The sequence below is a fragment of the Anolis carolinensis genome, chromosome 5 (genome assembly GCF_035594765.1).
Source record: "Anolis carolinensis isolate JA03-04 chromosome 5, rAnoCar3.1.pri, whole genome shotgun sequence".
In the NCBI taxonomy this organism is placed as follows: domain Eukaryota; kingdom Metazoa; phylum Chordata; class Lepidosauria; order Squamata; family Dactyloidae; genus Anolis; species Anolis carolinensis.
The window spans coordinates 56,490,373-56,562,261 of record NC_085845.1 but is presented as its reverse complement, the minus strand read 5'-3'; the positions used below and the strand labels follow the sequence as shown (position 1 = coordinate 56,562,261).

At 41.0% G+C, this 71,889-nt stretch overlaps 2 protein-coding genes and 4 long non-coding RNA genes across 6 annotated transcripts; 3 read left to right on the top strand and 3 right to left on the bottom strand.

Moving 5' to 3' along the window:
• Positions 1 to 9,338: 9,338 nt before the first annotated feature.
• On the bottom strand, positions 9,339 to 10,648 carry LOC103280153 (GRB10-interacting GYF protein 2-like). The gene is made up of 3 exons (XM_062981356.1): positions 10,040 to 10,648; positions 9,592 to 9,913; positions 9,339 to 9,495 (listed from the first exon to the last, which is right to left on the bottom strand). The coding sequence occupies exons 1-2, from the start codon at positions 10,391 to 10,393 to the stop codon at positions 9,596 to 9,598; spliced, it is 672 nt and encodes a 223-aa protein (XP_062837426.1). The 5' UTR covers positions 10,394 to 10,648; the 3' UTR covers positions 9,339 to 9,495; positions 9,592 to 9,595.
• An 11,314-nt stretch (positions 10,649 to 21,962) lies between these two features.
• On the bottom strand, positions 21,963 to 23,207 carry LOC103280154 (GRB10-interacting GYF protein 2). Its single transcript, XM_062981357.1, has 3 exons — positions 22,668 to 23,207; positions 22,220 to 22,541; positions 21,963 to 22,119 (listed from the first exon to the last, which is right to left on the bottom strand). Exons 1-2 carry the CDS (start codon positions 23,019 to 23,021, stop codon positions 22,224 to 22,226), a joined length of 672 nt encoding a protein of 223 aa, XP_062837427.1. The 5' UTR covers positions 23,022 to 23,207; the 3' UTR covers positions 21,963 to 22,119; positions 22,220 to 22,223.
• Positions 23,208 to 31,553: 8,346 nt separating this feature from the next.
• LOC103280155 (uncharacterized) lies at positions 31,554 to 32,232 on the bottom strand. Its single transcript, XR_507201.3, has 2 exons — positions 32,024 to 32,232; positions 31,554 to 31,777 (listed from the first exon to the last, which is right to left on the bottom strand). It is a non-coding gene; the product is annotated as an uncharacterized LOC103280155 (long non-coding RNA).
• Positions 32,233 to 33,375: 1,143 nt separating this feature from the next.
• Positions 33,376 to 35,164, top strand: LOC134299214 (uncharacterized). Its single transcript, XR_010006384.1, has 2 exons — positions 33,376 to 34,818; positions 34,946 to 35,164. It is a non-coding gene; the product is annotated as an uncharacterized LOC134299214 (long non-coding RNA).
• Positions 35,165 to 44,109: 8,945 nt separating this feature from the next.
• LOC100568129 (uncharacterized) lies at positions 44,110 to 46,873 on the top strand. The gene is made up of 3 exons (XR_507202.2): positions 44,110 to 44,254; positions 45,128 to 45,292; positions 46,687 to 46,873. It is a non-coding gene; the product is annotated as an uncharacterized LOC100568129 (long non-coding RNA).
• A 4,407-nt stretch (positions 46,874 to 51,280) lies between these two features.
• On the top strand, positions 51,281 to 51,934 carry LOC134299213 (uncharacterized). The gene is made up of 2 exons (XR_010006383.1): positions 51,281 to 51,531; positions 51,693 to 51,934. It is a non-coding gene; the product is annotated as an uncharacterized LOC134299213 (long non-coding RNA).
• The last annotated feature ends 19,955 nt before the right edge of the window (positions 51,935 to 71,889 follow it).

Here is a 71,889-nt window from a genome sequence, read left to right as displayed (position 1 = left end):
AGTGGCTGTTGATCACGGTATCCTTCTGGGGCGCCTTGCCGGGATGGGGCTTGGAGGTACTGTTTTGCAGTGGCTCCGGTCCTTCCTGGAGGAGCGTTCCCAGATGGTGTCACTGGGGGATACCTGCTTGGCCCCACAACCATTGACTTGTGGGGTCCTGCAGGGTTCTGTACTGTCCCCCATGTTGTTCAACATATACATGAAGCCACTGGGAGAGATCATCTGGAATTTAAGGGTTCGGTGTCATCTGTACGCAGATGATGTCCAGCTCTGTCACTCCTTTCCATCTGTCACTAAGGAGGCTGTTCAGGTCCTGAACCGGTGTCTGGCCGCTGTGTCAGACTGGATGAGGGTGAACAAATTGAAATTGAATCCAGACAAGACAGAGGTCCTCCTGGTCAGTCGTAGGGCCAAATAGGGTATAGGGTTACAGCCTGTGTTGGACAGGGTCGCACTCCCCCTGAAGACACAGATTCGCAGTCTGGGTGTCCTCCTGGACTCATCGCTGAGCCTGGAAACCCAGGTCTCAGCAGTAGCCAGGGGAGCATTTGCACAACTAAGATTGTGCTGCGCCCATACCTTTTGAAGTCTGACTTGGCCACGGTTTTCCACGCTCTGGTTACATCCCGTTTGGACTACTGCAACGCTCTCTACTTGAGGTTGCCTTTGAAGACGGCCCGGAAGCTCCAACTAGTACAACGGGCGGCAGCCAGATTAATAACTGGGTCGGCTTACAGGGAGCGTACCACCCCCCTGTTGAGCCAGCCCCACTGGCTGCCGATATGCTTCCGAGCCCAATTGAAAGTGCTGGTTTTGACTTATAAAGCCCTAAACGGTTCTGGCCCAATCTACTTGTCCGAATGTATCTCCTCCTATGAGCCAACAAGATCCTTAAGATCATCTGGAGAGGCCCTGCTCCAACTAGTACAACGGGCGGCAGCCAGATTAATAACTGGGTCGGCTTACAGGGAGCGTACCACCCCCCTGTTGAGCCAGCCCCACTGGCTGCCGATATGCTTCCGAGCCCAATTGAAAGTGCTGGTTTTGACTTATAAAGCCCTAAACGGTTCTGGCCCAATCTACTTGTCCGAACGTATCTCCTCCTATGAGCCAACAAGATCCTTAAGATCATCTGGAGAGGCCCTGCTCTCGGTCCCACCTACCTTGCAAGCGCGGCTGGTGGGAACGAGGGACAGGGCCTTCTCGGTGGTGGCTCCCAGGCTGTGGAGCACCCTCCCCAGAGATATTAGACAAGCTCCAACTCTTTTGGGCTTTAGAAGAGCCCTAAAAACATGGTTATGTGCTCAGGCTTTCAATGAATAAACGATAAAGATGATACGGACTGACTCGTGGATAAAGCACGAGGTTACCGGACGAACGGATTTGAGCATACGTATTTTTAAATTTATATACTGCAATTTTATATTATAATAGCTGTGCCCGGCTACGCGTTGCTGTGGCTTTTTGGATTTGTTTGTTGGCCAGGTGGATTAGCAGTGAATAGCCTTGCAGCCGCAAAGTGTGGCCGTTTTCTTCCTATTGTGATCCTAGTTTGGTGAGGTGGAATACGCTGAATAGTCTCAATGTGGCAGGTATGCATGCTATTATTAGTGACCTTGATTAACATGTAACGGCCTTGCAGCTTCAAAGCCTGGCTGCCTCCTCCCTGGGGGAATCCTTTGTTTGGAGGTGCTAGGTGGCCCTGATGGAACCCCCTCCCTTCCTGTCCAGGGAGTTGAAGAAGGACCAGCAGAACACAGGGCTCAGTGGAAGGCGCCTCTCCAGGCTGCTGTAATCAATAGCCATGATATTTAGTAATAATATGAAGGATGGGGGTGGACTACAATTTCCCAAATATTTTGGGTTAATTCCCCCAAAATTTCCCCAATATTCACAGTTGGCCGTGTTGGGTCTGTGTGCCAAGTTTGGTCAAGATCCATCACTTGCTGGGTTCAGTGTTCTCTGAATACAGGTGAACTACAATTCCCAGACCCCAAAATCGTGCCAGTATTCACGGGCATGTTGAGTGTGTGTGCCAAGTTTGGTCCAGATCTGACGTTGGCTACCTTGAGTGCTCTCTGGTTACGGGTGAAGTACAACTCCTGGATCGCAAATCCAACCCCCTCCTAACCCCGCTAGTATACCAAGTTGGCCGTGTTGGCTGCTGCACTGCATGTCATTGGGTTTTGTTATATGGGTCTACACTGCCTTATTATTATTATTATTATTATTATTATTATTATTATTATTATTATTATATAATGCGGTTTGAACGGCCTTGGGTTGCTTTACATGGGTCTATGCTGACCATATAATTCGGTTTGGACTGCATTGGTCTTATATTTGCTTTCAATGGCTGCATTTCAGTATTAATGTCTAGTCCATACAGGGTTATGTGATGGCATACTATGGGGCATAGAATTAATACAAACACTCACGCAACCAGAGATGACTCTCAGTTATCCGGCATCAACCACTACCCTCGGGTGCCGGTTAAATGAGAGTCGACTGTCATAGCATTAATACAAACTCTCAAGCAACCAGAGACGACTCTCAGTTATCCAGCATCGACCACTCCCCAAGGGTGTCGGTTAAATGAGAGTCGACTGTCATAGCAATACAAACTCTCAAGCAACCAGAGATGACTCTCAGTTATCCAGCATCAACCACTCCCCAAGGGTGCCGGTTAAGTGAGAGTCTACTGTCATAGCATTAATACAAACTCTCAAGCAACCAGAGACGACACTCAGTTATCCGGCATCGACCACTCCCCACGGGTGCTGGTTAAATGAAAGTCGACTGTCATAGTATTAATACATACTCTCAAGCAACCAGAGATGACTCTGCGTTATCTGGCATCGACCACTCCCCTAGGGCACCGGTTACATGAGAGTCGACTGTCATAGCATTAATACAAACTCTCAACCAACAAGAGACAACTCTCAGTTATCCGGCATCAACCACTCCCCTTGGGTGCCGGTTAAATGAGAGTCGACTGTCATAGCATTAATACAAACTCTCAACCAACCAGAGATGAGTCTCTAATGTTCTGACCATTTCTAATTTAAACTAAACAGCGAAACTGAGGCCCTGGGCTTAGTTGGTTGGGCGGAGCTTAGCGTTCTAACTGGCAGAAATTGGATAAAAACCATTATTGCTCTCCCTCTACTTAGGACTTTATTTTTCTTTACTTTTTGTTGTATCAACCTAGAGGCGTGGATGATGGGTTGTGTTGTCAAATTTGGAGGTTGGGGGGCCTATAGTTTTGTTGTTTTGTCCTGTGCCCTGATTCCATCACTCTTATATATATAGACTAGCTGTGCCCGGCCACGCGTTGCTGTGGCGAAGTATGGTGGTATGGGAAATAAACTATTGAGGAATTGGTGGTAGTTAAGGTCAAGGGTAAAGGTTTTCCCCAGACATTAAGTCCAGTCGTGTCTGACTCTGGAGGTTGATGCTCATCTCCATTTCTAAGCCGAAGAGCCGGCGTTGTCCGTAGACTCCTCCAAGGTCATGTGGGATGACTACATGGAGCGGTGTTACCTTCCCGCTGGAGCAGTACCTATTGATGCACTCACATTTGCATGTTTTCGAACTTCTGGGTTGGCAGAAGCTGGGGCTAACAGTGAGGGCTCTCTCCGCTCCCCCAATTCAAACCTGTGGCCTTTCGGTCCAGAAGTTAAGCAGCTCAGCGCTTTAACACGCTGCGCCATCAGGGGATATTATTTCCTAAAGGTTGTGAATATACAATATTTCTGATTGGTTTTTTGTTTGTTTGTTGGAGGCCAGTATGAATGCTGCAATTAGGAAAAATGATTAGGATGTAATGGCCTTGCAGCTTTAAAGCCTGGCTGTTTCCTCCCTGAGTGAATTTTTTGTTGGGAGGTGTTAGCTGGCCCTGATTGTTTCCTGTCTGGAATTCCCTTGTTTTCAGAGTGGTGTTGTTTGTTGTCAAATTTTGAGGTTGGGGGGCCTGTACTTTTGTTGTTTTGTGAATTGCCGTGATGCCATCACTCTTTTATATATATAGATTTAATAGTTTTTAATTGATTTTATGTATTGTGGATTGACTTTGTATAGGTATCTAATTGTGCCAATGTTGTAAGCCACCCTAAGTCCATTAGGGTGTGAAGGGCGGGATATAAATATTGGAAATAAATAATAAAATCTGACTTTCAGGAGTAAATCAAAGAACTGGAATGAGCTATAAAGCATAAGTAGTGGGAAACTGCCATCCAGACACATGCTGTATCAAAAGATAAAACTGAGGTTGATTTGGTAAAAAATGGGCAAACTTCAGGCACCACAGAGCTTTATGAATGAAGAAGCTAGGAACTTTATTTATTAAAGCAATGGTAAAGTGAAAAAACCCCTCAAAGTCAAAGATTTATTTTTCAAAACTTTAAACTTTATTAAACCAATGGTGTCAAAAGTCAGACGCCAATTAGAGAGCAAAACAGAGTTTATTCAAGAAATAGCCCAAAAACTAGTCACAAACATAAAAGATGGCTTAAAACGCTTAACTTTCAGTGTTTTTAAGCAGTCCAAACAAAAGTATATCAAGAAATATGCTTTAACAAATAAACCGGATTATTCAAGCAAATAATCCAGATTAAACTAAAGCTTCTTCATCTCAAAACGTTCTGAGTTGGCTTGGAATAAGCAGCCAAAACAAAGCAAAGACTTGGAAACTCCCAAAAAACTCCCTAAAGTCCCAGACTAGCAGTTCAAACTTAAAGCCTCAAACAGGAACCCAAACTGGGCAAAGGTGCTCTCCAGTGAGAGCAGCTTGTAAACAAACTTGGAAGCTGGTGCGAAAGGAGAGAGCGGCTCCAAGGTGCTACGGAGGCAAGCACCAGGTTTTGGGATTTAAAGGGGCAGAGCAAGGAGATGTCGTCAAACCGGTCCGGAGTCAAAGCAGGAGGAGCAGCAATAATCCGCTTCAAGAGTGCAGGCAATGCCAGGAGCTCAAGGAACAAAGCAGAGACGTCATCAGGTCGGTCCAGGGTCAGGAAAGGAAGCAGCAACAGGGTCGGGAGGCAAGCCAGGAGTCGAGAGCCGTAGGTAGACACAAATCAGAGAGCGACGCCGAGAAGTTTTGAGGAGCGAAGGCAGAAGCAGAGTTGAGTTGCAGTCCAAGGTCCAGGGGTTGTAGTCATCAATTCAAGGTCCACGAAACGGAATGGGACAAAGAGCCAAGGCAATGGAGGCAACAGCAGCTAATGCAAAATAGTAATAACAGTGCAGTCCAGGAAAACCCACACAGTTCCAGCCCTCCGTTGCAGAACAACCCAGATTTACATCTGAAGCAAAGTCCCAGCCCAGTCTTCAATAACACGTGCAGCAGTCCCAGTGGCGCCCAGCAACACCTTGCTGCACGCAAAGTGAAGTGACCAAACATTCCCAATTTATCTCAATTCTCCCTGGGTGTCCAAACTCCAACGCCCAAAGAGCAGGTGTCCCAAATCCTTAATCCGAATCAGAACTCCACACAGTTAACGCCCTTGGGTCGGGTGTCCAGAATTCTTCATCAAAATCCCAATCATCCTGCCCACGCCCAACACCATGCACACCTGAGGATCCATCCTCACTCCTCCAAGCAGACCAAGTGGGGTCTGCTTCTGAAGATACCCAAGCTTCCCCAGTGTCAGCAGTATCCATGGACCCCGATTCCCCAGGCATCTCCAGTGGCCGTGCCCAGTCAGTGCCCACTTCTTCAGCCACCACCTGTTCCCCAGCATCCATTTCTTCCACAGACTCCCCATCTGAATCTTCCTCAGAAGACTCCCCATTGAGGTCCCTAATTCTCTTTCTGTGCAAATCCTCCAACGAGCCCTCCTCGCGAGGGTTTTTCCTTCCTCTCCTGATCCCACCACTATCATCCACAGTCCCCGAAGGCGCAGTCACAACAAATGGTAAAGTGAAAAAAACCTAAAACTCAAAGATTTATTTTTCAAAACTTTATTTATTAAACCAATGTAAAGTGAAAAAAACCTCAAAGTCAAAGATTTAGTTTTGAAAACTTTATTTATTAAATCAATGGTAAAGTAAAAAAAAGAAAACCCTCAAAAAACCTGAATTCATAATGCTCAATTATATTTATGATTTCTCTCACATTGTCTTTCATTTGTCTTCCTGGCAAAAAACCCGTTTGTTCTTCCCCTATCCAATCACCTAAAATTCTTTCATTCTCTCCGCTAAAATGCTTTTCTTTAAGAATGGGATCGTTTCTTCTGTAAAGGTTTTATAATATATTCCACTTAACCTGTCAGGGCCAGGCGTCTTATTCCCTTCCATATTATTAATTGCCTTCTTAATTTCTTTCTCCGTTATTTCTTTATTCTGATATTTTGTCTTTTTTGATGTGATCTTTGAAATATAATTTACTATAGAATTTATTAAATTGGGTCGCAATTTCCTGTTCTGTTGTGTATCTTTTCCCATCTGACACTATTTCTGTTATTGTTCGGGCCTGTTTTTTCTTTTTAGTTTTCCAAGCTAACCACTTGCCTGATTTGTTAGCGTTTTGAAATTGATACTGTTTGAGGTATTGTAATTTTTTTGCGGTTTCTTCTAACTCTATAAACACCTTCTGTTTTCCCAGAGCTTCCAATTCTTGTTTGATTCTTTCATTATTTGCATCTTGTTTTAATTTTTCTTCATTCAATCTGATTTCATTGTTTATCTTAATCATTGTTTTGTTTTTAATTTTATTTTTCTGGGCATTTTGTTGAATGAAGTGTCCACGCATGTATGCTTTACTAGCATCCCAAACTGTTTGTATGGGGACATCCATTGTGTTGTTCAATTCAAAATGCTCCTTCAAGATTTATTTGTTTTTTATATTGTCTTCTTCTGATTTAATAAGATTACCATTTAGTCTCCACCTTGTGTTTCTTTGTGTTTTGTTAATGGTGAATTCTATTGGGCAGTGGTCCGAAATATAACTAGGAAGAATTTTTATTTTGTTTACTTTGGGAATCATTGGAGAGGTCATCCACACCATATCTATTCTCGTCCACGTCTTGTGTCTGTTAGAGAAATAGGTGTAGTCCCTTTCTTTGTCATGGTGTGTCCTCCAAGCATCTTTTAATTCCCAGTTTTGAAGTGCTTTTATAAAATTTATTGGTAATTTGACTGATTGTGTTTTCCTTTTTTTGCTTTTGATTTCACCCTTTCTATCTATCTCTGGATCTATTACTCCATTAAAATCTCCCAAGATCATCAATTCATAAAATTCTTGTTCCTCTATTTTTCTTTTTAGCTTTTCTAAAAAATTTGTTTTTGAACTGTTTGGTGCGTAAATGTTGCAGATTAGAGTTGTCTGGTTGCCAATCCTGATTTTTGCTCCCACCAGTCTTCCATCATCATCTTTAAAGGCTAACTCTGGGTTCAATTTCTTATTTATATAGAGGACTACCCCCTCTTTTTTTTTCGCTTGAGGAGGAGAAGAATTCGGTACCTATATTTTTTTGGGATAAATGTGCAGTATATCTATGGCATATGTGGGTTTCTTGGAGGGCGATTAAATCAAATCTCGACTTTTTAAAGTGGTTAAACAATCTACTTCTTTTATTGGGTCTGTTTAATCCATTAATATTGTTTGAGTGACATTTTATTTCCATAGTCTAGAATTTGTCTTCTTTCCCTTCTTTTTCTTCTAGGTCTATCAAATTTGGAAGCAGTGCATCGACTTGGGTGGTATATTTTTCCGGCAAAATAGCTCCTCAGAGGGGCTGATGTTGGCGTTTGGCTTGGTTTTATCTATCATCAGGTTCTTGTAAAATTCCTTGGCCTTGTTTTCTGATGTGATCCAGTGCTCTTCATGTTTGTAAGTGGCCATAATTCCTCTCTTCTTTCCCACCTAAACCGAATTTGCCTCCTTTTAAGTTCTTCTGTAAGGAAGAGATATTTCTTTCGTTTTTACATTGTACTGGACAGATGTTCTTTGAGGATCGTTACTTTTAGCCCTTTATACTGGATAGTATTTTTTTTTGCTTATTCTCAGGACTTCCTCTCTTATCTTTCTTCTCTCGAATTGGACGACCACATCTCTCGACACTTTTTTTTTTAAAAAAAGTTTGTAGTTACTCTGAAAGCTCTCTCTATATTTTCTTCCATCTCTTTGTCTTGTACTTGTAATAGGTCTGCTAGGATTTGAGTCACAATTTGCTTCACATTTTCTTTTGGTTCCTCTACTATGTTTCTTATTCTTACCTGGAATTCCAATTCTTTCTTTTCTAATCTTTCCTGTCTTTCTTCCAGTTGAGCATTCTTCAGTTCTAGTTTTTCTAATTTGATCTTAAAATTGTCTTGTGTTTTTTCTAATTTTTTGTTGTCCTCTTTTATTTCTTTAATGTCCTCTTGTAGACCTTTCATTTCTTTTTTCATTTCTACAAATTCCTCTGTTAAATCCTTTTTCATGGTTGCCATTTGGTCTTGATACATTTTTTGATTGTCCACAATCCTCTCAAGTTCTCTCATAATGTCCTTTAAGTGAACTTCCTCGGCTATTGATCCCTTCCTTGCGGGAATTTTTTTATCCTCCATCTTCGATTTAGGGGTAGTCATCTTCAATTTGTATTATAACTGCCCACTCTCTCAGAGTCCATGATCAGAATCTGTGTATATCTGTGTATATAAGTTGTTAACAGTATTTAATATTATTACATCCAAAATTCGTATCAAATTCAACTATAAAATATATATCATCTATATATCACATTCCTCAAATCTCAAAAAATTTATGTTTTATAACTAGTTGCAGTAGTTTGACTGATTAGTTGGAGTAATTAATATTTATCAATTTGTATATCTCTTCTTCCTGCCGTATAAACAGATACTACTTATTTTGTTTGCCTGGTTGGTCAGAAAATAACTCCTGTAATATTTGATATTAATTCAACCCACTATTTTATTGATGTTGTCAATTTGATAGGTGAATTTGATATACTGAGATTTTCTCTTAGTAAATTATTTGGGAGGATAATTATCATTATTTTTCCTTCCTCTCCTGATCCCACCACTATCATCCACAGTTCCCGAAGGCGCAGTCACAACAAATGGTAAAGTGAAAAAAACCCTAAAACTCAAAGATTTATTTTTCAAAACTTTATTTATTAAACCAATGTAAAGTGAAAAAAACCTCAAAGTCAAAGATTTAGTTTTGAAAACTTTATTAAAGCAATGGTAAAGTAAAAAAAAACCCTCAAAGTCAAAGATTTATTTTTCAAAACTTTATTAAAGCAATGGTAAAGTGAAAAAACCCAAAGTCAAAGATTTATTTTTCAAAACTTTATTAAAGCAACGGTAAAGTGAAAAAACTCAAAGTCGGATACTTATTTTTCAAAACTTTATTAAAGCAATGGTAAAGTGAAAAAACTCAAAGTCAATTTTTTTTCCAAAACTTTATTTCTTAAAGCATCAAGTCCTGGGTGTGGGCTTCGTAATTCAAAGGGCCGGTCATTGTCATCGAGGATCCTCTGCGGGATATAACTGTAATAAAGAAAGAAAGAAATCAATAAATGGAGGCTCAAAGATCTCCCCCCACACCCTTTTTCTGCTTTTTAATTTTACAAAACAATTTCTTACATCATCACGTCCTGGGTGGCGGCTTTGGAAGGAAAAATGGCCAGTTCGTTTTGTTGAACGTTGCAGAGCTGGTCCCGGGAGCAGCGGCGTTGGCTTCCTCTTTTATGGGAGGCAGAAAGTAGGGCTGGCGATGTTGATCGATTGGTTGGCGGCTCTCCTTATTTCCCGTCAGGAAGGGATCCCCTGGAACGCAGGGGGGCCGGATCCAGTCCGACCCCGTGTAGATCAGGCGGATCCCTTCCTTCTTCTCCAGGAGAGCCGCCGCTGCCAGCTCCCTTTCTCGGCGTACTTTTTTTTCTTGCTGCCGCCGCTCCAGGGACTCCTAATATAAAATAAAAAAGAAACATTATTAATATACCACTCTATCTCCCAGGGCCCCCCTATATACAACAAACAATAACTTAACATAGCAAAATAAACTAAATAATATAAAAAAAAATAAACAAACCTTTTCCTGCCTTTCCTTCTGTTGCCAGTAATCTAACAAATGGAGGTCCCGCCATTGTTTGTATTCAAGCTTCTTTTGACGAGCCAGAAGATCTCTTTTGAATTTTTCTTCAGTTTTGCGGGCTTCGATACTGGCCTTTTTTTGCTTTGCTTCCTCTTCTTTTTTTCCAGGAAGTTCCCAGAGGGGGCGCCTTTCCCTTGTCGTTATTGCTGGGAGCTTCTTGACAGAACTTTGTTTGCTTGTAGTCGGAACCGCCTCCTCGGAACTTTTTTTCTCCATCAAGGAGGGGATTGACGGAGGCCGTAGAGGATCCTCGGCCCACACCCAGGTATTCAGCTTTTTTGTATTTTTCATTTTCCTGACTACGCTAGCTCTAGAGCCTAACTAGCTCTAACTAAAAAAATAAACACAACACACTACAAACAACACTACAAACTACACACAATATAAACTGCACTCTACAAAATACACTCTACACACTACACTCTACACACTACACAATAAATAAAGATAAAAATTAAAAAGAAAAGAAAAAAGAGAAAGGTAAAGAGAAAGGTAAAGGTAAAGATAAAAGGTTAAGATACAAGGTAAAGATCAAAGGTAAAGATCAAGAGAGAAAATAAAATAAGAATAAGAAAAATTAAATCAAGGAAACAAGAGCTGAAAGATTGAATAAGACCTCGCTGTCACTTGCTACACCAACCACCTGCACCTGCACCTCCACCCAGTCCAAAGCTAACTGGTAAAGAGCAGGGGCTGGCCAAAGCTTATATGCTTGTAGGAGGCACAGTGATGCGTAAAGGGGGGGCTGAGTGGGCCAATCAGAAGGGAGAGGCTTAAAGGTCAGCCTATCAATTGAGTCCAACATGACCAATTATGGTCATGTTGAGGAACATCAACTAGACTTAATGTCAAGGGGGAAACTTTACCTTTTAGGGCGATGGAGATTATTTGCCCATCAGGGAGAGGCTTAAAGGTCAGCCACTCAATTGAGTCCATTATGACCAGTTATGGCCATATTGGGGCACATCAACTAGACTCAATGTCACCTTTCATGGTGATGGTGATGATTTGCTTTGGGATTTTTTTTTTAATTAAGCAAAATGCTTGACCCCCAAGCATAGAATTATATTTGTTGCTACTTCATAACTGTAATTTTGCTACTGTTATGAATTGTAATATAAATATCTGATATGCAGGATGTATTTTCATTGTTACAGATTGAACAAAAAGCATAGTGATTAATCACAAAAACTATATGTTTGGGGGAGTGTGATTTATTTATTTATTTATTTAGTTAGTTAGTTAGTTATTTACAGTACTTTTTCCCCACCTTTCTCAAACCCGGAGGGGACTCAAGGCAGCTTCACAACATGGCAACAATTCAATGCCTTTAAAAACAGAGTACAAAAACAATCCTTTAAAGCATTAAAATACAATTAAAAACAATTAACATTTAACTCTGAACAACAGAGTAAATCACGTGCTCCATAGGCACAGTCCTGGCCGTTCCATTGGTCAGTTCCATATCTTTCATATCTATTACTGCACCAGAATTCTGAAGGCTTGCTCAAAGAGCCACGTCTTCCCTTTTTTGCAGAAGATCAGGAGGTGATCTAATCTCCCTGGGGAGGGAGTTCCATAGCCGGGAGCCACCACCGAGAAGGCCCTGTCTCTCGTCCCCGCCAATCGCGCTTGCAAAGAGGGCAGAACCGGGAGCAGGGCCTCCCCAGACAATCTTAGACTCCGAGATGGTTCATAGGGGGAGATACGTTCGGACAGATAAACTGGGCCAGAACCGTTCAGAGCTTTATAGGCTAAAGCCAGCACTGTATGGACAAGAGATGATGGGATCTGCAGTATCATCTAGTCTAACCTCCTACTGTAAGGCAGCTGTACACCACTAAAGCACTCCTTAAAGATGCCCATTACACTTGCATTTGAAGACCTCCAGAGGAGGGAAGTCCACCACCCTCCAAACCGGCGTGTTCCCTGAAATATGGAGGGCATCCAAAAGCAGTATTTTGCATTAAACATGGAGGATGACCCAAAGGTCATCTAGCAGGGATACACAATGAAAGCCCTCCCATACGATTCCCATCCCACCTCTGCTTGAAGACCACAGAAGTCCACTTCTCTATGACTCTATGGAAAGGAACCCCCAAGGGTTATCTAGTCCAATCCCATTTTATCTAATCGTCGTCGTCATCATTAAAGCCGTTAGGGACAATTTCTTGTACCTTGTACTCAGCTCTTTGTATTTTTTTTGACCTCAGCCCCCTCCCCTCCTTTTTTACACAAGCGTTAACTAAATCCAAACGAGCAGGCAAGTGAAACGCAGCATTATTGAACATAAGAGCAAGTTTAGAAACAGACTCCATCCTTTACAAACACTTTGGTAGATTTTAATCACAATGTAGAGTCACAGTCTTGAAATCCTACGAGTTGTCACACCCCCGCAAACACTCTTGGTACTAATGTTGGAGAGTGGTCCCTGGTCAAAATAAGGTTCACTTGTCCGTCACTTCCTTGGAGCAGGACTATGAAATGTTTCATGTCTATAGATTTATCACACATCATCTCTTAATATCTTTTCATTCCTTAGTTCCTTTGCCCACAGTGCTGTCTTTAAAATGTGATCTTAAGTCTCTACTGGAATATATCTCTTGGCGACCGTTCTGATCTTTGATCGCTGTCTTACCACCTCATCAGATGGGGTGATTTTACCATCCTATGATGCTTTCACCCCATCTGATGGGCTTGCTGTGGAAGCCCCACATACAACTGGGGTGAAAGCGTCACTGGACATTTTTCCTGGCCACACGGGAGGCTTGCCGTGTTGTGCTGGCTCTAATAGAGCTAGCATGGGGCCTCCCTGCAATGGCTACACTTCCTTCATGTGATGGGGAAAGCATCACCGAGAGGGAGCTGTGGGTGGGGTGACAAATTCTCCCCACTGTTCCCTCTTTCCTCCTCGGAAGCCTGCCTAAGTGAGATGCTTCGCCCTGGCTTTCTGATGAAGTCGTTGGATTCTTGCCCTTGCCTGTCCTTGAGTGCATCTACACTGTACAGTGAATGGAGTTTGAGACCTTATCAACTGCCATGGTTCCGTGCTATGGAATCATATGAGCTGTAGTTTACACCCTGGCGATGTTTGGAGGGGGATGGACCAGGCACAATGGGACTTGCATATGGGAGTTGTAGTTCTTTGTCAAGGTTGATTCCGGTCATGGAAGGTTGCTACAAGGAAGCGGAAGCTCTCCATAAGGAAGGACGGGGGAAATCTGTGTATACAAACTCTGTTAGAAGCTTTTTACAAGAAAGAAAAAGACACTATTACTTTAAATACGTTTAAAAAAAAAAAGAAACTTGTTGGAAACTCCCTAAAAAAGAAATAGAAATTAGTATTGTGATTATAACAAATTTATGTTTCATTGTAGATTAACAGCACCCCCCACCCCACCGCACCCCCATGGCTGAATCTGAGGACAACCGAAAAGGCACCGAAGCTGGTCCTTGACACAACATACCACCTTTCTGTCCGTTTTGTCTGGCTGTCCAAACAGCATTGAATGTTTGCTGTGTATGTGTACTGTTGTCCACCCTGAATCTCCTTGGGGAGAAAGGGCAGAATATAAATAAAGTGTTATTACTACTACTACTACTACTACTACTACTAGTGTTGACTCTTTAGAGGAATCTCTGGACAATTTTGACATTATTGTAACTCTTTGATGCCTTGATAACATTTTTTAAAAGAGGTTGGGTTTGACATGTGAATTCATCTGAAATGGTTATGGTTAAAAAAAATCTTATTTCCTCCTTCCTCCCCCTGCTCATTGATAAATTTAATATCTGTAACATATTGAGACCTGTACTGATTTATTTTTAGGTTGTCTCAGAAGTACGTGGAACTATTATTGGTACAAGAGAATGCGACGTCTTCTGTAACTCCTTGGCTTCAGTGTCTTGTCTGTATTCCATTTGCCGTTGAGTTATGGTGAGTATTTATAGGCAAGTAGAAGCCTATACAAAAGAAAAGGGAAATGTAAAAAAATAGACAATGATGTCAATTTAATAGATAGATGATAGATAGCTTTAGATAGATAGATATCTTTGCCTTCTTAGAGCAAATGAACAACAAAATTCACTTTGTTCTCTGCTGGATGGCAATGTTTTTTCAGAATTCCAGCTTTTTCCAGGTTTTTTTTTTCTTGAGATAGTAGATGGTGAACTGAGAACCTTCCAGAGCCGGTCCAACAATGAGGCAAATTAAGTGGTCGCTTCGGGCGCAAAACATACGGGGGAGCAGTCAAGACTGCTTTTTCTGTTGATTTGTTGTAAACCATGATGTTTTGGTGCTTAATTTGTAAAATCTTAATATAATTTGATGTTTAATAGGCTTTTCCTTAATCCCTCCTTATTATCCAACATTTTCGCTTATCCAACGCTTTTATTTTTCAGTGATTGGTTTTTTTGGGGGGAGGGCGCCAAAATTCTGTTTGCCTACACTTGAAAAATACCTAGGGCTGGCTCTGGAACCTTCTGTATGAAAAACATGGTTTGGTTTTGTTTCTTAGCACCGAGCAATACTTCTATAGTTGCAAGGCAGAGCTGTACTATGCTATCATCTACCTTGGACAAAGGATTTGACTTAGTGTAGTAACAACCAGTGGCTCCAACTTAGGCGAGGTGGTGAATGTGCTCTGAGTTTAAGAGTACATCTACATTATAGATTTAATGCAGTTTGATACCACTTTAACTGCCATGACTCAGTGCTATGGAATCCTGGGGGTTATAGTTTTACATGGTCTTTCGCTTTCCCTGCCAAGAGTGATGGTGCCAAACCAAACTACAAATCCCATAGCATTGCATCATGGCAGTTAAAGTGGTGTCAAACCGCATTACTTCTATACTGTAGATGCACCCTTGCTCTGAACTTTGAATGCGCTGAACTAAGTGCAGACCCTAGCCCTACGTTCAGCCTAAGCTTTGTATTAACACTCAAAGCGGGTTTATTGTAAGAGCCACGAGACATCGCTGACATAAGTATTTTCTAAAGAGAGAAATCAAATTTGAATATACATTTGAGTCGGATCCTTAGTAGGCTTGTGTGCATAGCAAATATATCTTCCTTATTCCAAGAATCTTCCATGCTTCCATGCTCCTCCAGAAGTCCCCCATCCGCCCTCCTCCATCTTGTTCCGACACAAAGAAAGCCTGTGAGGACTGCGGGGGACCCAATCCCAGGACCAACAGGGTTTTTAAACCCCCATTTAAAACTCAGATTTTAATGCTAACCGGAAGCGCCTTGGGCCCGTTTGAAGACAAAGTAGGAAAGTGGAGGAGGGACACATTGGGACAATTGGGAGGACAGAGAATTAATCTACACCAAATTCAAACAGATGAAGGGGATGAACATATATTTTTATGGTTATGTTCATAGGCCTAATAAACAATAAATAATATTTATCCTGGTTACGTTTAAGTAGATAAATGGTTTTGGGCTCAGACATTAAAAAACCCCAAGAAACAGTGTTTAAAATGTAACTAAAAATATAGATACTGCTAAGTAACATGTGATCAGGAGTTGTAACAGGTTACATAATTAATTAAATTTAAAAAAATAAATGCCAAAGTCTGGAGAGGAGGACCAGCATGGGCTTCTCTTATGACCAAGGTTTCCCATTATGACCTCAGTTGTATAAGAAAAGGCTCCCCTTCCCATATCAAAGAGTTGTAATATCATATCGCAGATCAACTTGGCGCCTCTTTTGCCTCAATCGCATGATAAAAGCAGGATAGAAATAAATAGATAACAACACCTTCTTCTATAAAGCTCTTCTTGTTTGTTTATTTTTTTGCTGCAAGTCGCTTCTGGTGTGAGAGAATTGCTCGTCTGCAAGGACCTTGCCCAGGGGAACGGCCGGATGTTTTGATGTTTTTACCATCCTTGTGGGAGGTTTCTTTCGTGTCCCCGCAGGGAGCTGATAGAGGGAGCTCATGCGTACTCTCCCCGGGTTGGATTCGAAGTAGCAACCTTCAGGTCAGCAACCCAACCTTCAAAGTCATCAGTCCTGCCGGCAGAAGGGTTTAATCGACTGCGCCACCAGCTCTTCTCATGCTCCCCGTTATATATTTTGCCATTGCGTGGACTTGAAGAGCCACCCCAATACCTCCACAAGACTCAAAAGACATATTCTATATTTTACTCATTTCTTTCATAAAAAGGACCCCCTTAATATTTCCAAGTCAAGAGTAATCTTTAAATATTTTTTTGCCCTTCAATGCCACCCAGCTTCATTTGGGGTAATTTTATCCCATTGCTAGCCCATACTGGAAAATAGCCATGTGGTCTTTTTTTGCATTTGTTTTTTGCATTACTCTTGACTTGGAAATATTAAGGGGGTCCTTTTTATGAAAGAAATGAGTAAAATATAGAATGTGTATGCTAGACCAGCTAATAGACTAAGATAGAAATTTCCCACAATTTTCAGCATTTGTGCTTGAATGCCATTTAGCTTTTAGTGTCTACTCACAAGCCCTTGGCTTTGACCAATTTGGAATCTCATACATTGTGAAAGGAAATAATAGCATTTTTAGAAAAATCCAATCCTACAACAAGCATGCAGAAGTGACGGTTGTAAATCTGACTTTATTTATTTATTTCCTGACGGCTCTTGGGGAGTTTCCCGCCACCTCGGCTGGTGACCCTGTCGATGCTCTGGTCTCTCTCTGGAACAAGGAGGCAGCCAGGGCAATAGACGCTATCTCTCCGGAACGTCCCCTCTCGAGTAACCGAGCTAAACCATCTCCTTGGTTCACTGAGGAGTTGGCAGCGATGAAGTGAGAGAAGAGGGGACTAGAGGGCGTGTGGCGTTCAAATCCGAACGAGTCAAATCAAACACGGTTATGTTCCTATCTTAGGGCATATGCCGTGGCAATAGATGCTGCAAAGAATGTTTTCTTTGCAGCTAATATTGTGTCCGCAAAGAACCGTCCGGCGGAGCTGTCCAGAGTTGTCAGAGGTTTGTTATATCCCGTCCCTCAAGACGGGATCCCTGACAACTCGTCAGCCCGCTGTGAAGCATTTGCCTGGTTCTTTGCGGACAAAGTTGCTTTGATCCGTTCTGGCTTTGACACCATATTAACGGCAGTCTCCGAGGACGTAGCACACGCACCTTCTTGTCCCATTTTGATGGATTCGTTTCAATCGGTTCAGCCCGAGGACGTGGACGAGGTGCTTGGAGAGGTGAGGGCAACCACATGCATCCTAGACCCCTGCCCATCCTGGCTGGTGAGAGAAGCCAGAGGGGGATTGGCCGAGTGGGTGAAGGTGGTGGTGAATGCCTCCCTTCAGGAAGGCATTTTTCCAGCGAGCCTGAAATTGGCTGTAATCAAACCGCTGTTGAAAAAGCCATCACTTTACCCCACTCGATTGGATAACTATCGGCCTATTTTCAATCTCCCCCTTTTGGGCAAGGTCGTGGAACGTGTGGTGGGCGCACAACTCCAGGCATTCTTGGCAGATACCGATTTTCTGGATCCGGCACAGTCTGGCTTCAGGCCGGGTCACGGTACTGAGACAGCCTTGGTCACCTTAGTCGATGATCTACGCCGGGAACTGGACAGGGGGAGTGTGTCCCTGCTGGTTCTGCTGGACCTCTCAGTGGCCGTTGATACCGTCGGTCACGGTATCCTTCTGTGGCGCCTTGCCGGGATGGGGCTTGGAGGTACTGTTTTGCAGTGGCTCCGGTCCTTCCTGGAGGGGCGTTCCCAGATGGTGTCACTGGGGGATACCTGCTCGGCCCCACAACCATTGACTTGTGGGGTCCCGCAGGGTTCTGTACTGTTCCCCATGTTGTTCAACATATACATGAAGCCACTGGGAGAGATCATCTGGAATTTCAGGGTTCGGTGTCATCTGTACGCAGATGATGTCCAGCTCTGTCACTCCTTTCCATCTGTCACTAAGGAGGCTGTTCAGGTCCTGAAGCGGTGTCTGGCCGCTGTGTCGGACTGGATGAGGGTGAACAAATTGAAATTGAATCCAGACAAGACCTCCTGGTCAGTCGTAGGGCCGAATAGGGTATAGGGTTACAGCCTGTGTTGGACAGGGTCGCACTTCCCCTGAAGACGCAGATTCGCAGTCTGGGTGTCCTCCTGGACTCATCGCTGAGCCTGGAACCCCAGGTCTCGGCGGTGGCCAGGGGAGCATTTGCACAACTAAGACTTGCGCGCCAGCTGCGCCCATACCTTTGGAAGTCTGACTTGGCCACGGTGTTCCATGCTCTGGTTACATCCCGTTTGGACTACTGCAACGCTCTCTACGTGGGGTTGCCTTTGAAGACGGCCCGGAAGCTCCAACTAGTACAACGGGCAGCAGCCAGATTAATAACTGGGTCGGCTTACAGGGAGCGTACCACCCCCCTGTTGAGCCAGCCCCACTGGCTGCCTATATGCTACCGAGCCCAATTGAAAGTGCTGGTTTTGACCTATAAAGCCCTAAACGGTTCTGGCCCAATCTACTTGTCCGAACGTATCTCCTCCTATGAGCCAACAAGATCCTTAAGATCATCTGGAGAGGCCCTGCTCTCGGTCCCACCTACCTTGCAAGCGCGGCTGGTGGGAACGAGGGACAGGGCCTTCTCGGCGGTGGCTCCCAGGCTGTGGAGCACCCTCCCCAGAGATATTAGACAAGCTCCAACTCTTTTGGGCTTTAGAAGAGCCCTAAAAACATGGTTATGTGCTCAGGCTTTCAATTGTCAAGACCCAGGCTGCAGAGCACCAATAACCATTCACAGAGGCCAGAATCTATCTAATATCTTTATTGTAAGAGTATATAAAGTTAATAAAAACAAGTGTAGAAAATAGTCCAGAAGTAGACCTTTCAGGAAATGTCAAAATTAGTCCAAAGAAACAATGTCCAATATGAAATATTAAGGTCCAAAGTTGTAATCCAATAACCGAAGCACTCACTTTGCCAAGCAAAGTGAGGGGAAATGACAAGGTCCTTTAGTCCACGAAACTTAAGCAAGGCTGGGAAGTAAACTTGATTCTTGGAACACTAGGCTTAATTCAAGGCAACAAGAAACGAGGAGCAAGAACAGGATCCGTGGTAAATTCGTGGCGAGGTCCGGGAAGCAAGGCAATGTCCGTGGAGCAAGACAAGGTCCTGGGAAGCAAAGCAAGGCTGAAAACGGGAACGAGGGCTTGGAAGCGGGAGTAGCGTAGTCCACACACAACCTACTCCCGTAGCTGACGAATTGACTCCGCAAGGTTCCTACGTGGGCAAAACACCTAAATAGGGTCTCGTTTCCCCGCCAAAGAACAATTCTCTGGGGAACCAGAACCGAAAGCCATTCTCTGTGTCCAGATGCATGACTCCCTAAAGTTTCCCATGGGAAGCAGGCTTAATCATCTGAATGCCTGGCAGCGATCCTAGCGCTCCTGCGAGAAGCCTCCTGAGCGCTTTTTTGTTGTTTATAATAATCGCGGCGAGAAAATGGGGGAGATTTCGGCTCAAGGCTTGTTTGGCAGACTTCTGGAAGGCAAATCTCCTGCAGGTGCAAGGGCTCCAATTCTGGCTGAAAAAGCTCCAATTCTGGCTGAAACGGTGGGAAACCGAAGTTTTCCTCTTCATCTGTCACAACAGTGTTAGGAACAGGACTACATGGCCCATGAGTCATCACATCAATGAATAAACGATAAAGATGATACGGACTGACTCGTGGATAAAGCACGAGGTTACCGGATGAACGGATTTGAGCATACGTATTTTTTAATTTATATACTGTAATTTTATATTGTATTTAATAGTTTTTAATTGATTTTATGTATTGTGGATTGACTTTGTATAGGCATCTAATTGTGCCAATGTTGTAAGCCACCCTGAGTCCCTTAGGTTGTGAAGGGCGGGATATAAATATTGGAAATAAATAAATAAATCTGACTTTCAGGAGTAAATCAAAGAACTGGAATGAGCTATAAAGCATAAGTAGTGGAAAACTGCCATCCAGACACATGCTGTATCGAGAGATAAAACTGAGGTTGATTTGGTAAAAAATGGGCAAACTTCAGACACCGCAGAGCTTTATGGATGAAGAAGCTAGGAACTTTATTTATTAAAGCAATGGTAAAGTGAAAAAACCCCTCAAAGTCAAAGATTTATTTTTCAAAACTTTTATTAAAGCAATGGTAAAGTGAAAAAACTCAAAGTCAAAGATTTATTTTTCAAAACTTTAAACTTTATTAAACCAATGGTGTCAAAAGTCAGACGCCAATTAGAGAGCAAAACAGAGTTTATTCAAGAAATAGCCCAAAAACTAGTCACAAACATAAAATATGGCTTAAAACGCTTAACTTTCAGTGTTTTTAAGCAGTCCAAACAAAAGTATATCAAGAAATATGCTTTAACAAATAAACTGGATTATTCAAGCAAATAATCCAGATTAAACTAAAGGTTCTTCAATTCATCTCAAAACGTTCTGAGTTGGCTTGGAATAAGCAGCCAAAACAAAGCAAAGACTTGGAAACTCCCAAAAAAACTCCCCAAAGTCCCAGACTAGCAGTTCAAACTTAAAACCTCAAACAGGAACCCAAACTGGGCAAAGGTGCTCTTCAGTGAGAGCAGCTTGTAAACAAACTTGGAAGCTGGTGCGAAAGGAGAGAGCGGCTCCAAGGCGCTACGGAGGCAAGCACCAGGCTTTGGGATTTAAAGGGGCAGAGCAAGGAGATGTCGTCAAACCGGTCCGGAGTCAAAGCAGGAGGAGCAGCAATAATCCGCTTCAAGAGTGCAGGCAATGCCAGGAGCTCAAGGAACAAAGCGGAGATGTCGTCACGACGGTCCAGGGTCAGGAAAGGAGGCAGCAACAGGGTCGGGAGGCAAGCCAAGAGTCGAGAGCCGTAGGTAGACACAAATCAGAGAGCAACGCCGAGAAGCTTTAAGGAGCGAAGGCAGAAGCAGAGTCGAGTTCCAGTCCAAGGTCCAGGGGTTGTAGTCATCAATTCAAGGTCCACGAAACGGAATGGCACAAAGAGCCAAGGCAACGGAGGCAACAGCAGCTAATGCAAAATAGTAATAACAGTGCAGTCCAGGAAAACCCACACAGTTCCAGCCCTCCGTTGCAGAACAACCCAGATTAACTTACATCTGAAGCAAAGTCCCAGCCCAGTCTTCAATAACACGTACAGGAGTCCCAGTGGCGCCCAGCAACACCTTGCTGCACGCAAAGTGAAGTGACCAAACATTCCCAATTTATCTCAATTCTCCCTGGGTGTCCAAACACCAACGCCCAAAGAGCAGGTGTCCCAAATCCTTAATCCGAATCAGAACTCCACACAGCTAACGCCCGTGGGTCGGGTGTCCAGAATTCTTCATCAAAATCCCAATCAACCTGCCCACGCCCAACACCATGCACACCTGAGGATCCATCCTCACTCTTCCAAGCAGACCAAGTGGGGTCTGCTTCTGAAGATACCCAAGCTTCCCCAGTGTCAGCAGTATCCATGGTCCCCGATTCCCCAGGCATCTCCGGTGCCCGTGCCCAGTCAGTGCCCACTTCTTCAGCCAACACCTGTTCCCCAGCATCCATTTCTTCCACAGACTCCCCATCTGAATCTTCCTCAGAAGACTCCCCATTGAGGTCCCTAATTCTCTTTCTGTGCAAATCCTCCAACGAGCCCTCCTCGCGAGGGTTTTTCCTTCCTCTCCTGATCCCACCACTATCATCCACAGTCCCCGAAGGCGCAGCCACAAGAAATGGTAAAGTAAAAAAACTAAAACTCAAAGATTTAGTTTTGAAAACTTTATTTATTAAAGCAATGGAAAAGTAAAAAAAAAAAAAACACCTCAAAGTCAAAGATTTATTTTTCAAAACTTTATTAAAGCAACGGTAAAGTGAAAAAACTCAAAGTCGGATACTTATTTTTCAAAACTTTATTAAAGCAATGGTAAAGTGAAAAAACTCAAAGTCAATTTTTTTTCCAAAACTTTATTTCTTAAAGCATCAAGTCCTGGGTGTGGGCTTCGTAATTCAAAGGGCCGGTCATTGTCATCGAGGATCCTCTGCGGGATATAACTGTAATAAAGAAAGAAAGAAAGAAATCAATAAATGGAGGCTCAAAGATCTCCCCCCACACCCTTTTTCTGCTTTTTAATTTTACAAAACAATTTCTTACATCATCACGTCCTGGGTGGCGGCTTTGGAAGGAAAAATGGCCAGTTCGTTTTGTTGAACGTTGCAGAGCTGGTCCCGGGAGCAGCGGCGTTGGCTTCCTCTTTTATGGGAGGCAGAAAGTAGGGCTGGCGATGTTGATCGATTGGTTGGCGGCTCTCCTTATTTCCCGTCAGGAAGGGATCCCCTGGAACGCAGGGGGGCCGGATCCAGTCCGACCCCGTGTAGATCAGGCGGATCCCTTCCTTCTTCTCCAGGAGAGCCGCCGCTGCCAGCTCCCTTTCTCGGCGTACTTTTTTTTCTTGCTGCCGCCGCTCCAGGGACTCCTAATATAAAATAAAAAAGAAACATTATTAATATACCACTCTATCTCCCAGGGCCCCCCTATATACAACAAACAATAACTTAACATAGCAAAATAAACTAAATAATATAAAAAAAAATAAACAAACCTTTTCCTGCCTTTCCTTCTGTTGCCAGTAATCTAACAAATGGAGGTCCCGCCATTGTTTGTATTCAAGCTTCTTTTGACGAGCCAGAAGATCTCTTTTGAATTTTTCTTCAGTTTTGCGGGCTTCGATACTGGCCTTTTTTTGCTTTGCTTCCTCTTCTTTTTTTCCAGGAAGTTCCCAGAGGGGGCGCCTTTCCCTTGTCGTTATTGCTGGGAGCTTCTTGACAGAACTTTGTTTGCTTGTAGTCGGAACCGCCTCCTCGGAACTTTTTTTCTCCATCAAGGAGGGGATTGACGGAGGCCGTAGAGGATCCTCGGCCCACACCCAGGTATTCAGCTTTTTTGTATTTTTCATTTTCCTGACTACGCTAGCTCTAGAGCCTAACTAGCTCTAACTAAAAAAATAAACACAACACACTACAAACAACACTACAAACTACACACAATATAAACTGCACTCTACACACTACACTCTACACACTACACTCTACATACTACACAATAAATAAAGATAAAAATTAAAAAGAAAAGAAAAAAGAGAAAGGTAAAGAGAAAGGTAAAGGTAAAGATAAAAGGTTAAGATACAAGGTAAAGATCAAAGGTAAAGATCAAGAGAGAAAATAAAATAAGAATAAGAAAAATTAAATCAAGGAAACAAGAGCTGAAAGATTGAATAAGACCTCGCTGTCACTTGCTACACCAACCACCTGCACCTGCACCTCCACCCAGTCCAAAGCTAACTGGTAAAGAGCAGGGGCTGGCCAAAGCTTATATGCTTGTAGGAGGCACAGTGATGCGTAAAGGGGGGGCTGAGTGGGCCAATCAGAAGGGAGAGGCTTAAAGGTCAGCCTATCAATTGAGTCCAACATGACCAATTATGGTCATGTTGAGGAACATCAACTAGACTTAATGTCAAGGGGGAAACTTTACCTTTTAGGGCGATGGAGATTATTTGCCCATCAGGGAGAGGCTTAAAGGTCAGCCACTCAATTGAGTCCATTATGACCAGTTATGGCCATATTGGGGCACATCAACTAGACTCAATGTCACCTTTCATGGTGATGGTGATGATTTGCTTTGGGATTTTTTTTTTAATTAAGCAAAATGCTTGACCCCCAAGCATAGAATTATATTTGTTGCTACTTCATAACTGTAATTTTGCTACTGTTATGAATTGTAATATAAATATCTGATATGCAGGATGTATTTTCATTGTTACAGATTGAACAAAAAGCATAGTGATTAATCACAAAAACTATATGTTTGGGGGAGTGTGATTTATTTATTTATTTATTTAGTTAGTTAGTTAGTTATTTACAGTACTTTTTCCCCACCTTTCTCAAACCCGGAGGGGACTCAAGGCAGCTTCACAACATGGCAACAATTCAATGCCTTTAAAAACAGAGTACAAAAACAATCCTTTAAAGCATTAAAATACAATTAAAAACAATTAACATTTAACTCTGAACAACAGAGTAAATCACGTGCTCCATAGGCACAGTCCTGGCCGTTCCATTGGTCAGTTCCATATCTTTCATATCTATTACTGCACCAGAATTCTGAAGGCTTGCTCAAAGAGCCACGTCTTCCCTTTTTTGCAGAAGATCAGGAGGTGATCTAATCTCCCTGGGGAGGGAGTTCCATAGCCGGGAGCCACCACCGAGAAGGCCCTGTCTCTCGTCCCCGCCAATCGCGCTTGCAAAGAGGGCAGAACCGGGAGCAGGGCCTCCCCAGACAATCTTAGACTCCGAGATGGTTCATAGGGGGAGATACGTTCGGACAGATAAACTGGGCCAGAACCGTTCAGAGCTTTATAGGCTAAAGCCAGCACTGTATGGACAAGAGATGATGGGATCTGCAGTATCATCTAGTCTAACCTCCTACTGTAAGGCAGCTGTACACCACTAAAGCACTCCTTAAAGATGCCCATTACACTTGCATTTGAAGACCTCCAGAGGAGGGAAGTCCACCACCCTCCAAACCGGCGTGTTCCCTGAAATATGGAGGGCATCCAAAAGCAGTATTTTGCATTAAACATGGAGGATGACCCAAAGGTCATCTAGCAGGGATACACAATGAAAGCCCTCCCATACGATTCCCATCCCACCTCTGCTTGAAGACCACAGAAGTCCACTTCTCTATGACTCTATGGAAAGGAACCCCCAAGGGTTATCTAGTCCAATCCCATTTTATCTAATCGTCGTCGTCATCATTAAAGCCGTTAGGGACAATTTCTTGTACCTTGTACTCAGCTCTTTGTATTTTTTTTGACCTCAGCCCCCTCCCCTCCTTTTTTACACAAGCGTTAACTAAATCCAAACGAGCAGGCAAGTGAAACGCAGCATTATTGAACATAAGAGCAAGTTTAGAAACAGACTCCATCCTTTACAAACACTTTGGTAGATTTTAATCACAATGTAGAGTCACAGTCTTGAAATCCTACGAGTTGTCACACCCCCGCAAACACTCTTGGTACTAATGTTGGAGAGTGGTCCCTGGTCAAAATAAGGTTCACTTGTCCGTCACTTCCTTGGAGCAGGACTATGAAATGTTTCATGTCTATAGATTTATCACACATCATCTCTTAATATCTTTTCATTCCTTAGTTCCTTTGCCCACAGTGCTGTCTTTAAAATGTGATCTTAAGTCTCTACTGGAATATATCTCTTGGCGACCGTTCTGATCTTTGATCGCTGTCTTACCACCTCATCAGATGGGGTGATTTTACCATCCTATGATGCTTTCACCCCATCTGATGGGCTTGCTGTGGAAGCCCCACATACAACTGGGGTGAAAGCGTCACTGGACATTTTTCCTGGCCACACGGGAGGCTTGCCGTGTTGTGCTGGCTCTAATAGAGCTAGCATGGGGCCTCCCTGCAATGGCTACACTTCCTTCATGTGATGGGGAAAGCATCACCGAGAGGGAGCTGTGGGTGGGGTGACAAATTCTCCCCACTGTTCCCTCTTTCCTCCTCGGAAGCCTGCCTAAGTGAGATGCTTCGCCCTGGCTTTCTGATGAAGTCGTTGGATTCTTGCCCTTGCCTGTCCTTGAGTGCATCTACACTGTACAGTGAATGCAGTTTGAGACCTTATCAACTGCCATGGTTCCCTGCTATGGAATCATATGAGCTGTAGTTTACACCTTGGCGATGTTTGGAGGGGGATGGACCAGGCACAATGGGACTTGCATATGGGAGTTGTAGTTCTTTGTCAAGGTTGATTCCGGTCATGGAAGGTTGCTACAAGGAAGCAGAAGCTCTCCATAAGGAAGGACAGGGGAAAATCTGTGTATACAAACTCTGTTAGAAGCTTTTTACAAGAAAGAAAAAGACACTATTACTTTAAATACGTTTTTTTTTAAAAAAAAAAGAAACTTGTTGGAAGCTCCCTAAAAAAGAAATAGAAATTAGTATTGTGATTATAACAAATTTATGTTTCATTGTAGATTAACAGCACCCCCCACCCCACCCCACCGCACCCCCGTGGCTGAATCTGAGGACAACCGAAAAGGCACCGAAGCTGGTCCTTGACACAACATACCACCTTTCTGTCTGTTCTGTCTGGCTGTCCAAACAGCATTGAATGTTTGCTGTGTATGTGTACTGTTGTCCACCCTGAGTCTCCTTGGGGAGAAAGGGCAGAATATAAATAAAGTGTTATTACTACTACTACTAATACTACTACTACTAGTGTTGTCTGTTTAGAGGAATCTCTGGACAATTTTGACATTATTGTAACTCTTTGATGCCTTGATAACATTTTTAAAAGAGGTTGGGTTTGACATGTGAATTTATCTGAAATGGTTATGGTTAAAAAAATCTTATTTCCTCCTTCCTCCCCCTGCTCATTGATAAATTTAATATCTGTAACATTGAGACCTGTACTGATTTATTTTTAGGTTGTCTCAGAAGTACGTGGAACTATTATTGGTACAAGAGAATGCGACGTCTTCTGTAACTCCTTGGCTTCAGTGTCTTGTCTGTATTCCATTTGCCGTTGAGTTATGGTGAGTATTTATAGGCAAGTAGAAGCCTATACAAAAGAAAAGGGAAATGTAAAAAAATAGACAATGATGTCAATTTAATAGATAGATGATAGATAGCTTTAGATAGATAGATATCTTTGCCTTCTTAGAGCAAATGAACAACAAAATTCACTTTGTTCTCTGCTGGATGGCAATGTTTTTTCAGAATTCCAGCTTTTTCCAGGTTTTTTTTTTCTTGAGATAGTAGATGGTGAACTGAGAACCTTCCAGAGCCGGTCCAACAATGAGGCAAATTAAGTGGTCGCTTCGGGCGCAAAACATACGGGGGAGCAGTCAAGACTGCTTTTTCTGTTGATTTGTTGTAAACCATGATGTTTTGGTGCTTAATTTGTAAAATCTTAATATAATTTGATGTTTAATAGGCTTTTCCTTAATCCCTCCTTATTATCCAACATTTTCGCTTATCCAACGCTTTTATTTTTCAGTGATTGGTTTTTTTGGGAGGAGGGCGCCAAAATTCTGTTTGCCTACACTTGAAAAATACCTAGGGCCGGCTCTGGAACCTTCTGTATGAAAAACATGGTTTGGTTTTGTTTCTTAGCACCGAGCAATACTTCTATAGTTGCAAGGCAGAGCTGTACTATGCTATCATCTACCTTGGACAAAGGATTTGACTTAGTGTAGTAACAACCAGTGGCTCCAACTTAGGCGAGGTGGTGAATGTGCTCTGAGTTTAAGAGTGCATCTACATTATAGATTTAATGCAGTTTGATACCACTTTAACTGCCATGACTCAGTGCTATGGAATCCTGGGGGTTATAGTTTTACATGGTCTTTAGCTTTCCCTGCCAGGAGTGATGGTGCCAAACCAAACTACAAATCCCATAGCATTGCATCATGGCAGTTAAAGTGGTGTCAAACCGCATTACTTCTATACTGTAGATGCACCCTTGCTCTGAACTTTGAATGCGCTGAACTAAGTGCAGACCCTAGCCCTACGTTCAGCCTAAGCTTTGTATTAACACTCAAAGCGGGTTTATTGTAAGAGCCACGAGACATCGCTGACATAAGTATTTTCCAAAGAGAGAAATCAAATTTGAATATACATTTGGGTCGGATCCTTAGTAGGCTTGTGTGCATAGCAAATATATCTTCCTTATTCCAAGAATCTTCCATGCTTCCATGCTCCTCCAGAAGTCCCCCATCCGCCCTCCTCCATCTTGTTCCGACACAAAGAAAGCCTGTGAGGACTGCGGGGGACCCAATCCCAGGACCAACAGGGTTTTTAAACCCCCATTTAAAACTCAGATTTTAATGCTAACCGGAAGAGCCTTGGGCCCGTTTGAAGACAAAGTAGGAAAGTGGAGGAGGGACACATTGGGACAATTGGGAGGACAGAGAATTAATCTACACCAAATTCAAACAGATGAAGGGGATGAACATATATTTTTATGGTTATGTTCATAGGCCTAATAAACAATAAATAATATTTATCCTGGTTACGTTTAAGTAGATAAATGGTTTTGGGCTCAGACATTAAAAAACCCCAAGAAACAGTGTTTAAAATGTAACTAAAAATATAGATACTGCTAAGTAACATGTGATCAGGAGTTGTAACAGGTTACATAATTAATTAAATTTAAAAAAATAAATGCCAAAGTCTGGAGAGGAGGACCAGCATGGGCTTCTCTTATGACCAAGGTTTCCCATTATGACCTCAGTTGTATAAGAAAAGGCTCCCCTTCCCATATCAAAGAGTTGTAATATCATATCGCAGATCAACTTGGCGCCTCTTTTGCCTCAATCGCATGATAAAAGCAGGATAGAAATAAATAGATAACAACACCTTCTTCTATAAAGCTCTTCTTGTTTGTTTATTTTTTTGCTGCAAGTCGCTTCTGGTGTGAGAGAATTGGTCGTCTGCAAGGACCTTGCCCAGAGGAACGGCCGGATGTTTTGATGTTTTTACCATCCTTGTGGGAGGTTTCTTTCGTGTCCCTGCAGGGAGCTGATAGAGGGAGCTCATGCGTACTCTCCCCGGGTTGGATTCGAAGTAGCAACCTTCAGGTCAGTGTTTAATTCCTTAAAACCTTCAAGTGTTTAATCGACTGCGCCACCAGCTCTTCTCATGCTCCCCGTGATATGTTTTGCCATTGCGTGGACTTGAAGAGCCACCCCAACACCTCCACATGTCTCAAAAGACACATTCTATATTTTACTCATTTCTTTCATAAAAAGAACCCCCTTAATATTTCCAAGTCAAGAGTAATCTTTAAATATTTTTTTGCCCTTCAATGCCACCCAGCTTCATTTGGGGTAATTTTATCCCATTGCTAGCCCATACTGGAAAATAGCCATGTGGTCTTTTTTTGCATTTGTTTTTTGCATTACTCTTGACTTGGAAATATTAAGGGGGTCCTTTTTATGAAAGAAATGAGTAAAATATAGAATGTGTATGCTTGACCAGCTAATAGACTAAGATAGAAATTTCCCACAATTTTCAGCATTTGTGCTTGAATGCCATTTAGCTTTTGGTGTCTACTCACAAGCCCTTGGCTTTGACCAATTTGGAATCTCATACATTGTGAAAGGAAATATTAGCATTCTTAGAAAAATCCAATCCTACAACAAGCATGCAGAAGTGACGGTTGTAAATCTGACTTTATTTATTTATTTCCTGACGGCTCTTGGGGAGTTTCCCGCCACCTCGGCTGGTGACCCTGTCGATGCTCTGGTCTCTCTCTGGATTACCTTCTTCAATTTTTGTGTTGATTGATAATTGCTTGAGATCCTTGTTGTCTTTGGTTTGTTGTTGATTATGATGTCTGATTCTGCTGAGTGCGGTTTATATTTTTATTGTGGTACAATAGTCTTTTTTTTTTGCCTGTGTAGGTGTTTATTATTATTGTTGTTGTAGTGGTCATGAATGTTGGATAAGTTAGATGCTACTGTATTGTTTTTTGGAGGCCCAGTGTAGCACTGACTGGCCTCTTAGCCTCAGTGCCTGGCTGCTTCTTGCCTGTGATGGTGTTGATTCTTATTGTTGTTGTTGTCATTGTTATTATTGTAATTGGTTTTTTGGAGGCCAAGTGTGAATGTAGGGATTGGGGAGGTGGATGCGCACTGAATTGCCTTGTAGCCTCAGTGCATGGCTGATTCTTGTCTGTGTAGGTTTTATTATTAGTGGCTGAGTGGATGGATAGATGAGTGGATGGATAAATAGAGTGGGTGCTCTCCTTGTTTCCTTTATTCCTATGCTGTTCCCTTTCTCTGCTCCAATCCTGAGCTCACTGATAAGAGCACACTGGTCAGAAAGGAGGGTAAATATAACCGGATCAATGGTCTTTCTCTCCCTTTTGCTCTTGGTCTTCCGGGCAGAGAGGGAGGGCTCTTGTCCTTGGTGTTCCTTCGCTTCCCTTCCCTCCCTCCTTCCTATCCGTCCCAGCCTTTCCTGCTTGTGGTGCCATGGAACTGGGTAAGTGGGTTGGATGGTGGGCAAAGGAAGATGGAAGAGGCCTCTAATTGAAATGCATGGACTCCATGCCATGGGGTGCTGGAATTTGTAGTTTGCATCCAGTCCAACCCCTTTCTTTCTTTTTGTCATGGAGGAAGAACCCACCCAAACCTCTCAGACAGATGGCCATCCGGTTTAGTTGTGTTGTTATAGTCACAATGCGCTGTTGTGTGTTTTGTGGGTCCGGATTGTGGTTTTGTGGTGTGGTTGTGTTGTTACAACCGGGAGGGAAGGCTTTTGTGTTGTGTTGCCAAGTTTCGTATTTCTGGGGCATTTAGTTGTGTGCCAAGTTTCATATTTCTGGGGCGTTTAGTTGTGTTGTTATAGTCATGATGCGTTGTTGTGAGTTTTGTGGGTCCGGATTGTGGTTTTGTGGTGTGGTTGTGTTGTTACAACCGGGAGGTAAGGCTTTTGCGTCGTGTTGTCAAATTTTCTATTTCTGGGGCATTTAGTTTTGTGCCAAGTTTCGTATTTCTGGGGAGTTTAGTTGTGTTTTTATAGTCACGATGCGTTGTTGTGAGTTTTGTGGGTCCGGATTGTGGTTTTGTGGTGTGGTTGTGTTGTTACAACCGGGAGGGAAGGCTTTTGCCTTGTGTTGCCAAGTTTCGTATTTCTGGGGCGTTTAGTTGTGTTGTTATAGTCACGATGCGTTGTTGTGAGTTTTGTGGGTCCGGTGTGGTTTTGTGGTGTGGTTGTGTTGTTACAACCGGGAGGCAAGGCTTTTGCGTTGTGTTGCCAAGTTTTGTATTTCTTAGGTGTTTAGTTGTGTTGTTATAGTCACTGTGCAAACAACTTTATCCTTTTATATATATAGATAGATGTTCATACATTGTTAAATTGCATCCCTGCAATGAGAGGTTTAACAGAGGAATAGTATAGTTGGGTTCTATGCATCTTTACAGTGGCAAAGACATTGATCCTTCAAAGCTCGGATGGCAAACTCATAATCTGTCATTCATGTCCTAAAGTTTTTCTCTCCCCATTTGAACTTATATCAAGTAACCATCATTTCCATTTGGACACCTTTTCCAACACATAGTCTAGTACTTGCAACTAAGCTATATGCCTAATACATCATTGTTTAGTTCATATTAGTAAAGTTGCTTCACCTTGTTTTGTTTGTGTGTTTGCAAAAGAAAATCCTTTACAATGATTGTTATTTCTGGTTTTGTTGTAAGCTGATCTTTCAAGGACTCATTGGAAGCTCTTGTGGATTTTACTCTGTCTGAGGCCCCCATCTATACTTCACCTAAAATGTAGTGTAAGGCGTGCATTATCATGAAGGCCATTCCCTTGCCCAGAAAATTGTTTTGCCCTTGAGTTGGCACAAGTTGGAAATGACTTGAAGGCACACAAGACAACAAAGTAACCAGATCAGAAAGGAAAGACACTGCAGCTTCAGGTTTATTGAAAGACTGCTCCTCTTTGGAGGTGTTCAGCATCTTGGAAGGTCACCCCATCTGGCTTGGCTGGAACTGTTGTTCATTCACTTGACAGAAATCATTGCATTGGTGACATCTGACATTTCCAAAGCTGCTTCATGTTAGACAGGAACACCAGCAGAGGCTATTTTACCTTCCTGTAGTAGTACACGGTATGAGCTATGGATGCTATGGGAACAAAATGACGACATTTAGTTTGTTCCATTCAAATTTGTGTTCTTCTAATCACAAAGGCCAATTGTCAGTTACAACTAGAGTAGATCTATTGAATCAAAGGAACTTATATCACTGATATCTTACCAAATTCCCCTTGATTCAATGGGTCTACTCTGGATGGAACTAACAGTTGGCTTTAGGCCAAAGTATAACACGTAAGTAATTATTTGTTCCAAATCCATGAGGACTGCTCCTTACTTTTCCTGCTTCTCCCTCGTTTTCCTCTCTTCTGAGATCCAGAAGGCCTTCTCTTTTTATGCCTTCTAGTACTTTCATTCTTGCACTTACATCGTGACATTTTTTCTGGTGGCTTTGGTGATGGTAAAAGCCTAACAGAGGACTAAGAGGAGCATGTCTTTTGGTGAAGCCACTGCAATGATGTCTTCTACGATGGTACTGGAGTTTATGAAATGAAGCTACTTGCTGCACTTCTACTTAAGGAGTTGGGCAATTATGACCTCACACAGTTGATATGGCAACCTTTGTAACTTAAAAAAAATCAGCATGTAGGGGGCATCATAATGTAGTCTGATAATGAAATTACCATGCCTTAATGAAGTATCAGACACAATGAGCCACAATTAGACATTGACATTGAAGGGAAAGGGAAAATGGAATGTATTAGAAAGTAAAAGGAATAAGCATCAAGCAGAATTGTTTTATGATGGCATGTGCCATAGTTGCAAGGAGAGAAACACGTTATTTATAATGATATTTTGATACGAGTATCATACCAAATAAACACTCCATCCCATTCTGTTTTATTTATTAGTAGCTTCCTAGTACGATTAGTAAGATTATATATAGATGATGATGAGGTTAAAAAAAACCCTGGTTTACTCATGAATTTCAAATTCCCATGATGAGTCTATGAGAAGCAAAAATTAAACGGGTCCCTCCAGAACTGCAAGCATTATCTCTACAAATTTTGACACTGTCATTACTTGCAGCAATAGCTGATATAGTGGAAGCAACCAAGTTGACCTACCCATAACTGGCAGGCGAAGCCTAAGGGGGGGCATTTGAAGGCCCTCATGTGTTAGTTTTTCTGGTGAAAATATAGAGTAAACTATACTATTTATATTATTTTGTTTTATGGAACTATCCTTCATGATTCGGTTAAAAAAAGTTTCAAACCCGCCCCCATGAAATTTTTTTCTGGCTACAGCTCTGATTATGACAGCAGTAGTTGTAGTAATAATAATACATTTCTTGCCTGCCTCTCCCAATAGACTGAGGTTGTGAACAATGATTTATTAAAATAGAAAACATGCCATTAGTTAAAAACATATTACTTTACTTACTTAGGTGATCCCTCCTTGTCCAAGTATGATGACCTTCCAAGGATACGTAGGTGACAGTAGAGCCCTATTCTTAACCCACATGTTCTTCCAGAGTGAGGACATCAGTTTCCAGGCGGAAGGTGGTCTCAGTCAGGCTTGGCTTGGCTTGACGCGCCTTCCTCTTGGTACGTTTCTCCCTTTAGCCCTCCATTCCTGTCTCCTCAAATTCCACAGCATTGCTGGTCACAGCTGACCTATAGCTAGAGCACTCAAGGGACCAGTTTAAAAACATGACATTGGTTTAAAATAACATATAAAATCAATACATATTTCAAGAATTGATAGATAGTTTTAATTTTGTAATTTGAAAATTATCTGGATAGATCTGCTAGCAGAGAGCAATAGTTTTAAAATCAGACATTTAGTTGTCAAAGCTCTTCTTGGCAAGTCATTCCACAATCTAGAGGCAGCTGAAGAAAAAGTCCTTTGGTTGCTAAACAAAAAAAACCTTTTACCTGGTTTTCTTAGGCCCCTTCTACACAGCTGTATAAAATTCAGAGTATCTGCTTTGAACTGGATTATATGGCATTTGTATGCCATATAACATCATCCTCATGGAGAGGATGCCTACTCTCCATGAATCTTCCTGTTCATTCCTTTCATGTATAGTGATAAATTTGCAATGAGCATGTTTATGCAATTTTTTTCTGACCCAAAACAGAATTCTAATGTTTGGGAGATATGCCCCATGTCTAAAGTATCAATTGTGTTCCATCTCAAGACCAAAAGCCAGAAAATAGATGCTACAGCTTCACCACACACACATAAAGCATACATGTATATACACACATACATGTATGGCCAATGACTAAAATCTGGGGCAATTTTGGTGGATAACAGTGCCATCAACTGTATATAATTAGCGGGTTAATTCTATGTGGATTTTATAACAAAGGCTATTGTCTTTAGGAGAACAGGGTTAAGATCATCAATGATTAATAGAAGTCCTGTTCTGTATCTCACCATTGCTTGAACCTTGTTTACCTTGAAATGGGAAGAATATGTTATATGCTGGTCTGCCTAGCTTTTGAAATTCTCTGTATTGAAAGGCCCACCCCTATCCTTCTCTGATGGCTTTCCATTAGGGTGTTAGGACTATTTCTCCTGAAAAGTCTTTTAAGCTATAGTTTTGACCTTCTTAATACTGGATTTTCAATTGGTAACTTTTAAAAATTCCAATGGTCAGTTTTAATTGATTTTTAATTCTGGCTTGGTTTTGGATTTTATCTGCTCTTTGTTTTGTGTATTATTGTTGTTTTGTTATTTTACAGGTGTTTAAATGTTGCCTGTTGTTGTTGGCTTTTTGTGGGATAGTTGTAAAGGTATTTTCAGTATAACTATAGGCTCCCTTGCCATGTAGAGCATGTCCTATTATATGACATCACAGGAGAATCCATTGTGATCATCATTTTCCATAGCCTTCAACCTCCGTATAAATAGGTATGATTCACCACTTGCAACCGTAGGCTTCCACAAGGCAGGTGATACTCCAATTGCTAAGACCTTGAAAGCAAAAAGATCATCAGATGGCAAGTTTTGTACGTGGTAAAAGCTTGAGCCTAACCCGCCAACGCCGTCGGAGGGGACGAAAAAGCAAAGGAGGTGGACGTGGAAGGGGGCGCAGGAGACGACGCCATGGCAAAAAGAAAGGTAATGAATCCAGGGTGTTCATAATGTGTTCCATCTGCTGTGTTCAATAAGATTTCCTTCCCAATTAAGAGTGTCACTCAGTCTAGTTATAGTATAAAACTAATGATGGTGTTCATGTTCTTTCTAGGTCATAAGTCCCGTGGCCGCAGAAGAAGGAGAAGACATCACTAAAACTCTTCCCTTTTTATGGTGTCCTGTGTCCTTGACTCTGAAAGCCATCAGACAAATCAACCAACCAACCAAATGAAACAACTTTTCATAAGAACACCCAGGATACCATTCTGAGATTCAAGGAGCCTGCAGCAATGTGAACAAAATCACCTGTCAATAAAATGCTGAAATGTCATGCTTGTGCTTTCTCAGATGAGGGTTTCAAGATGTCTGGTGAATAATTCTTAATGAGGAAGGGATTTATGAGTCCCAGAATCAAATGTGACTATATAGTTTAGGACAGTGTCCTACATTAATTGGGAATTTTCAAACTTTGCATTGGTCCCAAACTGGCTTTACATTTCAATACATTTCATGAAAAACATGTGTTTGCTGTTGTACTAGTTAACTGCATATAATCTAATAAAATAATAATAATAATAATAATAATAATAATAATAATAATAATAATTCTCAAAAGCAAGCTCAATGGAGGCAACACCATCAAGGCCATAAACACCTGGGCCATACCTGTCATAAGATATACTGCTGGCATTATAAACTGGACACAGATGGAACTGGACAATTTGGACAGAAAAACAAGAAAACTCATGACTATTCATCATTCCCTGCACCCTCGCAGTGATGTTGACCGGCTATATCTGCCTAGAAGATCAGGGGGCAGAGGACTCTTACAAGTCAAACAAGCAGTCAAAGAAGAAGAACATGCCCTGGCAGAATATGTAAAGCAAAGTGAAGAACCTGCTTTGATTGAAGTAAAAAATCAGAAACTCCTCAAAGCACAGCAGACAAAAAACCAGTACAAGAAAACCGCACTACAAACTAGAGCTGACAGCTGGCACAACAAAACACTGCATGGAAAGTTCCTTGACAAAATTGAAGGAAAAGCTGACAAGGAGAAGACCTGGCTCTGGCTCACGAATGGGACCCTGAAGAAGGAGACAGAAGGCCTGATCCTTGCAGCCCAGGAGCAAGCCATCAGAACAAATGCAATCAAGGCCAAGATCGAAAAATCAGCTGATGACCCAAAGTGCAGACTGTGCAAGGAAACCGATGAAACCATAGATCATATCCTCAGCTGCTGTAAGAAAATTGCACAGACAGACTACAAACAGAGGCACAACTATGTGGCCCAAATGATTCATTGGAACCTATGCCTCAAGTATCACCTCCCTGCAGTTAAGAACTGGTGGGATCACAAACCTGCAAAGGTTGTGGAAAATGAACACGCAAAGATACTGTGGGACTTCCGAATCCAGACTGACAAAGTTCTGGAACACAACACACCAGACATCACAGTTGTGGAAAAGAACAAGGTTTGGATCATTGATGTTGCCATCCCAGGTGACAGTCGCATTGACGAAAAACAACAGGAAAAACTCAGCCGCTATCAGGACCTCAAGATTGAACTTCAAAGACTCTGGCAGAAACCAGTGCAGGTGGTTCCGGTGGTGATGGGCACACTGGGTGCCGTTCCAAAAGATCTTAGCCGGCATTTGGAAACAATAGACATTGACAAAATTACGATCTGCCAACTGCAAAAGGCCATCCTGCTGGGATCTGCACGCATCATCCGAAAATACATCACACAGTCCTAGACACTTGGGAAGTGTTCGACTTGTGGTTTTGTGAAACGAAATCCAGCATGTCTATCTTGTTTGCTGTGTCATACAACATCGTTGTGTCAATAATAATAATATAATAATAATAAAACTTTATTTATACCCCGCCACCATCTCCCCAACGGGGACTCGGGGCGGCTAACATGGGGCCATGCCCAGAGCAATACAATATAACAAAATTTCAGTAGGTAGTGAGTTCCACAATCGGGGGGCCACAGCAGAAAAGGCCCTCTCCCTTGTACTCACAAGGCGGGCCTGGGATAAAGACAGTGGTGCTAAAAGGGCCTCCCCGGATGATCGTAAAGATCGGGCAGGTTTATGAAAGGAAATACGGTCACGGAGGTAGGTGGGTCCCAAACCGTTTAGGGCTTTATAGATGATAGTCTGCACCTTGAATTGGGACCGGAAAATGAACGGCAGCCAGTGGAGCTCCTTGAACAGGGGAGTGGATCTCTCCCTGTAACTTGCCCCCGTTATTAATCTGGCTGCCGAGCGTTGGACCAATTGTAATTTCTGGGCCGTCTTCAAGGGAAGCCCCACGTAGAGTGCATTACAGTAGTCCAGTCTAGAGGTAACTAAGGCATGGACCACCGTGGTCAAATCAGACTTCACGAGGTATGGTCGCAGTTGGCGCACAAGTTTGAGTTGTGCGAAAGCCCTCCCGGCCACCGCCGACACCTGTGCTTCAAGTTTCAACGCTGAAACTGCGGACCTGTGGTTTCAGGGGGAGTGCAACCCCGTCCAGCACAGGTTGCCACCCAATACCCCGATCCGACGCACGATTGACCAGGAGGGCCTCTGTCTTGTCAGGATTGATCCTCAGCTTGTTCCTCCTCATCCAGTCTTTTAAAAGGTGGCTAAAGAATTTAAAAGGTGGCTAAAGATGCTAAGCACATAGGTAAAGGTAAAGGTTTTCACCTGACATTGAGTCTAGTCGTATCCGACTCTGGGAGTTAGTGCTCATCTCCATTTCTAAGCCAAAGAGCCAGCATTGTCCATAGACACCTCCTAGGTCATGTGGCCGGCATGACTGCATGGAGCATTGTTACCTTCCTGCTGAAGTGGTACCTCTTAATCTACTCACATTTGCATGTTTTCAAAACTACTAGGTTGGCAGAAGCTGGGGCTAACAGTGGGAGCTCACCCCGCTCCCCGAATTTGAACCACCAATGTTTCGGTCAGCAAGTTCAGCAGCTCAGCAGTTTAATCCACTGTACCACCGGGGGCTCCATAGCACATAGCACAACATATTTAACTGAAATTAGAAAAATGGAATTAGCCAGCTAACCTTTAAAGAAGTCTCTGGGAAAAAACGGGAAATATTAATGTTGCCTAGATTTGAAGGACATACATTGTAAACAGAAATTGGGACTAGAATAATTTATTCAGATAGAATTCTTCAGGTTGACTGAAGACATTTTGCTTTCTGTGTTTTTATTATGGGCACCTTTTAATTAATAAATTATACAATATTTAGAATTACCAAGGTGGTAAACATAGTAGGTGACTAAGCAATTATGAAAATACTATTAAGAGTATAAAAAGGGAAATCAGTCATGGAAGTTCTTTATTATCTCCAGCAAATATTTTAAAAGTTGAAGACAGTTATTTTGTACATTATTGGTGTGTCACGACAACAAAGAGAGCCAGTGAGATGTAGAGATTTAAATGTTGGGCTAGGAATCTGCGAAACAAGGATGTGAATCCCCACTTAGCTGTGGAAACCAACTGAATAGACTTGGTCATACACTCAGCTTTAGAGAAAGTAATGGTAAACCTTCTTTAAATAGACTTTGCCCAAAAAAAAAGCCACATGACAGCCTTGCTTTATGGTTATATGTCGGAAATGACTTGAAAACAAATGATAACAAAAACAACATTCAGTTAAAATTGTATTGCTTATAGCCATAGGGAACTAAAAACATGCAAAACAGAATACAATACAGTAAGGTTTCTACATGTGTAAATACATAATATATTACATTATACAGTTTATGACTGTATGACTGTAAACCGCCCTGAGTCCCATCCGGGAGATAGGGCGGTATATAAATAAAGTTTTATTATTATTATTATTATTATTATTATTATTATTATTATTATTATTATTTAATTCTAATATACACAGCTATCATATTTAAATTTTTTGTGTGTGTGTGTGTCAGGAGCAACCGGAGTTGCTTCTGGAGTGAGAGAATTGGCTGTCTGCAAGGACGTTGCCCAGGGGACGCCCGGATGTTTTGATGTTTTATCATCCTTGTGGGAGGCTTCTCTCATGTCCCCGCATGGAGCTGGAGCTGATAGAGGGAGCTCATCCGCACTCTCCCCGGGTAGGATTCAAACCTGGCAGCTTTCAGGTCAGCAACTGTGATGTCTCATGGGCCTTGTAGTCCCGTTCCTAGTACTATTGTGACAGACGAGGAGGAAAACATGGGTTTTCCACCGGTTCAGCTTGAATCGGAGCCTCTCCACCTGGAGGATGTTTGTCCTCAGGAAGTTAACCAAACAAGCCTTGGGCAGAATTCTCCCCCGTTTTCCCGAAAGGACAATTATAATAGAGATAGAGGAGTCAGGGAGGCTAATCGCCGGAGTCTCAGAATCGCTGCCAAACAACTAGCTAATTAGTTCTGCTTCCCTTGGGAAATTCTAAGGAGTCATGCATCTGGACAGAGTTGGGTTTCGCTTCTTGTTCTCCAGGGAAAGTGTTCTGTTGGCGGGAAAACAAGACCCTATATAGGGGTTTTGCCGCAAGGGGAACCTTGCGGAGTCAATTGTTCAGCTTGAGGAGAGAGATCGTGTGTGGACTTCGTAACCCCAGTTCCTTGTTTCCCGGATCAAGTTTCCAGCCTTGCCTTGTTTCACGGACTTCCTTGGACCTTGTTCATGCTTCATGTTTGCCTCGTTCAAGTCTTTGATCTAGCCAAGAATCAAGTTTATTTTCCAGCCTTGTTGTCAAGCTACATTGGACTTTAAAGACTCTGTCATTTCCCCACACCTTGCTTGGCAAGGTGTGTGTTTCGGTCAAGTGGATTAAAACTTTGAACTCTAATATCTTATATTGGACAATACATTTCTGGACTATATTTGACCTCATCTGAAAGGTCTGCTTCTGAACTATATTCTTCACTTGTTTTTATTGACTTTATATATTTCTATAATAAAGATATTAGATAGATTCTGGCCTCTGTGTAAGGTTATTGGTGCTCTGCAGCCTGGGTCCTGACAGCAACCCAACCTTCAAGTTACGAGGCTTTGAGGCTTTTATCCCCTTGGCCACCGGGGGCTCCTAGTAAAAAAAAAAAAAAATTAAACCAAGCAAAATATTAGGAACAGATCAGACGGCCAATAAAGATGAAAGAATGGGAATGCATGTTGAATTACAAATTGAAATTTACATGCGCCTATGACTTAAAGGAAAATTGCTATAAAATGATGTACCAATGGTAAATAATTCCACAGATCTTGGGGGAAAAGAATAAAAACATCCAAAACAAATGTTGGAAGTGCGAAACACAAGAAGACACTTTCTACCATATGTACGGTAAGGCAAAAGAGTATTGGAAGGGGATTCATGAAACAATTCAAAAGATTTTAAAAATGAAAATTGAAACCAGAATATTTCCTACTAGGAATATTATATATAAATATTGAAGAGAATAAGGGTAGACATTTTAACCACTTGATCACAGCAGCAAGAATAGTCTATGTGAGATGTTGGAGAGAAAAATAAATTCCCTCAACACACCAATGGAAGGTGAAAATCCTAAAAATTATGAATATGGACATCAGTTACTGTTGAGACATGAAGGGAAATTGAACCAAAAAGTATGGAATGGCAACCATTCAAAGACTATATGACTCAAGAAAAACAAAGCTTAATAATATAGATCAACCCAAAGTTACTTAAGAGTATTTATCCCAGAAAGGTTGGGGGGAAAGGAGAAGCAAAGAGAGAAGAGAAAAAAAGGAAAATGATGAAGAATAAACAAAATCACCATGAAGGAAGTCAATAAACTTTCCCCCGCTCCTATTCCTTTTCCCTATATCTATTCCTATCCCCCTTCACCTCCCCCTTCCGTCCTACACCTTTCCCCTTGGTTTATTGTGCCTTTACCTTTCTTAATATCTATTTTTGCCTAAATGTTTAAAATATTTCAATTTTTTTTTAAAAAAAGAGAGAACAGATCAAACTTCTAAAAAGAAACGCCTCAATATTTCCCAGATTAAACTTTTCAGAGCATCAAACTTTCTTATTATCAGACAGACACCAACTGAGTCAGGGTTTCAACAACAACCTTACAACAAAGTAATGCAAAGAAATACCTCCAACTACTCGCCTGGCAAAATGAATACTTTTTTCCACAATATCCATCAGCTGCATAGAGCACACATCTTTGTAATGTACAGTGCTAAAGATGAAGTGAAGCTCTTTGCGTATTTGCATTGCAAAGGTCAGAATAAAGAGTTAGGCCTGATTCCTAACATTAGACCCCTTGGGATGTGGTATTACAAGAACTTGACATGCAGGGCTGAATTCAATTGCTAACTGAAATAATGTCCAGCCTCAGAAAGCTCTGTGGGAGAAGCCTTCATAACTTTAATACTCTCTGTGTGTGCTTTGAAGATTTGTATTTATTCTCCTTTTACATAAATTCCTGTCCGTAACCTTCCAGCAAATACACCAGTAATATGTCCACCTTGTTTATCTTTGCTATTTCTTCTTCCTTCTTCTCTTGAAGCTTTAAAGTAAGCCCGCCTTTGCTTGTTGCCTAAGACAAGAGGAGATTTTGATAGAAGAAGTAACCACAGAGGACATTGTTTTGCCCAACAACCAAAGTCTAGTACAGACAACATTTAAAACACATGTCCCTTTCTAGTTATTTATCAAGCATGTTCAAAAGGTCCATTTGTAATGTCATTTTGAAATTTGTGTTTAATATTGAAGAGAACAATGTTGGTGTGACAGGGAGGAATCCTTTTTAATCCCACCGCTGCCACTAAATATGTACCGTGTGTGTGATGGTGTGAGGTGAGGCAGGGAAATGGTAAATGCTGTTTCCACTGCTGAGGGGATTTTGTATCTTTTAATCCCTTTAGATCAGGGGTCCCCAAACTAAGGCCCGGGGGCCGGATGCGGCCCATCGAATCTATTTATCCGGCCCCCACGGCACAAGGGCAAAAGGGGTTTGGACTAAATGACTTAAGGGGTCTCTTCTTCTTTTACAACCCTTATTATTATTATTATTATTATTATTATTATTATTATTATTATTATTATTATATTGTATGACACAGCAAAGAAGATAGATATGCTGGATTTCGTATCACAAAATCACATTATTATTATTAACATTGAGGCTGGGTGGCCATCTGTCAGGGGTGCTTTGCTTGTGCTTTTGGTGCACAAAGGCAGAAGGGGATTGGACTCAATGGCCCAAAGGTTCTTTTCCAACCCTCTTTTTATTATTTTTATTACTTGTTGTTATTTTAATTATTATTATTACTATTATTATTATTGCTTGGTGGCCAACTATAGTCCGGCCCTCCAACCGTCTGAAGGATCGTGAACTGGCTCCCTGTTTCAAAAGTTTGGGGACCCCTGCTCTAGATTATATATATCACCTTTATATGAGGGGAAGGGTTACAGGGGGTGATCTATATTTCAAGATCCCAGCCTCTGTTTCTGTATTTAGGGATTTAGATGTTGTGGTTCCCTTTCTGAGGTAAATGTGTCTATTATACTTCTCCAATTAGGTGATTTATTCAGGTAACTACCACCAACGTGAGGCTTTTAAAATATTACCGATGAATCTTGGCTCCACAGACGCAGATGGAATGAAATGAGACAGTTGTTAACAAATAACAACAAGTTTATTTTGTACAAAGCTTGTGGTTGCAGGTTTGATTGATTAACTTATGGAACTTTAAAGTGGTTTAATAACTCTTTAACCACAACACAGTACATCATGCTAGACAACAAATTTGGTAGAAAAAGTAGTTCAATACGCAGTAATGCTATGTAGTAATTACTGTATTTATGAATTTAGCACCAAAATATCACGATACAGTACAGTCTCACTTATCCAAGCCTCACTTATCCAAGCCTCTGGATAATCCAAGCCATTTTTGTAGTCAATGTTTTCAATACATTGTGATATTTTGGTGCTAAATTCGTAAATACAGTAATTACAACATAACATTACTGCGTATTGAACTACTTTTTCTGTCAAATTTGTTGTATAACATGAAGTTTTGGTGCTTAATTTGTAAAATCATAACCTAATTTGATGTTTAATAGGCGTTTCCTCAATCCCTCCTTATTATCCAAGATATTCGCTTATCCAAGCTTCTGCCGGCCCATTTAGCTTGGATAAGTGAGACTCTACTGTATATTGAAAACATTGACTACAAAAATGCATTGGATAATCCAGAACATTGGATAAGCGAGTGTTGGATAAGTCAGACTCTACTGTAATTACAACATAGCATTACTGAGCATTGAACTACTTTTTCTGTCAAATTTGTTGTATAATATGATGTTTTGATGCTTAATTTGTATAACTATTACCTAATTTGATGTTTAATTGGCTTTTCCTAAATCCCTTCTTATTATCCAACATATTCACTTATCCTGCCGGCCTGTTTATGTTGGATAAGTGAGACTCTACTGCATATTGATAATCTTATATTATCTGCTTAGAACTGGATTATATGAGGCCCCTTCTTCACAGCTGTATAAAATGCACACTGAAGTGGATTATATGGTAGTGTGGACTCAAGATAATCCAGTGCAAAGCAGATAATATAAGATTATAAATGGGTTATATAGCTGTGTGGAATGGCCTTGAGTCTACACTGCCATATAATCCAGTGCAAATTAGATAATCTGTGGAAGAAACCTAAGTGAGGCCTAAATCTGCCTGTCCCCTACTGAACCCTGGCTGTCCCTTCGCTGAGTCGGTTGCTAGGAGACGAAGTGGGCAGAGATTAGCCCTCTAAACTGGCAGCAATTGGATAAAAACAATTATTGCTCTCCCTCTAATTAGGACTTTATTTTTCTTTTCTTTTTGTTGTATCTTACTGGAGCCGTGGATGATGGGTTGTGTTGTCAAATTTCGAGGTTGGGCGGCTTGTAGTTTTGTTGTTTTGTGGGTTGCCCTGATGCCATCACTCTTTTATATATATAGATTCTAGGGACAGAGAGCTGTGTTTTCTCTTTTCTGAACCCCACAATTTTAATTGTATCTCAGTTTGGCTCAAATTTGACAGCCGATCAAAACCTATTCTATTTGGGTAAGATGTTGACCAGAAAAGACTGGATTTTTACGTTCACCTCCTGTAGTTATCTTTTATTCAAAGAGCTGTGTTTAAAATGTATTTGTGGTTTTCATTTAATATTATTGAAAAAAATTAAAATAATTCCAGCAGTGCATTTTCTCAAACATTATAATAATAATAATACCGCTTTCTATTTTTCATTTTTTATTGAGAGAAACAAACATTTTGAGAAGTCATTTTGCCTAGCATTGGTATAAGTGATGTCATAATGTATAATTCCTGATGTCACTGATTTCATAGTTTTTCCTGTTACCAAGATACTAACAAAACAGTTTCCCTGCTGTGGGCAGAACAACTTAGATCAGGTAAGCTCTATCAGAACTAAATCTAAAAATATATTATAAGGGCTAAATTTGGCAAGATGATGATACCTATTGTCATGTCTCTTACAATTTTGTTTTTTAGTTACATGTGGATTCAAAACATCCACCTGCATATGTTCTCCATATTGGTGGGTGGCAGATTCCCTTTCAGTAAGGTGGTGATTCTACTGTGGGCTTTAAGATGAACTTTAAGAGAGCTGACCATAGTTCTTAATCTGTTTAGGAGAGATGGTTCAGCACCAGAGATAGATCCTTTAAATCTGTATTAAAATCCAAGGCACCTTCACCATCTTCTTGAAATGAAAACAACAGCCACTACTAGAGGCCGTTCCACACAGCCCTATATCCCAGAATATCAAGGCAGAAAATCCCACATTATCTGAGTATAGACTCAGATAACCCAGTTCAAAGCAGATATTGTGGGATTTTCTGCCTTGATACTGAGATACAGGGCTGTATGGAAGGGCCCCTGTCTTCCAATGATTAGAACTAGCCTGATGATGGCCATGGAGGCAAATTTATAAAAAATAATCATCTTAATACTGTCTCCCCATCCCCTTAGTGGTTTATAATCATTTTAAAAACAGGGCACCTCTTCGTGAATAACAATAGTGATTCAAGTTGTCTGACACTAAATTTGCATTTTATTGAGACTCAAAATACTTAAATCTGGTAATGACCTCATTAATGTAAGAAACTATGAAAAACACAAGGCTTAAGAGAAAGCATTGGATTATGCCCTTCTGTTTTATCCCACACATATCATTTGTCAAATTATGTTTTGTGATATATGATATAAAGTCCTGTTGTATTTATTCATCTGCATGTTTATAATAATTACCATCATCATAACAGAGGATGACCAACTGAATGCCAACGCTCTCTGAGTCTGAACACCTTCAAGAGCAATCATGGCACGGCAAAGACGCCAGAGCATCCAAAGTCGAAGATCAGCACGCCAGAGAGGGCTCCGATTAAAGAAAAAACCTGCTAGAAGATATCGGAAAAAACAGAGGAGAGGTATTGAAAATTACTAACTAGATTCTCTTGAATGCCTTAACAGTGAAGATCTTATGCATATCTACTTAGGAATATATCCCATTGTGTACAAGTGGGTACATTTCCCAGGTAGACATATATACAATTGCAAAACAAGAAATCCTGATGAAAAATATTCAAGATAACAATTTAAGTTCCCTTCATTTAGAGAGAAGAAATAGTTGTGCTTCCTTCTCTGTTACAGTTTGCTATGAATATTAAGAGCCACTTTAAAAAATGTTTTTAAAAACCCACAAATTTTAGTTGATTTATACAAAGCTCTGTACAATAAAGAGGTGGCTTTGTTTTTTTATTCAGACTACATCAAATAAGAAATAGGATGTGTGTCACAATTTGACATTAGTCACATAGATGGGAATCAAGTTAAATATGTTAATCTGGACACAGCCCAAGAATTCATGTGTTACTGAAAATAATGTAACAATGACAAATTTTCTGAAAATATGGCATTTTTCTCATAGTTTAGTCTGTTGTATGTACTTGCAGAGAAACATGTATCCTTGGCCTCACTGAAATTCCATGCTGAACCCTGAAATAGTGTTGCTATAAAAGCTTCTCACAAAAAGCGGTACTGTAGAAAAAAAGACTTTAGCTTGTGAAATGTCTGAAGACTAATAGTTTGAAGGAACACAGAACAAGCCAGATTTAGATGTGGATAAAAGGAGACAGTTATGTGGTGAACATTTTCAAAGATTTGAGTCATTCATGATCCTCTTCATGTAAAGACCTAGCAAATTCAGCCCTTCTAAGATGATATTACACTGCTTCTCACTATCTCACCACATCTGATGATAATAATAATAATACTTTATTTATAACCCGCTTCCATCTCCCTGAGGGGACTCAGAGCATTTCACATGGGGGCCAAGCCCGATCAACAGATAAAACAATACAACGGCATATATAATTAAAACAATACTAGTAAAATAACATTCATAAAATACATAGAGAGCATCAGGACTAGAATGGCAGTCTAACAGCATATGATAGAGCTTAGAAATAATATCTTTGGTCTACAAATCCTAGAAACCCCTATGTTGGCGCAAGAGATTGTGGACCAAACAATTAAAATTTTTGAATTCTGTTCACAGTCTGGGGAGCCACACAATTTTTGTACCAGTTATTGAACAACTGAAGTCCAGGGAATTGGCAATGTAACTAACAGCATGTCTTTGTATAGACCATGTTTCAAAACAAGTCCCATAATTCTTGAGAACTGGCAGTCCTATAGTGAAAACGACAAAAATGTTATGAAATGAACTGATGATATAGTGGTAGGACTAAAGGAAAGGTTATTTGAGGATTTGCTTGTTTTCTTGATCTACATTTTCCTGTCTTTTTCTTTTTCGATACAGTCGGCAGGCGACAATCCCATTACCGGAAAAGCTCTGTCTCAGTGTAGTCGGAGTGACTCGCTGAACATGGAGGAAAACTGCCATTCCCAGATACCAACATGGTGGAAAATGACCAAGACCATGGCAGAAACCTGAAACACCAAGCAACTGCAAGCATTCATGACAGGCAATAAAGCATCTGAATGCACTTCTCTTATTGGTTTGTCTTTATATATATACTAGCTTGGAGACCCGGCGATGCCCGGGTCATTTGAGAAAGGCATTGTTTGCCTGTGTTCCAAGTGTAGCCTATATCCAATGTCAGCTGGGTTCAGTGGGTGCAGGTGAGCTCCAACTCCCATATGCAAGTCCCATCGTCCAGTGTCCACCCCCCTCCAAACAGAGCCAGTATGTAGAGTAGGTCATGAGGGCTCCATGTACCATGTTTGGTCTTGATCAGTCATTTGTGCGGGTCGCGGTGCTCTCAGGAAGTGAGTGAAGGTATTGGAAGTCCCATCGTCCTCCAAACTGCACCTGGGTGTAGAGTGAGTCATGGGTGTTGTTTGTTTGAAGTTTGGTCTTGATGAGACATTGATGGGGTGACAGTGGTCTCGGGAAGTGAATGAATATACTACAAGTCCCGTCATCCAAGGTCCAAGCTCTTTCAAATCTCACCAAGATGTAGAGTGGGCCATGGTGGCTCTATGTGCCAAGTTTGGTCTTGATCAGTCATTGGTGGGGGTCACAGTAGTCCCAGGAAGTAAGTGACGATAGTGCAAGTCCCATCATCCACGGTCCCTCCTCCCCCAAACTGCACAAGGATGTAAAGTGGGCTACCCTGCACCTGTGTGTCAAGTTTGATACAGTTTTGTCATTCATGGGCATCACAGTGGTTTGTGGGAGGTGAATTGGATGAATGTACTGCAAATCCCATAATCCTTGGTCCACCCTCCATCAAACTGCTGCAGCATGTGAAGTGTGTCGTTTGGGATATGTGTGCCTGGTTTGGTTCAGTTCTGTGATTTGTGGCAGTTGCTGTGGTCTCAAGAAGTGAGGGAAGGTACTGCAAATTCCATCATCCTTGGTCCATCCTGCCCCAATATACATCAGGACGTAAAGGGGGCCACAGGAGTTCTGTGTGCCACGTTTGGTCCATTTCTATCATTGGTGGGCATTGCAGTAGTCTGTGGGAGTTAAAGTGTTTTAAAGTACTGCAAATCCCATCATCTGTGGTCCATCCTCCCCCAAATGGCAGCAGGTCATAAAGTGCATTGTGGGGATGAAGTGTGCCAAGTTTGGTACAGATCCGTCATTCCTGTTGGTCTCAGTGGCCTGGGATAGTGGCGGCCAATCAAATCGCGAGCACATATTCCACCAGGCCAATCAAAACGCTGATACATACTCCGATTTCACTTTTATTATATATATAGATATATATATACTAGCTGTGCCCGGCCACGCGTTGCTGTGGCGTTGTCTGGTGGTGTTGGTGAGAAATTGTTGAGGTAGTGGTGGTCTTTTGTATGGTTGTCTTTAGGTTTAGTATGCACACTGAAGTAGATTATATGGCAGTGTGGAGTCAAGATAATCCAGTGCAAAGCAGATAATATAAGATTCTAAATGGGTTGTATAGCTGTGTGGAAGGGCCTTGAGTCTACACTGCCATATAATCCAGTTCAAATCTGATAATCTGTGGAAGAGGCCTAAGTGAGGCCTAACTGTGCCTGTCCCCTGGGCTGAGGAGGTTGCTAGGAGACCAAGTGGGCAGAGCTTAGCCTTCAAACTGGCTGCAATTGGATAAAAACTATTATTCCTCTCCCTTTAATTAGGACTTTATTTTTCTTTTCTTTTTGTTGTATCAACCTAGAGCCGTGAATGATGGGTTGTGTTGTCAAATTTTGAGGTTGGGGGGCCTGTAGTTTTGTTGTTTTGTCCACTGCCCTGATGCCATCACTCTTTTATATATATAGATACGATACTGTTGTGAGAGTGTACCTGATTGCTGCAAGTAGGACTATCTGCACGATTGAAACATTATTTTTGGATGACAAGCTCCCAAAACTGAAGCTTGTCTATCAGCTATGTTGTCTGAGAGTTTTAAACTTTTAAAACTACTGTTGAAGAACCATTTAGCTTCGTGGTCAATTCTGAAGTATAAGAGTCATTCATAATAACAGTTCCTATAGCCACACAATCCAAAGGCAGTACAAAATTACAAATGAACTTACTGATTCATGTCAATAAGCCAGTTCTATCAGATTTTGCCACCACAAGCAATAGAAATAGTATGTCTTCATTGAGCATTCAAGACCAAGTCATCCCAAAATACTGCGCATTGTCATAAGAATAACTATGCACTCTGTTGCTAGAAAAAAAAAATCACCCTCGACCTATCTAATCAGTTCTGGTGCTTCAGTCCTAAATGCTCATAATTCACTATCATTTCCTTTGGTAAAGAGAGTCATCTGGAAATACTCTTGGAATAATACAGGTGTGCAACTGACTGTTTTACTCAATAATAATAATAATAATAATAATAATAATAATAATAATAATAATAATAATAATAATTTTATGCCTAATGGCCAAACGATAAAGTGTCATCAGCCAGAGGCCTATAAATATCTGGGCATACTGCAGCTGGACAACATCAAATATGAACATGTGAAAACTCTGGTCAGCAAAGAATACACTCAAAGGGTCAGAAAAATTCTCAAAAGCAAGGTCAGTGGAGGCAACACCATCAAGGCCATAAACACCTGGGCTGTACCTGTCATAAGATATACTGTTGGCATTATAAATTGGATGCAGATGTAACTGGACAATTTGGGCAGAAAAACAAGAAAACTCATGACCATTCATCATTCACTTCATCCTCGCATTGATGTTGACCGGCTATATCTGCCTAGAAGATCAGAGGGCAGAGGAGTCTTACAAGTAAAACAAGCAGTCAAAGAAGAAGAACATGCCCTGGCAGAATATGTAAAGGAAGGTGAAAAACCTGTTTTGATTGAAGTCAAAAATCAGAAACTCCTCAAAGCACAGCAGATAAAAAACCAGTACAAGAAAACCACACTACAAACTAGAGCTGACAGCTGGCACAACAAAACATTGCATGGAAAGTTCCTTGACAAAATTGAAGGAAAAGCTGATAAGGAGAAGACCTGGCTATAGCTCACCAATGGGGCACTGAAGAAGGAGACAGAAGGCCCAGGAGCAAGCCATCAGAACAAATGCAATTAAGGCCAAGATCAAAAAATTAGCTAATGACTCAAAATGCAGACTATGCAAGGAAACTATTGATCATATTCTCAGATGCTGTAAGGAAATCACACAGACGGACTACAAGCTCTCAGGTGTAAACAGCTAATTGAGTGTTCCTCGAGTCATCAGCCTTGCTTAGTATGTACTCTAGTGTAGCAGCAGGCAACCAGATAGAAACCGGAGTAAAAAGGAAAAAATAGAATAGAATAATATAAAAATTAAAAATTTGGACACATAGAGCCCCGTGAAGTGTTGCCAGCACTTCCAGCCAACCGAGGAGAGAACAGTTTGAGGCAAACAGAGATTCCACAGTGTGATCCTCTTCTTTCCTCCATTCCTTCACTCCTACAAGGGAGGCTTAGGTGTTTTCCAAACAGTTGCAGATTAAACCTTTAAGACTGCATTAGCTACCCATGAACAATCTTCAATAAAAGCAAGGAGTTCAAGGAAAACAATAATCAATTAAAAATTAAATTTTAGAGTTTAAGATAATGTAAGAGCAATTAGATATCAGCATCAAAACTTGCCCTTGAGCTCAGCTGATGCTGCTCCTCCCATTGCTCCACAGGAAGTCAAAATGTATTTCTATAAAAGATACATATTAAAATGTATTTCTATAAAATACAGATTAAAAAGGAAAGCAGCAGGTTAAACCGCTGAGCTGCTGAATTCGCTGACTGAAAAGTCAGCAGTTTGAATCCGGGCAGTGGGGTGAGTTCCCACTGTTATCCCCAGCGTCTGACAACGTAGCAGTTCGAAAACATGCAAATGTGAGTTGATCAAAAGGTACCGCTCCGGTGGAAAGGTAATGGTGCTCCATGCAGTCATGCCAGACACATGACCTTGTAGGTATCTACAGACAACACCGGCTCTTCGGCTTAGAAATGGAGATGAGAACCAAACCCCAGAGTCTGACACAACTAGACTTAATATCAGGGAAAATCTTTATCTTTTACTAATAAAGCAACACTTAACACACAGTCAACGGGTGTATTCCCAGTCAATCAGGCTGATTAGACCAGTAGCACCCCACTCCTGCCTTTATTTCATGACTATGTTATTGTGTATACTGTGTTTTTACTTTGTTTTAATATTATTCATTGATTATGTGTTTTATGTATGTATTTTATTCTGTTTTATTGTGATTACTTGGGCCTGGCCCCATGTTAGCTGGCCCAAGTCCCTGAATTATGAATTATCATATTCTATGGGGCAATCTAAATAACTCAGGGAAATATTGTTTTATGGAAAACAACGTAGTAAGAACTACTAGAAATCTTTTTGTTTTTCTATCATTGCCTGGAAATAGCTATATATGGTCATGTTTCAGCAGCTAGGCACTGTGTAACAATGTACCACTGTTACAGATTTTATAAAAGGAGAGGGCAGGGTACACTTTCTTCAGAAACTCACACAACATCAGAGTGGGCTGCTTGGCTGTGCTAGCCAAGTGATAATGCCTCGGCTCCTGGAATCCTGAAATAATAAAGAAGATGTCAAGGCACAGACCAAGTTGTAAGGACCCTTGCCATAAAGTTCCTCCAAGCAGGAGGAACAAAAAGTGCAGGATCATCTATGACGTGCCACTAAAGAAAAAGAAAGGTGAAAATAAACTCTATTATCCTGTAACTAATATTATACTAAATGAATATTTTATACCTAGCAAACAATCTGGATTGATGCCTTTGTAAAATAATGACCATAGATGGGGTTCAGTATGTTTGGAGGGTCATTTATAATCAACATTGTTTTGTTTTGGACAGGCTATGTACGTGTGTGCGCCACATACTACTACTGGAGAGGAGGGAAAAAATGATTTCCAGCAATTCCCCCGCTCTTTTCTTTGGAAAGTCTTCAACAGCAGCAAGTCACCATCGGACATCTTCCATGATAATGAAACGCATCAGCCAAGCCACCAATGAGCTGAAGTTTTCAAGATTTGGGAGCATTCTTATAACAGCATGAATGCTACACTTGTCTGTTTGTCAATAAAGGGGGAAAAACCCTTTGGTGTCATATGTTTTTTTTATGAGTGATTATCCACTGCTTTCATTTAACGAATCCATTGAAAATAATACCCACATTTGGTTAAAAAAGAAAACCAGAGGAATCAAATTGTGTTAAGCAAAGAAGCCTCATGAACACAAAATTCTATTCTCCTAATGAATAATTTTTGAGGCAGGGCAAATGGAAGGAAAGATGACAGAATAAAATTCCATAATTATTTCACAACCTATTGTATGCAAGTATTGTCTAGTAACCTGAGCAGTTGTTAAGAGAGGTTCATACACACAGAATGTTGGTTAATATTAAAATATTGCTGGAATCCACCTCCTTCTATACATATCATAAACACAAGCGTAAAAGACAAAAATGTCCCTTCACAGGACTTGGCTTTGGGAAGTGGAATCAAATTCACATTGGAAAGATGTATGTCACCCAATGGATTCCTTGGAGGGTGACAAAGTATTACGCTCGGTCAGTAGAAATAAATGAAGGCAATCAAGATAAATTGTTCCAGTGTTTAGATTAAAATTTGAATAACCTAAAGATAGGGGTTGACAGCTTTTTCTTTTTTTTTTGGCTCAGCAGGTAAGGGACTGCACCTAGTTGCAGTACTTATCACTCACAACCCACGTAGACTTATCTACAGTCCATGTACCACATGTTTTTTAAAAAATATGTAATCTGTTTAAGTTTCAAAAACAACACTGTTGTCCCAATTGCTCATTCCAAATCAACCTACCGATCTGCCTTTGTTACGTCCTTTCCGCATCTGAACCTTTCTGAAACTCTTGATCTCCTTTATCACAGAAGATAGACACTGTTGCTTGCTCCAACTCTTATGCCCTATGTTGCGAAAACTGGTCAAGGGGATATTCTGTCCTCCACTAGTGTTGCTATCTGCAGTGAGTAAGGACCCACAGAATGTGGTAGAAGCTGGACTTGCAATGCCAACCATTGATGAAGCAGTCTCTCTTATGTAGGACAGTGATTCCCAACCTTTTTTGACCAGGGACCACTCTCCAACATTAGTACCAAAAGGGTTACTCGTTCATGATTGGCAGAATGAGTTGGGATTCGATGGCCATTGGGGGTCCCTTCCAACTGTATGAGTCAAATAATCAAGAATGAATTAATAATTCCTAGGGCTAGGGAAAGAGGAGTGCAATTTCAAACCACTTTCTTTCTACTACAAACATGCGGGAGGTGGGGGGTCTGCTGTGTAGGTCCTTCACAATGGGAAGCCCTCGATTTGGTTTTTAGCATGTACTTCATAGCCTTCAAGGGCCCCGATTTGGCAGGGACAGTCTTGTGAATTCTTAGTAATCTCGCTTTTTCAGCTGCATTCAAAATGCTCCCATTTCACTCATCTATGCAGCACTTTGGGATGGGTCTCTGTGGCTGGATCTACACTGTCATATAAAGCAGTTTCAGAATGCAGGTTTATAGAATCATCAAGTTGGAAGAGACCACATGGGCCATCTAGTCCAATCCCCAACCAGTGGTTCCCAACCTTTTTTTGACCAGGACCACTTTGATCAAGGACCACTCTCCAACATTAGTACCAAAAGGATTACGAATAGGTTTTTGGTCAACTTTAAATTCGGTTTGGTTATTTGGGGTGCTGATTCAGAAAATTGCATTGGATAGCCCACATCAACTCTAGTTTCTGATAAAGAACTTATGCCATCCAGTAGTCACAATGTCCTCACCCACAGAAAACCATATTTAATCATCTAGAGCTGATGTGGTCTATCCAATGCAATTTTCTGAATCAGCATCCAAATAACGCCAAATAACCTTTAGTTTGAAAAAGAGAGATTTCCATCTAACTCTGGAATAGGGGAGTTGTTTCTGTTTAAGCGAAGACATAATCTTGATGTACCTTCTTTCATTGTTGCTTAGACCTGGCCAGCATTCCAAAGACCTGTCAATGGAACTAAGTAGTGACATTCTATTGTTCCATGATAGGATATCATTATTTTAATGCGAGTAGAGGGACAAGAAAGAACAACCTTTATTGGTATAGAAAGTATGGATGTTCAAGTCTCTGTCAACTTATGATGACAACATCCATTTCACAGGTATTTATTAGGCAAAATTGGCCTACCATTGTTTTCCTCTGAAATATAGCCAATAGCAAATGAGATTCCCAGGTGGTCTCCCTTCCCACTACTTATAAGTAGGTCTGGCCTTTTAAGGTTTGAATCTCATACATTATTTTGTTCTTGAAAAATAGTTGATCTTAAGGTAAAGCATTACACTGGCAGTGGTAACATTGTACTACTGTGTTCAGTTCAATTAATAAACATGTATGGATGGCACAGGGATCTGGCGCAATGGGCAGGGGTGATTTTCTTTATGCTTCTTTTTGCACATGTCACATTCTGTATATTTATGCACCAGTCCTTTAGGGGAAAGAACAGAGTAAAAAAAAATAACCCCTGTCTTCTAAGATGTAGAGTAAGTACAATGCCATTTCACGCAGAACTGTATTTTCAGCACGGTGAATTTGTCCCACCTTCTGACACCCATGGAATTATATTTTAAACAAAAAATATAAATCTTTGAACATAAAACATCAAAAATATCAACCATAAATTTTACCTGTATAGAGCAACATATAGCATTTACTTTTAAAAATGTTTTCAAGATTGCATGTTTGTGTGATGCAAATCTCCTTTTTATAACTTTCCCCACTTAATTGATATGAGGGCTGCTTAATAAATCATTTGTTGTTCTTTTTGTTATTTTCCTAGTATTTGGAAGGAAAAATGAGGACTGCAAGCTATCCTCGGGGCAATGGCTACTCCAGCCAGCCAAAATCTGACTGGCAAATGTCACCCAGAAGACCTTTTCATCAGCTGTTGCTACAGAGAATTTCATTGCTGCCCCAAGACAGCCCCCAAGAATATGGGCTCTTTTAAGATGAGAGTCTTTGGAAACCCTGATTAAAATGCACATTCGGGTTGAGCCAGAAAAGAAAAGTTAGAAGTGTTTGAAATACCTTTCTATTTGCTTCATGTTTGGCCAAACACATAAAAAGGTCTCTGCTTATGAACACGCATAGAATTCAATGTTCTCAAGACCCCAATTACACAGATCCCAAAATATATGGACTCCTGCCTTTGTCACTTAATCAGACATGGAAATGTGAAGGGGCAGGATGAACAGTTCCACTCTGTGATGCTTGCAAAAATCATCTGAGGAGATATTCTCCATTGTTGAGAGGCTGTCAGTCTAGATCAGTGGTTCCCAACCTTTGGTCCTCCAGGTGTTTTGGACTTCAATTCCCAGAAATCCCAGCCATCTTACCATCTTACTGTTAGAAGTTCTGGGAGCTGAAGTCCAAAACACCTGGAGGACAAAAGGTTGGGAACCACTGGTCTAGATACTTAACTGATACAAGGACATTCTGCTGCACAGCTAAGATATGAGATGCGTTTTATATGTTAGCTTACCCAAGGGGCTATTCAAGTCCAAACCTACTTAATTTAAACAATGTTGTTGTGTCAGATATTTACTCATAATTCATAGTACAAATGACTACTATTATGGTTATTGTTTCTTTCTTAATGGAGTACTGTTACCACTGAGAATGAACATGCCATCATATATATATATATATGAGTAATGGTGTATCCCCCACCACTAAACAACAGAAGTATTTATTTATATTTATTTATTACAATATTTATATCCCGCCCTTCTCACCCAACAGGGGACTCAGGGCGGCTTACAATAAAACAGACATATAAAAACAGTACAATACACTATAAATCAGTTAAAAAATTAACTTACATATAACATTCATAAAATGCATTTATAAAATATAGATAGGCGTGTACAAGTTTAAAAGACTGGGTCTGTCAATTGAGTTCCAGTACAAACCTCAGAACCTAGAAATTTGGCAGCACAACCCACCATCCTTGCCCCTAGGTTCCGACAACAAAAAGAAAAAAAAATAAAGTCCTAATTAGAGGGAGAGGAATATTTGTTTATATCCAATTGCTGCCAGTTAGAAGGCTAAGCTCCGCCCACTTGGTCTCCTAGCAACCCACTCAGCCCAGGGGACAGGCAGAGTTAGGCCTCACTTAGGCCTCACACTGCCTCACACTGCCCATAAAATACAGATTATCAGATTTGAACTGGATTACATGGTAGTGTAGATTCAAGGCCCTTCCCCACAGCTATATAACCCATTTATAATCTTATATTATCTGCTTTGAACTGGATTATCTTGACTCTACACTGCCATATAATCCACTTCAGTGTGCATTTTATACAGCTGTGTAGAAGGGGCCTCATATAATCCAGTTCTAAGCAGGTAATATAAGATTATAAATATACAGTAGAGTCTCACTTATCCAACATAAACAGGCCGGCAGAACATTGCATAAGTTAATATGTTGGATAATAAGAAAGGATTCAGGAAAAGCCGATTAAACATCAAATTACGTAATAATTATACAAATTAAGCACCAAAACATCATGTTATACAACAAATCTGACAGAAAAAGTAGTTCAATGCACAGTAATTACTATGTAGTAATTACTGTATTTACAAATTTACCACCAAAATATCACAATGAATTTAAACATTGACAACTAAAAGGCTTATCCAGAACATTGGATAAGCGAATGTTGGATAAGTGAGATTCTACTGTAATATGAAATAATTACTGTGGTAGAATAATACAGAACAATATATTCTCTAAAACCAGGACAGTAAATAAAGAGCAACACTCTGAAAGCAGCGAAATTGGGAATTCCACAAAGGAAACAATCAGGGTCAGCTAACACCTCCCAAGAAAGGATTCTTCCAGAAAGGAAGCTGAGAAGGGAGTGAAGCAGTGTGTATTACCAAAGTCATTATTATTACTATTTTATTATGACACAGCAAACAAGATAGATATGCTGGATTTCGTATCACAAAATCACAAGTCGAACACTTCCCAAGTGTCTAGGATTGTGTGATGTATTTTCGAATGATGCGTGCAGATCCCAGTAGGGTGGCCTTTTGCAGTTGGCAGATTGTGATTTTGTCAATGTCTATTGTTTCCAAATGCCGGCTGAGATCTTTTGGCACGGCTCCCAGTGTACCCATCACCACCGGGACCACCTGCACTGGTTTCTGCCAGAGTCTTTGAAGTTCAATCTTGAGGTCCTGATAGCGGTTGAGTTTTTCCTGTTGTTTTTCGTCAATGCGACTGTCACCTGGGATGGCAACATCAATGATCCAAACCTTTTTCCTTTCCACAACTGTGATGTCTGGTGTGTTGTGTTCCAGAACTTTGTCAGTCTGGATTTGGAAGTACCACAGTATCTTTGCGTGCTCATTTTCCAATACTTTTGCAGGTTTGTGATCCCACCAGTTCTTTACTGCAGGGAGGTGGTACTTGAGGCATAAGTGATGAATGAGAGGATGATGCATTTGTTCTGATGGCTTGCTCCTGGGCTGCAAGGATCAGGCCTTCTGTCTCCTTCTTCAGGGTCCCATTCGTGAACAATAGCCAGGTCTTCTCCTTATCAGCTTTTCCTTCAATTTTGTCAAGGAATTTTCCATGCAGTGTTTTGTTGTGCTAGTTGTCAGCTCTAGTTTGTAGTGCGGTTTTCTTGTACTGATTCTTTGTCTGCTGTGTTTTGAGGAGTTTCTGATTTTTGACTTCAACCAAAACAGGTTCTTCACTTTGCTTTACATATTTTGCCAGGGCATGTTCTTCTTCTTTGACTGTTTTACTTGTAAGAGTCCTCTGCCCACTGATCTTCGAGGCAGATATAGCCGGTCAACATCACTGCGGGGGTGCAGTAAATGATGAATGGTCATGAGTTTTCTTGTTTTTCTGTCCAAATTGTCCAGTTCCACCTGTCTCCAGTTTATGATGCCAGCAGTATATCTTATGACAGGTATCGCCCAGGTGTTTGTGGCTTTGATGGTATTGCCTCAATTGACCTTGGTTTTGAGAATTTTTCTGACCCTTTGAGTGTATTCTTTGCTGACTACAATTTTCACATGTTCATGCTTGATGTTGTCCAGCTGCAGTATGCCCAGATATTTATAGGCCTTTGGTTGGTGACACTTTATTGTTTGGCCATTAGGCATATTTATGCCCTCACTTTCAATGATTTTTCCCTTCTTCAATGCCACTGTCGAACATTTGTCCAAATCACACTCCATGCTGATATCAGTGCTAAAAATTCGGACAGTGTTATTCAGAGACTGGATTTCAGTTTCCGTTTTCCCATACAGCTTTAAGTCATCCATGTACATCAGATGCAAAATTTTGTGAGATTTCTTAGATGTTTGATAGCTGAGATTTGTTTTTTGTAAGATTGTTGACAGAGGGATCATGGCAATAATGAAAAGCAAAGGCGACAATGAGTCTCTCTGGAAAATTCCTCTTCTGATGTTGACAAGTCCATAGCTTTCATTTCCAACAAACAGTTCAGTTTTCCAGTGCTCCATCGTGTTTTCAATAAAGGTGCCAATGTTTTTACTAATCCCGATGGCGTCCAGGCACTTGTTGATCCAGCTGTGTGGGAGTGAGTCAAAGGCCTTTTTGTAATCAATCCACATCATGTGAAGACACGTTATTGGCCTGTAGTTTCCTGGTGCTGCTCCTTTTGCTGGATCCTTTTGTATCAGGTATGTTCTTCTAGTTGTTAGCCATTCACTGATACTTCCTTTCTGCAGCATCTCATTGAATTGTTGGGCCATTTTTCCATGTAAACTAATCAGATGTTTGAGCCAAAATCCATGAAAAAAGTCAGTATTACCAAAGTCATTATTATTACTATCATTACTATTATTATTATTATTATTATTGACACAACGACGTTGTATGACACAGCAAACAAGATAGATATGCTGGATTTCGTTTCACAAAATCACAAGTCGAACACTTCCCAAGTGTCTAGGACTGTGTGATGTATTTTCGGATGATGCGTGCAGATCCCAGTAAGGTGGCCTTTTGCAGTTGGCAGATCGTAATTTTGTCAATGTCTATTGTTTCCAAATGCCGGCTGAGATCTTTTGGCATGGCACCCAGTGTGCCCATCACCACTGGGACCACCTGCACTGGTTTCTGCCAGAGTCTTTGAAGTTCAATCTTGAGGTCCTGATAGCGGCTGAGTTTTTCCTGTTGTTTTTCTTCAATGCGACTGTCACCTGGGATGGCAACATCAATGATCCAAACCTTGTTCTTTTCCACAACTGTGATGTCTGGTGTGTTGTGTTCCAGAACTTTGTCAGTCTGGATTCAGAAGTCCCACAGTATCTTTGCGTGTTCATTTTCCACAACCTTTGCAGGTTTGTGATCCCACCAGTTCTTAACTGCAGGGAGGTGGTACTTGAGGCATAGGTTCCAATGAATCATTTGGGCCACATAGTTGTGCCTCTGTTTGTAGTCTGTCTGTGCAATTTTCTTACAGCAGCTGAGGATATGGTCAATGGTTTCATCGGTTTCCTTGCACAATCTGCACTTTGGGTCATCAGCTGATTTTTCGATCTTGGCCTTGATTGCATTTGTTCTGATGGCTTGCTCCTGGGCTGCAAGGATCAGGCCTTCTGTCTCCTTCTTCAGGGTCCCATTCATTAGCCAGATCCAGGTTTTATTATTATTATTATTATTATTATTATTATTATTATTATTATTATTATTGTGTTGCTGTGAACTGTGAAAATGAATACAATCTGGCTCCAAGTATTCAAAAACACTACAATCTGAATATATAAAAATTACTGTGGTATAATAAAACAGAACAATACAATCTCTAAAATCAGAACACTAAATAAACAACAACACTCTGAAAATGGGAATTCCACACAGGAAACAATCAGGGCCAGCTAACACCTCCCAACAAAGTATTCCCATCACCAAAGTCTGGCAAAGTTTTCTGAGGGTCACAGACAGTAGAATCACATAAAATATTGCAACGAACACCACTCCCAAAACAAGGGAATTCCAGACAGGAAACAATCAGGGCCAGCTAACACCTCCCAACAAAAAAAATCCCTCAGGGAGGAAGCCACCAGGCTTTAAAGCTGCAAGGCCATTACATGCTAATCATTTTGGCTAATTGCAACATTCATACTTGCCTCCAACAGACAAAAAAAATCAAAAATATTGTATATTCACAACCTTTAGAAATAATATCCCCTGATGGCGCAGTGTGTTAAAGCGCTGAGCTGTTGAACTTCTGGACCGAAAGGTAGCAGGTTTCAATTGGGGGAGCGGAATGAGCCCCCACTGTTAGCCCCAGCTTCTGCCAACCCAGAAGTTTGAAAACACGCAAATGTGAGTAGATGAATAGGTACTACTCCAGTGGGAAGGTAACGGTGCTCCATCCAGTCATGCCAGCGGCCACATGACCTTGGAGGTGTCTACGGACAATGCTGGCTCTTCGGCTTAGAAATGGAGATGAGCACCAACCCCCAGAGTCAGACACGACTAGACTTAATGTCAGGGGAAAACCTTTACCCTTTACCTTAACTACCACCAATGCCTCAATACTTTATTTCCCATACCACCAAACTTCGCCACAGCAACACGTGGCCGGGCACAGCTAGTAGATGTATAAAATGTTTCTATTTCCTTACTCCATCAGAGCCATGATGTTTTCCTCTCTTTCCAAAATACTTTATCACAATTCTTTAACAATTCTGCATCCTATACTTAAATAATTACATATCATTAATGAAGTGTTCTCAAAGGTAAGGCATTCACAGCTAAATCTTATTGTCCAGGTGCTAAATAACCTGCTTTGGTTTTACTTCTGCAAATGGTATCATTCAACTTTAACAGCTTCCGCTGAGAACATGATGAGAAGAAATGAAAGTGTCCGCCACCAAGATGTGTTATGTGATAACTTGAGATGCAGCTACTTCTTCATGACTGTGGAAGGACCTGCTGAAAGAGGTCTGACAGCTGAATCAGCTGTCAGAATTTAAGACATAATGTAAGACGTATCTCTCCTGGCAGACCTACACAGTCAATTGTAACATGTGCATTTCAACCTCCATTTGATTGCTAAATTGTAATCTGCATTTTACCAGTGTATACTTGTTATATGTATTTTAATAGTGTTTTATCTCATTGTTTGAGTCATGTTGTACTCCACATCAAGGTGTAAAAAGAAATGGGTAATAAATTACTACTGCTGCTTCTAATAGTTAAACAAAATTTGGAATTGTACAGTACATGAAGGGTTTTTTTTTTTTTTTTTTACAGAATTTGTTATTTTGGTACATTTAAAGCTATGGTAGTAAACCTGTTTGCTCACTTGTTTGCTTTCTATCCAACCTCTCTTTTTATAATGGAGTTTAATTTCTTTTTCTTCACAACTGATTATGCTTCTTCTGAGGTGATTGCTCGTTGTCTGAGTGTGATGGCCTTCCAGGTTCTTGGAAGACGTCTGTGTGTGAGGTTTTTTTTAAATGTGTAGAGGCTGATGCACAGCTGATCAACACACAGTCTTCACAGAGTAAGGGTCCCAACCAGTGGTACAGTTAACATGACGACGTTGGCTTCTAAATCTGTTGCAGCCCTCTTCTGCCTTCACAGCCATTGTAACTTGTCATCTTCCACCTGATCCGCCGTTGGGGTCTTTAGATTGTGCTCAGTCTGGAACCTCCGCGGGAGTGCATGACTCCGGTGGGTTACGCCCACCGGTTCATTGGAACACGCAATCCCCCTCACCACGACAAGATGACAATCCATCGAGGGCAGTTTATCTTCCAAAGATAGGGTTTTGGTGTTGGGTTAGACTGAATCCATATCTACCACCTATGGGTTGGTTCATAGCTAAGAGCTTCCAGATCTCACAAGTGGAGTGCCGCAGGGCTCCGTCCTGGGCCCGGTTCTGTTCAACATCTTTATTAACGACTTAGACGAAGGGTTAGAAGGCACGATCATCAAGTTTGCAGATGACACCAAACTCGGAGGGATAGCTAACACTCCAGAAGACAGGAGCAGAATTCAAAACGATCTTGACAGACTAGAGAGATGGGCCGAAACTAACAAAATGAAGTTCAACAGGGACAAATGCAAGATACTTCACTTCGGCAGAAAAAATGGAAATCAAAGATACAGAATGGGGGACGCCTGGCTTGACAGCAGTGTGTGCGAAAAGGATCTTGGAGTCCTCGTGGACAACAAGTTGAACATGAGCCTACAATGTGATGCGGCGGCTAAAAAGGCCAATGGGATTTTGGCCTGCATCAATAGGGGAATAACGTCTAGATCCAGGGAAGTCATGCTCCCCCTCTATTCTGCCTTGGTCAGACCACACCTGGAATACTGTGTCCAGTTTTGGGCACCGCAGATGAAGGGAGATGCTGACAAGCTGGAAAGCGTCCAGAGGAGGGCAACTAAAATGATTAAGGGTCTGGAGAACAAGCCCTATGAGGAGAGGCTTAAAGAGCTGGGCATGTTTAGCCTGCAGAAGAGAAGGCTGAGAGGAGACATGATAGCCATGTACAAATATGTGAGGGGAAGTCATAGGGAGGAGGGAGCAAGCTTATTTTCTGCTGCCCTGCAGACTAGGACACGGAACAATGGCTTCAAACTACAGGAAAGGAGATTCCACCTGAACATCAGGAAGAACTTCCTCACTGTGAGGGCTGTTCGGCAGTGGAACTCTCTCCCCCGGGCTGTGGTGGAGGCTCCTTCTTTGGAGGCTTTTAAGCAGAGGCTGGATGGCCATCTGTCGGGGGTGCTTTGAATGCGATTTCCTGCTTCTTAGCGGGGGGTTGGACTAGATGGCCCTTGAGGTCTCTTCCAACTCTACTATTCTATGATTCTATGATTCTATGATCCTGCCCCTGACATCACTTGCCAAATGCCATAGGACTTTTGAAGGTTTTGATTTGTTTGGAAGATGCGTGCATGAATTTGTTTTATGTGTGGAGATCAGTGCACATCGGCCAACTCATAATCTTGACAGAAAGAGATTCTAATCCAATGGCATGGATGATTGGTGCCTCTTAGCTGTTATAGCCTTCATCTGCCTTCACAGCCATTGTAACATGTACCATGCTATAATCTACCTGTTCTGCCACTGAGGACTTCCTTGGATCATTTTATGTAATACACAAGACATGGCGGAGCGGTGTCTTGCTTGCTACCTCTCTCCCAGCAGAACGGCAGTTGAAGGAAGTGCGCTACTGTCACTGTTCCTGAAGGAACTGCAGTTGTACTGTATACCACCATTTAAGGCATGTTTACATAATAATAATAATAATAATAATAATAATAATAATAATAATAATAATAATAACTTTATTTTTATACCCCGCCCCATCTCCCTGAAGGGACTTGGGGCGGATTACATGGGGCCTAGCCCAATAAAACAATCAATATCAGTAACATGACTATAAAACAATTATACCCGTAAAACATCAATAGCAATAAAACAATCGTTAAAATCGGCAAGAAGCATACGAAAATCATACAATATTAAAACCGGAGACTAATTCATAAAATCCAGAACAGAATGTGCCGGTAGAAATGGACAATAAAGTGCAAAATAGCATTGACAACATCTCGAAATGGGGGCTATTATAAAATGGGCAGATGGATCAGTCCAAAATCAAATTAGGTATCAAAGGCCTTTTGGAAGAGCCAGGTTTTTAAGCTCCTACGAAAGGAGAGGACGGTAGGGGCCCCTGCCCCTACATCATTGATCAAGCTTACATAAACGTAAACACTCCTAAACAGAACAAAGATTTTTAAAAGTTTATCCATACAAAAAAATCTCTGACGTAAAAATAGGAATGATTTTACCAATAGATTTTTTAGGAAGAAAATACTGTAATTCATGGCAAGGTATTATACAATGTTTTAAATACTTTGAATTAAAGTCAAATGGGACAGAGAGCAATGTCCTCGCCCACAGAAAATATAAAGAAAATGGATTCCTTAGAATCAGCAAAGCAATAATCCACTATTACAATAATAAAATGATCACGAACATATACTTGTTCCCACAACTTGTAAAAGATGCAGCAAGCAGTAATCTACAATGAAACATAAGTTTGTTATAATCACAATACTAATTTCTATTTCTTTCTTAGGGAGTTTCCAACAAGTTTCTTTTTTAAAAAAAATCATCTTTAAAGTAATAATGTCTTTTTCTTTCTTGTAAAAGGCTTCTAACAACGTTTGTATACACAGATTTTCCCCTGTCCTTCCTTATGGAGAGCTTCCGCTTCCTTGTAGCAACCTTCCATGACCGGGATCAACCTTGACAAAGTCTTCTTCGGGTGGAAAAGTTCTAATTTTACAAAATAAAGTGAACCAAAGGGAATGAACACAAGTGGCTCAGGAGTAGTTTCTTGACAGCAGAAAATGCACATTCCTCAAACATACAATTTACAAATCACAAGTACAAAGACAAAATTACTCAAAACAAGTTCTCCTGAGTGATGCTCTGCTTAGTTTGATTCCGTGGTGAGCACAAACTGTAAGGCTGACTCTACTATTTCATACAGCACAGTGTTCCCTCACTTATCGCAAGGATTCGGTTCCAGGACCACCCACAATAAATGAAAATCCACGCTAGATATTTATACATTATTTTAGGAGTTATACACTATTTTAAGTCTTTAAGTCGTGTGTTGATAAATCACCTCCTTCTCCTCCCATTGCCGCTTGGGCTCCTTTCCTCTTCCTTCGTCTTCTCCTTCCTTCCTTCCGTAAGCTGCAAATTGTAATTTTTTATGATTTATAATATTCTTTTAGAGTTTATTGAAAAACTGCAAAACAGCAAATCCGCAAAAAGTGAACCGCAAAGTAGTGAGGGAACACTGTACACTTAAAGAGGCCAGGTGATGAGTTTTGTGGTGTTGTAATCGTTGCTCTAAAATCACATTTAAAGACTAGCCCACAGGTTTGCAGAAAGTAATATTAATGTTTAAAAAACTAATCACATGAATTTATAAGAAACAATCGTATGTATTGATATCATTTAAACCAGGGATCCCCAAACTAAGGCCCTCCAAGGTCATTTACCTGGCCCCTGTCCTAAACTTTAGACTTAGTTGACCTAAGTCTACCTGGTCTTTGTTGGTCTTTTTGCTTACCTATGGTCTTATGGGATCATCTAGATGGTCTTTGAAGGTCTCTTTGCTTAGCTACAGCCTTATGAGACCATCTAGATGGCTTTTGGAGGTCACTTTCCTTACCTATGGTCCTATGAGACCATCTAGATGGTCTTTGAAGGTCTCTTTGCTTAGCTACAGCCTCATGAGACCATCTAGATGGCTTTTGGAGGTCAATTCCTTACCTATGGTTTTATGAGATTGTCTAGATGGCCTTTGGGAGGCCCCTTTCCTTACCTATGGTCTTATGAGACCATCTAGGTGGTCTTTGGAGGTCTCTTTGCTTATGTATGGTCTTATGAGATCACCTAGATCAGGGGTCCCCAAACTAAGACCCATCACCTCCAAGGTGATTGTCCTAAACTTTAGACTTAGGATTGACCTAAGTCTGAAATGACTTGAAGGCACACAACAACATCAATCTTAATTTTGGACTATTTCATCATAGTCCAGCCCCCTAACAGTCTGAGGGACTGTGAATCGGCCCTCCACTTAAAAAGTTTGAGGACCCCTGATTTAAACCTTTCGGATGTTCAGTTTGAAGGGTGAAAATCCAGAATGATTCATGTTGTAAAAGTTGGGATTAGTGTTTGCGGGGGGTGTGACAACATCTAGGATTTTAACACTGTGACTCTGCATTGTGATTAAAATCTACCAAAGTGTTTGTAAAAAATGGAGTCTGTTGAATGGCTTCTAATCTTGCTCTTATGTTCAATAATGCAGTGTTTCACTTGCCTGCTCGTTTGGATTTTGTTAACACTCGGGTAAAAAAAGGGGGCCTGAAGTTTTAAAAAAATACAAACAGCCAAGTGCAAGACCCAAGAAATTGTCCCTAATGATGATGATGATGATGATGATTAAATAAAATGGGAATGGACTAGATAACCCTTGGGGGTCTGCTTCCATAGAGTCATAGAGAAGTAGACTGTCCATCTTCTGTGGTCTTCAAGCAAAGGTGGGATGGGAATCGTATGGGAGGGCTTTCATTGTGTATCCCTGCTAGATGGCCTTTGGGTCATCCTCCATATTTAATGCAAAATATTACTTTTGAATGTCCTCCATATTTCAGGGAACATGCCGATTTGGAGAGTGGTGGACTTCCCTCCTTTGGAGGTCTTCAAATGCAAGTGTAATGGGCATCTTTAAGGAGTGCTTTAGTGGTGTATAACTGCCTTACAGTAGGAGGTTAGACTAGATGGCTCTTGGGATCTCCTTCCAACTTGAGTCAGTTATGGGGTGGGGGGTCAGTGGTCTGTGGAAGTCAGAGCTGAATTGACTGAAGATACTGTAAATCCCATTATCTGTTGTCCATATTCCCCCAAACATATTGTTTTTGTGATTAATTGTGCTTTTCCGGCAGAAGGAGGTTGAACTGGGTGGCCCTTGGAGATTTCTTCCTACTCTAGGATTCTAATATCATCATCATCATCATCATCATCATCATCGTCGTCGTTAAGCAAAGGCAGAACGGCCATTTGTCAGGAGTGTTTTGATTGTGCTCTTCCCTTATGGCAGAAGGAGGTTGGACTGGGTGGCCCTTGGAGGTCTCTTCCTACTTTAGGATTCTAATATTATTACCATATGCAGCGTGAGAATGGCTATCTCTCAGGAGTGTTTTGATTGTGCTTTTCCCTTACGGCAAAAGAAGGTTGGAATGGGTGGCCCTCGGAGGTCTCTTCCTACTTTAAGATATTAATATTATTACCATCATCATTATTATTGTTCAGCAGTGTGAGAATAGCCATCTGTCAGGAGTGTTTCGATTGTGCTTTTCCCTTATGGCAAAAGGAGGTTGGACTGAGTGGCCCTTGGAGGTCTCTTCCTACTTGAAGATTCTATTATTATTATTATTATTATTATTATTATTATTATTATTATTACTATCATCATCATCAACAACAACATCATTAAGCAGCATGAGAATGGCCATCTGTCATGAGTGTTTTGATTGTGCTTTTCCGTTATGGCAGACAGAGGTTGGACTGGATGGCTCTGGGAGGTCTCTTCCTACTTTAAGATATTAATATTACTATCATCATCATCATTATTGTTAAGCAGAAGCAGAATGGCCATCTGTCAAGAGTGTTTTGATTGTTTCCATTGCAAAGGATTGTTAGGGGTTTATATATTGGTCTTAAAATATTTTGAAACCAACAATTCTCCGGAAAAATGCTTAGAGGTTTATGAAATTGTCCAAAATTCATGACATAATGGGTAGCCTTTAAACAAGATTTTCCATTTGGCTGGCATTTGATCTGAACTTCTTATAAGAACTATTCCTGATTTTTTTTTGCTGTTTACAAATTATTTCTAAATGCCAGACAAAATGTCAGTTTCAAATATTTGCTTGGTTATTCCTTTTTACTGTTGTTTTCTGCTATGATGAAACCAACTGTGCTGTATAAAAATCCTTAATAAATGTCTTAATCCTGTAATAAGCCCATGCTAGATGGCAAAATACTTCACAGAATGCATATGCAATCTATAATAATCAAAACTTTGGAATGTTTGAAAATAAAACAGAATGAATATTATGAATTACATTTTTAAATGCACTGGTCAATAAACTCTGCCAATTGTTCTGCTTTGTCTGTTATCACTTTTCAAAGACAATTTTTTTACTTTCTCACTTTACATGTTGTTCTGTACTGTAAATTTAGACTTGGGTCCAAAGAATTTAATACTTTATCCCTGTCTATAGCAAAATGTTTTTTTTCCTTTGTTTCACTGAAGTTAGAGAATGTTGAAAGGATTGTGATCATTTTAACAGAACTGAAGACTAGTAGTGAGTAAGAATATTTCCCCTACAATCGTATGAACTACAAGCTAGTTGCAAAAGTAGGCCATGTTGGCCAACTTTAGATCAGCATATGAGAAGGATTTAAAATGTATCTCTGCCACCCAGCATTTCTCCAGGTATCGACAGGTGGTTTTTTCTTTCCTTAAGGCCTCGATAGGCTAGGGATGTAAATCTTCATTAATTCCATAGGAATAGTTTTACTAATTCTTTCCCTGATGCAAGAAAGTCCTTAGAAAATCTGAATTTTCCAGTGTGAATTTTCCAGAGTACTGCACATGTTCCTCCAGACTTTCTGCTTTGCAGCATCTATACACTGGTCAGTTACAGTGCATTTTATCACTGATTTTGGACTTTCTCCTGACTTTTTAACATGTGTTTTCCATATGGATGCACACTGCCATGTACATTAGGAATGTGTTTTCTAGCCACTCTCCCCCACCCCATAATCTATGTCATTCTGGATTTTAGATGAGGCATTTGTCGGGACTAGGAAACTTTCATGGTCCCTAAGCATCCCCTAAATCAGGGGCTTTGTAGAGATCATGAATATAAAACAGTCAGTGTGTAAGTCTAGCTAATTCATTAGTAACTCTCCAAGAGAATCCTGGCCAATGTCATTTTTTGTAGAAAAATCATGAGCACTATGGCACAAAATAAGTCTTAAAATGCAAATACTCTTGCTGGAATTACACCCCATTGAGAAAACCCATATTCATCTTGAATATTTGTAAATATCATTTCCATCGCTTCTGCAGGCAATACTACATCTTGACACAGTAATATTGTTCATGGCAGGACTTCTTGTAATAAACAGTAGCCATTAGGAGGAAAATTTGGTACAGTGAAATCAGTCATCTTGACTGTGGGGTATCATGGATTATTCCGCCCCTCTCATGCTCAGTCTTCCTAGCTTAATTAAGGCCTCATCTACACTGCCATATAAAATACAGACTTTTTTGCTTTGAACTGAATTATATTAGTCTACAATGCCATATAATCCAATTCAAAGCAGATAATCTAGATTTTATCTTGCAGTGTAGTTGTGGCTTAAGAGATTTTGGTTCCCACCTTCTGGCTTCCCTCTGAGAACAATTTATGTCTCAACTGTACCACATTTCCACAAACATGAAACTTCCCCCCTAGCTTTTGGTCTTTCTTTCTCAAAATATTTGGTTTGATAGCATGGATCTGACGCATGAGGGGATGAGGGAGCTTTCAACAAAACTACTGGAAATCTGAGCCAGCAGTTACTCATCTCCTCTGAATACTTTGTGGGAATGGTGAAGGGGGAAAGCAGAAAGCCAGAAAATATGATGGCTATTATGAAGCATCTGTCTCATGTAAGAGGTCAACAATTTTCAGGCTGGTGGAAAATTGTAAACTCAAACAATGTTTAAAGAAAAAATTCAGGGTCATCAGATTTTGTATTTTAACAGCACAGGATATAAAAGCAAATGTTTACAGTTGACGAGGGAAGAAACACTTCTGGGATTGCAAAAAGAACCAAGAACAAAATGAATCATAATAATAAGAAACAGAACTTATTAACTGTGAAATAGTACAATGGGCAGGAAGAATCCTACCATTACAATGACTCAGGTCTCTTCCACACAGCTGAATAAAATCCTAAATCATCTTTTTTGAACTAGAATATATGGCCAGTTCAATGCAGATATTATAGGATTTTCTGCCTTGACATTCTGGGTTATATTGCTGTGTGGAAGGGTCCTCAGGCAGTTTCATCAGGGAGCTCTTTTTGAGTATGATAAAATAGCTGAAAATTCCTAGTTGCTTAATCTATTGTCACAGTTGTTTTTTTTACTACTAGGGCTAGAAGTAAATTCCTTGGGAGAATTTCTATCTAAGGCCTCTTCCACACAGCTGTATAAAATCCACATTGAACTGGATTATCTGGCAGTATGGACTCAGATATTCCAGTTCAAAGATTATCTCCCTTGTTATCCTGAATTATATGGCTGTGTGGAAGGGCCCCATGTTGTCAAAATAGTAAAATATGCCTTGACTGGTAGAGTGGTATTTTACGCAAATGTCAGGCAGAACATTATTTCAATATATAATATGTTGTTTTTTTCATTCAGTTGCTTCCGATTCTTCGTGACCTCACGGACCAGTCCACGCCAGAGCTCCCTGTTGGCCGTCATCACCCCGAGCACCTTCAAGGTCAAGCCAGTCACTTCAAGGATACCATCCATCCATCTTGCCCTTGGTCAGCCCCTCTTCCTTTATTTTCCATTCCCCCAGCATCATTCTCTTCTCCAAGCTTTTCAGTCTTCTCATTATGTGGCCAAAGTACTTCATCTTTCCCTCTAATATCCTTCCCTCCAGTGAGCGGCAGGGCATTATTTCTTGGATAATGGATCTTCTTGTGGTCCAAGGCACTCTCAGAATTTTCCTGCAACACCACAGTTCAAAAGTGTCGCTCAGCCTTCCTTATGGTCCAGCTTTCACATCCGTAGGTTACTAAGGGCAGGAGCAGCCCTAGGTTTTTCCAGGTGGTAAGCCAACCTAGGGCTGCGCGCCCCCTGCCCGAAATTGCGCCCCCCATCCCAAACTTGCCGCCGCCGGACATCATCATGATAGTAAAGGTAAAGGTTTCCCCTGATGTTAGGTCCAGTCATTTTCTGACTCTGGGGGTTGGTGCTCATCTACATTTCTAAGCCGAAGAGCCGGCATTGTCCGTAGACACCTCCAAGTTCATGTGGCCGGCATGACTGCATGGAGCGCCGTTACCTTCCCGCCAGAGCGGTACCTATTGTTCTACTCACATTGGCATGTTTCCGAACTGCTAGGTTGGCAGGAGCTGGAGCTAACAGTGGCCGCTCACGCTCCAGCTCAGTGCTTTAACGCACTTCGCCACCGGGGCTCCATCATCATGATACATATTGAAAATTTTCAGGGCTGAACATAAGTAGTATTGGAATTCTTTTTTCCTTCTAAAGAGCCTATTCATGGCTCTTGTTTTGCAGCACTCATTTTCTATTTTCTCAGGTTGGTATGTCCCAGTTTCCAGTCATTCAGCCACTTTACCTAAACATTTTTTTTCAGATGGCTTTAGCATTTTATGCTTTAACCTTAGGTTCAGTTAGTCTTTATTATTTCCATATTCTAAGTATATTTCATAAATGTATTTATTTTCATTTATCAGGAGGTATTGCAGGCAGCTATAGGCATATTCTTCCTAAGTGTACATATAAAAACTTGCACTGAATCAATATGAGATTTCTAATAACTTTGTAACTTTTTGTTTGAGCTATTGATCTTTCAGTTCTAAAAGAGCTATTACTTTGAAATCTTTAAACATTGTTTGGAAAATATATTACCAATCTTTTCTCCTCTTGATGCATAATTCATTTTAATCTGCTGAGTGGAATATTTAATGTTACGGAAAAATACCTATCTGTTTACTGCAAACATGAAGTTTGATGCTATGCATGTATTCTGAAGTGCATTATTTGAATGGAAGCATGAATAGAATTGCAGAAAAAATCTAGGCATTACCCCTCCAAATAATTCTATCCCCTGCCTCCATGATGTTTCCCTTCAGTCCCCAAATTTCTTGTAGTAACTTAAAACTTCAGTTGATCATTTAGAAATACGGTTTAGATATCCAAAGAATAGGGTCAGGCAAAGATACTAAAGACTTCAAACACAACATATTGTACAGTTCTAGGTAAGAACCATTTTCATTATTTCATTCTCTGTAATGACAAAAATTTGTGAGTTTTCCAGGCTGTATGGCCATGTTCCACAAGCATTCTTTCCTGATGTTTTGCCCACATCTATAAGCAGGCATCCTCAGAGGTTGTGAGGTCTGTTGGAAACTAGGTAAGTGGGGTTTATATATCTGTGGAATGATATCCAGGGTGGGAGAAAGAACTCTTGTCTGTTTGAGGCAAGTGTAAATGCTGCACTTGGCCAGCCTGATTAGCATGGAATAGACTTGGAGCTTCAAAGCCTGGCTGCTTCCTGCCTGGGGGAATCCTTTGTTGGGACGTGTTAACAGGCCTTGGTTGTTTCCTGTCTGGAATTCCCCTGG

Excerpts from the sequence above, each read along its gene's own strand:
- LOC103280153 (XM_062981356.1), bottom strand. The coding sequence starts at position 10,393 with ATGAAAAATACAAAAAAGCTGAATACCTGGGTGTGGGCCGAGGATCCT. Across the intron at positions 9,914-10,039 it reads AGAAGGAAAGGCAGGAAAAG|GAGTCCCTGGAGCGGCGGCA; the intron begins GTTTGTTTATTT and ends ATTTTATATTAG.
- LOC103280154 (XM_062981357.1), bottom strand. The coding sequence starts at position 23,021 with ATGAAAAATACAAAAAAGCTGAATACCTGGGTGTGGGCCGAGGATCCT. Across the intron at positions 22,542-22,667 it reads AGAAGGAAAGGCAGGAAAAG|GAGTCCCTGGAGCGGCGGCA; the intron begins GTTTGTTTATTT and ends ATTTTATATTAG.